Genomic DNA, 72,089 nt, shown 5'->3' on the forward strand with positions numbered 1-72,089 from the left:
GTGCTACAGTCTTGCCCAGACTAGCCTCCTCCCAGCCATAGGCTCCCATGAGTGTTGGTGGATACTGCAGTCCAGCCTGGCTCATGCTGTCCCCATCTCCAGTTCTCCATGCAAATTGGCAGGTGCTGCAGTCCCACAGAGGCAAGCCCATAAGTCTCCTACAGAATCTGCCCCCAGATCTGATTGTCTCACATTCTGGTGGGTGCTGTGGCCAGCCTGCTGTGGCTCAACCCTGTCTTGACATTTTCAGGTGAGTACTATGGCCTACCCTTGCCAGGCATGCCCCCAAGGCCCAGTTTTTGTGTGTGCCAGGGTATGACAGCCAATGCTCTTAGCCTGTCCCACATGGTCTCCCATATGGGCAGAACCCTTGGCCTGATCCTGACATGCCCTCTAGTCCTCCCCCACCAAATCATTCTGTCTCAGCTCCCTTGTCTTCTGCAAGTGCAGTGACTTATTCTGAGTTAGCCCCCCAAAGTCATTCCTCACCTGTCAAACATATCCTTAGTAGTCCTCCCCACAGCACATCCCCAAACTCCTTCCCAGGCAATCTGCAGCAGCCCTCAACCTGAAGGCTGGGGTTGCACATCCTTGGTCTGGTGTTCCACGCCTTCCCTTTATATCTTTTTTAAAATGGAATAGGCAATTATGCTGGCACACTGGTATAGTTAATAATAGTTAACATAGATTTGGCATTAACAAGGACCTGATTGCCCATTGTTTTTCTTCCAGCAGTACATTTGACTAAGTACATGGCAACCACTGTGTCCTTAACATATAATCACATTCATAGTTGGGTTACAATTTCAGTATCTTTTAGGGTTACATAATTCAACCCATACCACTGGATCTAAAAGAATAAATTGCAACTGCAGGGCCCGGCGGGGTGGCCTAGCAGCTAAAGTCCTCGCCTTGAACACGCCGGGATTCCATATGGGCGCTAGTTCTAATCCCAGCAGCTCCACTTCCCATCCAGCTCCCTGCTTGTGGCCTGGGAAAGCAATCAAGGACGGCCCAAGGCTTTGGGACCCTATGCACCCGCGTGGGAGACCTGGAGGAGGTTCCTGGTTCCTGGCTTCGGATTGGCACAGCACCGGCCGTTGCGGTCACTTGGGGAGTGAATCATCAGACGGAAGATCTTCCTCTCTGTCTCTCCTCCTCGCTGTATATCTGACTTTGTAATAAAAATAATAAATCTTTTAAAAAAATTGCAACTGCAAAGGCAGTATATACAAAAAAAGGGGGGCTGAAGGAAGGAAGGAAAGAAGGAAGGAAGGAAAAAATTATCTAACAAAGCAAAAACCCCATTTTTTGTCAAAATTCTAACCTGAAATAATAATTTAACAAGACCGCTTTGGGAGAAAAACGCAAATGCTATCCTCCATTGTTTTAACAGATTCAAATCAAAAAGGAGGCAGAGGCTTAATGTCTCCCAGCTGTCAGATTGCATCTGGAATTTCCTAATTTATCAAAATATAAGAAGTACAGATGAAACAAAATGAATTCATGCTAGAACCACGGAGGATCTGAAAACCAAAATGAAGTAAATAGAGATGCCAAAGATTAATGAGGACACAACTGTCTTCAAAGCAAGAGTGTTTAAATCCTTAATATTACCTTAGATTGGGTATGTCCTACATTTTTTTAATAAACTACAAAGCATAAATTGTCTTAGTAGAAGAATTTGACTAAAAATACAGCAGAAGCACCAAACATTATAACCAGAAGAACTCAGCAAAATTTAGAAGTAGAGAATTTAGGATTTTAGAATTAGAACTGTAAAATTTTAAGTTAGAGAATGTTAACAATAACATTCTGACCAGCGGAAAGGGCATACTCAACATCTAATGAATTGTTATGCCAGGAATTATTCAAAAGAAACTGAGAAACCCTTCATTATGCATGCTAACAGTATGTGGGGGATTGTACTAGATCAGTTTCCATCTTTATTTTTAGTTTCCAGCACTTTCACAAAAAACATATGCTAATTTAACCTTTTTGGAAATTTTCTAAATAAAAGTTCAGTTTTTCCCAAAGCCTAAAATATAAAGATTAACTTTAGATTGGGAAATATTTGAGACCTTACTAGTAAATAACTTTTAACTACATTCTTTACTAATAATTCTAGTATGAGAAATGGTCACTGCTTTCCAACTGACATATGAAGATTTTTGTTTAACTGAACTGTTTATATTAAACGATTCTAGAACAATATTTTGTTCAGTGAGTTTAAAAATGATATCAGGTCCCATTTTAGAGCAGAATATAAAGAGATTAAATGAGAAATATGACTGTATTCATTAACTGCAAAAAGATATATTTCCTCAATGTCTCAGAATAACATATTTTTAAATATTTGTTTATTTTTAAATTGGAAAGTCAGGTCAGATTTACAGAGAGAAGCAGAGAAAGTGAGAAAAATCTTCTGTCCACTGTTTCACTCTCCAAGTGGCCGCAGTCAGAGCTGAGCTGATCTGAAGCCAGGAGCCAGGAGCTTCTTCCAGGTCTCCCAAGCAGGTGAGGGTCCTAAGACTTTGGGCCATCCTCACTGCTTTCCCAGGTCACAGGCAGGGAGCTGGATGGGAAGTGGAGCAGACAGGGCACAAACTGGTGCCCATATGGGATCCTGGTATGTGCACAGCATGCTAATCCTCCTCCTTGTGGTGTCAGCATCCCATATGGACACCAGTTCTAGGCTTGACTGTTCCACTTCTGACCTGGCAAACTGCTTATAGCCTAGGAAATGCAGGGTCTCTATCCACATGGGAGACCCTGAAGAATCTCATGGCTCCTGACTTCACAGAGCATTGTGGCCATTTTGGGGTCACTGTAACCAACAAATGGAAGATCTCTCTCTCTCTCTCTCTCTCTCCTTCTATGTAAAATTTGCCTTTCAAATAATAATAACAATAATAATGCGTGTGAAAATCAGAGCAAACAGAGACTTTACAGTGGAATATGTCATCAGTGGATTCTGCAGCGATTTCATTGTGCTTGGAATGGCAAGATTGGCAGCAATTCATCACTGTTGAACTATCAAACCACTCGAGCAGGACCCTTAGAGCATGCCCCACATCGGGCACCTGGGATGGGTAGGAGGCTGGGTGAGGTTTCTCCCTTTATCTCTCCCTTTACCCCAGATACAGAAAAAAAAAAACCCGCAATAATGTGGAAACAGTAAGTCTTACCCACTTTCCTGTAGCTCTTGACCCTTAGTGCCCTAATCATCTATGTAAAGATTGTCAAAAATAAAGGGGAAAAACAAATAATAATAACAATAATAATATTTTTTTAAACAGAAGTGGTACAACTAGGACCAAAAATGGCATTTATATGGAACAAAAGTGTCATAGGCAGCACTTTAACCTATTGTGCCACAAGGCCAACCCTCAAACATCCTGTTTAATGTGTAGACATTCAGCTTCTAGAAACATCTAGATCTACTTTCAGACGTATGAAAAAACAAAATTATCTATTGCAGTATTGTTTCCAATAGCAAATGTGTGAAAACAGTTCCAGTGTACACCAATTTGGGATAACCTGCAATGTTATCCATCATCCCTTAAATAATGAAAAAGGATGAGAAAGTCTTTCAATGCATTCATATGGGAAGATACTCAACATATATTGTTAAGCAAAAAAAAAAAAGGCAAAATGACAAGATGGTGCTATCATATTGTAATTAATTTCATAAAATTTGAGAGGCATCATATACAAACTTATTTTTACTAATACAATAATATTTACATTTTTATGGAAGTATAATAAATGTACAGGAAAGTACACTTTGGAGTGTAACCACCATGACGTTTCACAAACTGAACACCACCAGGCAATTAGCAGCAGGAGTCTAGAACCTCGATTAAGAAGCAGAACATTTTCAACCGAGAAACCTCTCCTAATTTTTTCTAGTCACCACTTCTCCCCTACAAAAGCCACTATCCTAATTTCTAAACACCTATTTTTGAACTGTATGTAAATGAACTCTCAGAGTGTACAATCTTCTATATTTGAGTTTTTGTATCTACCCTATTTGCGTGATTCGTTAATATTCTTGCACATGGCTAATCTTGCCATTTGCTATTCTATTGCATAAATGTGCCACAATTATTTTACTCATTCTATTGTTTGTAAGCGTTTGAGTGACTTCTCCTTTGAGACTCTTTAAGTAGCTTCGCTAAAACATGTGCATGTCTGTGTTCACATACTTAATTGAGGAACTGCTGGTTCACAGTCTGTGTATCTGCCATTTTAACAGATACTGTCACAGTTTGCAAAATTGGTTGGACCCTTTGACACTTTCCATCAGCAGTGTGTGAGGGCTGCATTTGCTTCAAATTCCCGTTTTCATTTGGAATCTTCTGACAGTTATATTTGGATTATAATGTTGCCTTGGATTTAATTTAATCTCTCCTTCACCTTTTCCAAATCCTCTTTTGTAAACTATATAAGTCAACTGCTTCATTTTCTACTGGAATAGAAAGACTAGAGAAATTCTGCTTTAATGCTTGCATATAAGAAATACGTATTTGTCAAGAAATCATAACAATTGCCCTTGATTTTTTAAAACAATGCTAATTTTATCACAAATTTCATTAGATCTACTAAGTATCTATCACTATAATTTCTCAAATACTCACAATTAGATATATTAAAATTATTAAGATGAGGTACTATAATTATTGTTAATTAAACTTTTTCTCTTGAAGCCTAGCACCTTCCTGCTCCAACGAGAACTGGTTTCTCTCTAATTCCACCATATATCACTTTTCCCAGGGTTTTCCTTCATATTTTCCTTGCCTTGTTTTCTGTATCCATTATCTTTCTCTTATTAGCTTACTCACATGTTTTGTTGGAGCTCATTCTCTAGTAGCATCCTCAAAAGTGAAATTTAAAAAGGGCGAACTTAGCATTAAGTGTAGTGATTAAAATACTTGTATCCCACAAGTGTTGGGTTAGCTGTTCAGCAATGGCTCCTGACTCCAGCCTTCTACTAATTCAGCCCCTGGAACTTGATGACTCTAACAACTGGGTCCCTGCCACCTCTATGGAACACCTGGACAGAATCCCAGGCTCCTGCTTAAGCCGCAGAGCCAGCAGCAGGTACCCAGGAAGTGAACTAGCAGGAGAGTATGTTTACTCCATTATTTCTTGCCTCTCAAATTTAAAAAATAAAATAAAGCAAGTGAATCGAAAGTCAGTGTTTGCATCTATGCATCTGTGTTTGTGAAAATGCTTCTAGTTTGTCTTTGTACGTGATGGATGGTTTGATGGACTATGGAATTCTAGTCTGGAAATTACTGTCCTTCAGATCCATGAAGACATTTCCCTTTATTGTGTTTTACAACAGGAGTTTTAATGTTAAGACATACATTTCCAAATCAATGCTTTTCCTCTTCTCCAGTCCTTCATGCCCTTCTTTTTCAGCTAGGTGCTGCAAAACGGTTCCCCATTAGAGGGCTGGAAGATGGGCCATTTATGCCACTAATCAAGTGTTAATAGGAGAATACAGCACCAAAATTCAGAACATGCCCAGGCAGCAAGCTTCAGGAAATGGCTCGAGGATAGTCAAAGACTTGGGAATTTATTATGAAAGCAAATGTAGACTTCAGATGTGTGCCCTGAAACCAGGCTCAAAAAGGGGCCCCCAGCATGGTAGCCTAGCAGCTAAAGTCCTTGCCCTTCACACGCCAGGATACCATATGGGCACCAGTTCATGTCCTGGAGGCCCTGCTTTCCATCCAGCTCCCTGTTTGTGGCCTGGGAAAGTAGTAAAGGACAGACCAAAGCTCTGGGACCATGCACCTACTTGGAAGACCTGGAAGAAGCTCCTGGCCCCTGCTTTTGGATGGGCTCTGCTCCAGCTGTTGTGGCCACTTGAAGAGTGAATCATCAGATGGAAAATCTTCCTCTCTGTCTTTCCTCCTCCCTGTATATCTGACTTTCCAATAAAAATAAATACATCTTTAAAAAATGAAGCATTTTTAGGGACACAGAAATAATGAATCACCCATACTATATCCAAATGAGACTGTTCCCAAAAGACAGAATGCAGATGAAGATTCCCAACATCCCCACCTCACTTATCTGTGTACTCATCACTGCTTTCAAAAACCTACAGTGAACATGGATAAGAACCAACTAGATTGTCAAAGAAAGTTATAAGGGGCCAGAGTTGCAGCAGCGTAGATGAAGTTGACACCTGCAACAAACGTACCCCTTTTGAGTGTCACTGCGAGTTCCTGATGCTCCACTTCTGGTCCAGTTCCTTGCTGATTGCCTGAGAAAAAACAGTGGAAGATAGCCCAAGTGTTTGGGCCCCCTTATCAGTAAGAATGGTTTCAAAATGGCTTTTTAGTGCTTTCACTTTTTTTCTGACATATTTTAATGCAGACCGTTTAGTTAGTGAGTCCTTTCAATATAGTCCTTTGTAGTACTGGCCCTAGAAAACTGCTAGAATGTTTTCTGCATTCTTAGTGATTCTTCTTTTAATGATGTGCTTTAACATAAATCTCTAGTTTGCGTCCTTTCATTGTGGACACGTGTGTTCTTCACTCCTGGAAAAGCCTTTTAAATGATCAGTTTGACCACTGTCTGCCTTTGTGTTATTTTTGCTTTCTTTCTGTAACTTTTAGCTTTTTGATTGACATTTCAAGCATTTTCTTTTTAAGCATAAAATTTATCAAGCAATAAAGCAGACTGTCAACTCACATCTTTACTTTTTCCACATTCTAAAGTTTATCTTTTTTATTTTGTTAGATGACGTTTATATATTCGGCCAGGGTGGGAAGGATCTAGAGTCGGGGAGGAGTGGGCGTGATCATTGTTTCCAAACTTTCTATTTCTTCTTCCCATTTCTGGGGGGAGGGGTCAACTCACATCTTTAAAGCTGAGTATCTTCTCTTAAACGATCCAAAATCTTAAACACATTATCTGATGAGAACTTCCCCTATTGTAAAATGTAACATTGCTGCTGCCATGCCAGATAACGCAGAAATACAGGTCACTAGTTCTCAATGGGACAAAAACCTCTGCTCAAATTAGAGATTTCTTATTACTTTTGTTAGAATTCATTAAAGACCTGGATTACTAGGGTATGTACATTCAGCCTATTGAATAATCATCTAAGCAGATAGGTTTCTGTTCAAGGTAGAAAGAGGGAAAGATATTGGCGTTGAACACTGATGGCTTTCCTCTGAGAACTTCTCAATAGCACCTGCAGTCAGAGAGATGGATTCTCTCTACTTTTAGATCCCTATACATATTCAGGGAAGTAAGAATATAGAGGAAAGAAAACGGATCCCTGGTCTGGTAACTTGTGGAAGCTTTTAAACACCTGCACTTCTTCTGCCATAAAAGTTTATCATCCACTCCACACTTCCAACAGAACTAGCTGGAAGCGAGGGAGCACTGATATCCCAGGAGCCAGGACTTGGGGAGTCCTGGAAGTCAACCACGCCCCTGTCATCCCCTACAAAGCACTTCCCCGCGCAGGCGCAGAGTCAGGAGCACCTCTCCCCGCTGCCAAATCCTACCCACCCTGGCCTGCCTCATCTGGGGTCGGACCACTCCTTGAACGCGCGGCCCACAGGAGGATCCTCCTGGGTGTTAGGGCCAGTTGCCCAAACCCACACCGGGTAAGGAGCCCAGCTGAGAGGGGCTTTCCCAAGAGGAAAACTTTTCCCAAAAAGGGAGGGGAAAGGAGGCAGGGGAGCGAAGACAAAAAGCGGTGCCCCAGGTGCGTTTCCAGTGCCCTGATCCCCCAGCCACAGCCCCTGAGGTGTGCGTCCTGGGGCGCGGCGACTGGACCTCGGCCGGGGAAGGCAGGGCCCCCAGCCGGCCTCCCCGCTGCCCTCAGCGCCTCCACTGACGTCGCCGGACCAGTTGCCGAGGGAGGAGCTCCGACGGCCGGGCCGGGGCGGCGGCGGCGCGGGCGGCCGAGAGGAAGCTCCTCCTCGGCGCGACGCGGCGCCGCCGACTGGACCCACTCTCCGGAGAAGAGGCCGCTTGGAGAAGAGCGGCGTCTGACCTCGGCCGCCCGGGGAATGGCCGGGCTGGACACCTAGCGTCCGCGGCAAGGGAGGGCCCCGCCGGCTGCCCGCCTTCAGGATTGGATCTCGCTGCGAGCCGCGGGCACACACCCGAAACCGGCCAACGGCCCCGAGCACCCGCGCCTCCCCACACCATGAACGAGGACGCCATCTGCAGCGCCCTGCCCACCATTCCCTACCACAAGCTGGCCGACTTGCGCTACCTGAGCCGCGGCGCCTCTGGCACGGTGTCGTCGGCCCGTCACGCGGACTGGCGCGTCCAGGTGGCCGTGAAGCACCTGCACATCCACACCCCGCTGCTCGACAGGTAGGGCGCCAGCGCCGTGCCATCCGGCGCGCAGCCAGAGGATTTTTGATGCCGAAGGACGAGGACCCCTTGGGTTCGGTCCGACTCCTCATCACCTCTGGGCAGTCTTCCCGGGAAGAATCGGCGTGTTCCCAGAGCAAACACGATTCCTCCACTAGTGCTTCTTTCTCCTTTCTCTCTCCTTGGCTCTTACTCTCCCGGGCGTCTGCTGTCCATATTCTAGAAGTCAGCATTTTCATCCCAACTCTAAAATCTTATAGTGGGTGTGAGTTTTGTTTTTGTCTTTCTACCTGAAGTAGGGTTGTGGAGCTGGCTGGTAGGTAACTCTCATCCTTCTACAGGGGGTGGGGAAGTTGGACATTTGCGAAGTACTCTCTGAATTGAAGCTTGCTGTAAGTGTAAAACACATACTTAAGTTTTACACGCTTAGAGAAAAAAACTCTATTATTCATATCTAATCACTTTGCATGCTGAAATGATACAATTTCGACATGCTGGGCCAAACATAAGGTACTGTTAAATCATTTCATGTGTTTCTTTTTACCTTTTATAATGAGACTACTAGAAACATCTAATTGTATGTTTGCTTCACATTATATTTTCATTTGACTGTGCTGCAATATAGTTTGCAATACTCTGGTTTTGGTTTTTGCTGTTATGGTTTTGTTTGTGGTTTGTTAGCGGTAATGAAAGTTTAACTATCAAACTCCACTGAGCAGCTCAGTTCCTTCCTCTGTTGTAGGAATGACTCCCCCCAGAGGAAATGTGTGTTATTTTTGCTAACCATTCATTGAATTAGAAGACCGGTAGAGTGGTCAAAACGGGTGAAACATTTTTAGTGTCACGTTCAGGTTTTAAAGGAAAATTGGCATTATTTACTGTTTTGTTTTCAGAAAAACACTGCCATCATCCACTGTACACCTGTGACGTATCAGTGGGTCCAATTACTAGTCGATGTATTTTCTTCAAGGATAGAGCTAGGCCTCGTGTTTACTTACGGCGCTAACACCCTTAGGTGCAACATTGTCTTCTCCCCCGTCTCTGACGCCAGCGTACATCCACTGCTACATTTGGTACTACCTGTTATCACATAATTTCCAGCTTCAGCCCTGCCAAATTGTTGGACTTTGGTCTGTCTTTGCTGTCTCTCAGTCTGCCGTGAGCCAGATCTCCAGGGAGATTTGGGACTTCTCTAGAGATGGCTTCCACTTTTTGTATATAATGTTCAGTAGCATGCAGGGTGTGCTGTTTACCCTGGATCTTACATTCTATGGAGCAAATGCCAATCAGTTCTCATTTGCAATTTTCATAGTCTAAACTGGGTAGGAAATGATCCTCAAAGAAGCCTTGCAACCAGTGAAACATTCTGGCATTACCAAATCTCATTTTTTTCCCATTCATTTGTAGGCTGAAGTCGTTACATTAGCAAGACTTAGGCAATGTGGGTCTAGGACTAGCTATGCACTTGTCTCACAGTGCACCTGAGCATGCCCTTCCTGGGCTGTTGTGGACAATGTTTGCATTGTGTGTTGAGATCACCTAAGAGAAAAATAAGTTCATGTGATGTGTGCCCTGATTTTCGTGGTTGGTGAGTCACCATTCTTAACTCCCCAGTGAGTGGATCTCCTCTTTTCTCTTACAAGATTTGCTATTCATATGCTGGCCCTGTGGCTCAACAGGCTAAACCTGTGCCTGCCAGTACCGGCATACTGTGTAAGTGCTGGTTCTAGTCCCGCTTGCTCCATTTACAATTCAGCTCCTTGTTTATGACTGGGAAAGCTGTGGAGGATGGCGCAAGTCCTTGGGCCTCTACACCCACGTGGGAGACCCAGAAGTAGCTCCTGACTTCTGACTTGGATCAGCTTGGCTTAGGAAGTGTCCCGCATTTGAACCAGCCAATTGAGGATTTCTTTTCTCCTCCTTCTCTCTGTAAATGCTTTTCAAATAAAACAAATAAACTTTTAAAAATGAGAGAGAGATTGGCTATTTAAATGCCCTACAGATGATATAATCTTATTTCATACTTTAATTTTATTGTTGTTTTTGTCAAATCCTATCTTTAAAATCTTTTCGCTTGGGACCATCACTGTAGCTTACCAAGCTAAGTTGCCGTCTGCAGCAGCAGCAGCCCAAACTGGTACTGTTTCCTGTCCTGCCTCCTCCACTTCCCATCCAGCTCTGCCTTTAAATGTTTTATTGGAAAGTCAGATTTACACAGAGGAGGAAAGACAGAAAGAAAGATCTTAACTCCCCAAGCAGCCACAATGGCTGGAGCTGAGCTGATCCAATCCGAAGCCAGGAACCCGGAGCTTCTTCTGGGTCTCCTACCTGGGTGCAAGGTCCCGACGCTTTGGCCCATCTTGGACTGCTTTCCCAGGCCACAAGCAGAGAGCTGGATGGAAAGCGGGGCCACTAGGACACAAACTGATGTCGAATTAGGATCCCAGCAAGTGCAAGGCAAGGACTTTAGCTGCTAGGCTACCATGGCGAGGCCCCCAGCTCCCTCTTAATGGCCTAAGAAAGCATTGGAGGATGGCCCAAGTCCTTGAGCCCCTGCACTCATGTGGAAGGCCCAGCTTAAGTTCTTGGCACCTTGCTTCAGCCTGACTCTACACTGGCCATTGCAGCCATTTGGGGAGTGAACCCAAAGGATAGAAGCCCTGTATTTCTCTCTCTCTACCCATAACTCTTTCAAATGAAATAAAAATAGATTTTTTAAAGATATCTTTTGCATCTATTTTCCCAATCTTGTTAGACCCTTAGGGCTTTCCTACTTCTCTGATTAGAGAGAAGTTAGATTTTAATGTCCCATGATTGCAATTCAAATGTGACCCAAATTCTGCTGCTTTCTTGTGTGGCCATTAGAGAGTATGCTTCCAGGGATTCATGTTTTGGCTTAGTGGCTTGGTCCAGCTTCCTGCTGATGGCCTGAAATAAACAACAGATGATGGCCTGAGTGTTAGGGCTGCTGTCACCCATGTAAGAGACCAGGATAAGGTTCATGGTTCCTGACTTTGGCCTGGCCCAGCGTTGGGGAATGAACCAGCTATTTCTGTCTGTCTCTTTCTGTCTGTAACTCTTTCAAAATATATAAATATTTTTAAAATTATTTTTCTGAACCTTAGTGCTCTCCGATACCAAGTAAAGCTAATGATAGCTCTTGGAGGATTGGTCATGGGATAATAGTGCCTATAAAGTGCCTGACACATGATAAAGTCACAGGAGAAGGAAGAATGTGTCATGCTGTTGGTGGGAGGAGGAAGCAGTAGAGTAAGCATCACTGAGACTTCCACAGCATGGCTTCTAGACATTTTTCTCCCTGTCTGACAATCTTCAGGTTGATACTGTGCATCTTCCTACTAAGGTGCCACACAAGCACTGTTTTGTGGGCCACTGTAGTCATTTGAAAAGTAAACCAGCATGTGGGAAGAAGGCTAGAGCTCTCTGTGTGTCTGCCTCACAGTTAGTTTCATAGTACAGGTACAAGTAGAGAAGTTGAACTCTTGAGTTTTGAAGCATGTAATGTCTATTCAAACATACATATCCAAGATTTGACTGGGGGGGGCCCTTGGTTTCATTTTTTTGCCAGTTTTTAAAGCAGATGTCATATTCTGGTATTAGAATATCTATTACCATATTCTTATTTCCACTACAGCATGAGTGGTGTAAGAGTCAGCTAATTGTCGCTCACTTAATAGGCATGTCCTGGAAATATTTCTGTTTCAGTTACTGCTACCAACACCCAGTCATCCAGGGTGAAACCTGATGACATTTCCAATTCCCTTCCAATTTTGTTTATTCCCAGCGATCAATCAGTCACTATGGCCTGCATGTTCTATTTGGCAAGTGCTTTTCTTTCCATTTCCACTGTTGGCTTTCTAATTTTAGACTCTCATTGCTTCATCTGAACCAGTATTAAAATTTGCTAACACATGACTTTCAGACTACCTCTTTTGGCTGATCCTGCGTCTCCTGCTGCCAGGTAAACCATGCTGAAATGGACTTGTAACTGCTGCTGAAGCACAATACTATTGTAGCAGTATGGAAGGAAAATAGTGGTTAGGGTGGAAAATGGCCAGAGAGGAAAGGGAGGTTGGGGGGAAGTCCCTATACCTACAACACTATACCATGGAAAATAACAATAGCAATAAAATATTATTTTACAGCTGTTATTCTGATGCTCAGAAATCTCCATTCACAGCTCAGTGATTACCAAATAAATTAATACTATCCTACTCTTGCTTAATTCTGAGAAATGTGGCCCAGCCTTATATTTCCCTTCACTCCTTTTACATATTCTATTACATATCATTCTCTATATTAGATAATTCACAATTTCACAAATATAGACTTCGCTTCAGTGGTACATGTCTGTTGGACATCTACTGTGTTAGTGTGTGTTGTGTGCTGTTCCAAAGTCCGGGGCATGCATAGCTAAATATGAAAAGCCAGGTCCTCCTCTTAAGGTGGTTCCCCCATTTTAGGTCTCCTCTTCGCCAATACTGACATTCTATCCATCATTATGATACAGCTGGAATTCTCATGTTTTTCTGAAAACCATGGCAATCCCCCAGGCCGTATAATATTCTATTTTCTCTGAACTGTTCATGGTTTCTTTCTTCCTCTCTCTTTTTATTAAATGACATTTAGCACATTGTACCTTAGATTATTATTTTTTAAAGGAATTCATGAGCAATTTGAAAACAAGACTATGTATTTTTTAATTATCTGAACAGTTTTGATTCATTTTAAAATATGTGTTTTATGCATAAATAATTAAGTAAACCTAGGACTGAAGTTAAATTTCTGTGATTAACATTTACTTGCTCCTAGTGGTCTTTTCGTGCATTTCAATGTATAATATGCAGGCTTTATTGACCTTGATGCACGTATTGTCATCTAATCATTTAAAATATACAATATCCAGGGTCAGCGCTTGCATCCCATACAAGCACCAGTTCATGTATTAGCTGCTACATTTCCCATCCAGCTCCCTCCTTATAGCCTAGAAAAACAGTGAAGGATGGCCCAAGTCTGTGGGTCCCTGCACCCATGTGGGAGACCTGGAGGGGGCTCCTGGCTCCTGGCTTTGGATCGGCTCAGCTCTGGCAGTTGTAGCCATTTGGGAAGTGAACCAGCAGATGGAATTTCTTTATCTCTGTGTCTCTTCTCCCTGCAAACCTACCTTTTCAATCAAAATAAATAACTCTTTTTAAAAATTAAAAATAAAATGTACAATATTTACATCTTATATAGTTGGGAAAATTTTACATGGCATATAATCACAGAATTTTAATTGATCCAGTAGATCTGTTCATTTAGTTTATATCTAACACCAGTTATTCTAACATGATTAGGCTTACTCTAATGCATTCTTTCCCATCCCTAGGAAAAGTACGACAATAATAACCTCTGTATAGCACTTTTACCTTGTCAGTGGTTTAGAGAAGTTATTTTGGTCTCTAGGCAGACCTGAGGAATATATAGGGTAGGTACTATCTCTGTTGAATATGTTGAAACTAAAGGACAAAGGAGTTGTATGATTTGTATGAAGACATATAAACGATTTTTTTAGATGTAGGGTTGCTTTATTTATGGGCATGAAAATTGTGTATTTTTCATTACTTGAAATAATTACGCATTTTTTTCCGTAGTGAAAGAAATGATGTCTTAAGAGAAGCTGAAATTTTACACAAAGCTAGATTTAGTTATATTCTTCCAATTTTGGGAATTTGCAATGAGCCTGAATTTTTGGGAATAGTTACTGAATACATGCCAAATGGATCATTGAATGAACTGCTACATAGGGTAAGTACTGTCTATTTTAGTTGTTACAGTGACTGCACTGTCCAACCACACTGTTCTTTGGTCTAGTTTTCAGTCAGATTATTTAGGGGTGTATAGGTGAATCAAAGTAAGAATAATGAAAAACAACTGCATTGGTAAAAGTTATGTTTTGTGGCTTCTTTTATCTTGTTAAAACTGCTGTGGAGTCAGAAATAATTCTCAAGGAGCTAGGTTGCTTACACTGACATTTACACTGAATTCTAATATCCACATGCATATATACAGGTAGGAATGGGAACAAGAAAAGATAAACTCTATATAATATATAATCTGTTGGTTGCCCCATATTTTATTTTCTATGAATGACAATTCAGGATTCAGATGTTACTAATATAGGTTCACTAAGTTCTTAACAAAGCAAATAAATAATCTGATTTATAGATAATGTTAGCTTTTCCAGTAAAGGGCAGCAGTATGAGCAATTTTACTGTTCTTTTTTTTAATTGTGAATCTCAACAGTAAATAAATTCAGGGGTCCTCATTCTTAAAATACATGTATTGTTGCTGTTTTCTTGACATTATATTATTAATATTAACTGCTATCTGTTGGTCCTCCTAAGAAATCTTGTTAAAACACTTGGCCCATTTTGTGAGGGTTAGTTTAGGTAAAATGGACACTCCCCAATTATAATACACCATAGTATTCCATAAGTGACCAAGAGAAAGTGGTGCTACTGTCAGCCACTCATGGAGTAAACTTCCTCTTTGTTTCAGAATACATCGCATTCTATTCATGACTTGTGACCATCTGAAACAAAGATGGAGTGAAGTAACTCGTGTCGATCTGTAAGGTTTGTGTAACCACAACAATCAAGATGCAAATATTAATAAAGCAATCTTTTAAAAAATGAATATAATTAGAAATATTAATGCTTGCTTCCCATACTCCACTGTGTACTCTGGGACTCAAAATTGGATCCCACTGAAAATTCTGTACCTTTCTCCAGGAGACAGTTAACTCCTAGAAGAAATCATACAGAGTGAGAGTTCTTCCAACCTTGTGTCTCTGATTAGAATTCTCCCCATATCCTCTCCGTAAAGTTACATTGCAGAGAATCCTGGGTCCTCCACTAAATGCCATAATTTCCAGGGAAAAAAAATTAGTTACCTTCCTGCAAATTAAAAGATTCAGTTATTCTAGGGGACCAAGGTTTCTATATATATCAGGTAAAGAAATGTTTCATATTAGTGTTTGATGTTTCTCTTGGATTCCTGTATTATAGTATTTAGGGTAGAATTTGTCTTGAGACACCCTGTCCAACCTCACAAAAGATCACTGAAAAAAAGCCACTGTTGTCTATAAGCACAGTATTCTGAGCCCCTGCCTTGGACAGGTGGGTCACTGAGCTTTCCGCAGACCTGTTTGAAAAACAGTTTTCAATAGCATGCTTTTACGCAGAATTTAGAAAATGTATACAGGAGCATGGTGCCTTAAGGTTCATTGTCTCTTTCGCTAAATCGTCTGATTTGGGGTTTTTTTTTTTTTTTTTGGATATTGTTATTTTCCTGGGAAGCTACACTAGTTATAATCTTAATACTGATTTTTACAAACCTCTAATGGAAATCAGTTGTAAGTATGAGGAAATATAAAACATTATACTTTAAATGTGTCTGTACCATATGGACTTACAAGTAAAAATTTTTATCTCCTGCATAGCATTCAGATAAATTAACATTATGATTTAAAGACATCAATATAGAATGATTAATTTCATTGATACTGTGAGTATATTAAAAGTGTTTATATGGATTTTTTAAAAAATTAAAGTATAAATTCCAAATGAATGCTTTGGTATATACTAGATGCATTTTTTTATATAATTTTGTGTAGGTAGAGGGGTGCATTCTAATTTATTTGCTTAAGCCTTAGAAAGGAGAGATGGTTATAAACATAGGCACATGTTTCTGGCTGTAATTCAGAGCTATCTCACTTAAAGAAGATCTAATACCACATAATTGCGTAAGAAATATAAATGAGAACTAAATATTAAGTTATTTTTTTCCTCTAAAATGTAAGCAAAGTAAGCTACAAAAGTATGAATTTCAAATTGTAGTGATGGTATAAAACTTAGTATATATTTAGTATATTAGTCTATACAGTATTGCTTCATGGAGTATTTAATTTCATAAATATGCAATTCAGTGAAATTGGAACACTAATTTTTATTTTATTTCTTTTCATTATACAAAGAAAACTGAGTATCCTGATGTTGCTTGGCCATTAAGGTTTCGTATCCTGCATGAAATTGCACTTGGTGTCAATTACCTGCACAATATGAATCCTCCTCTACTTCATCATGACTTGAAGACTCAAAATATCTTACTGGATAATGAATTTCATGTTAAGGTAATTGCTTTTTGTAGGAAAAAGAGGCTTATCTGTATGTTGTACGTACTAATTTAATAGTTTAGAAAGACTTCAAAGTGATTCCTTCCACTTAACCAATTTAGTATGATTCCCTTTTCTCTACCCCTATTTCTAACTTCTGACCCACTTCTTATGCTCCTTAGTTATTTCTAAACTACAGAGACAGAATGATGCTGTGAAATGCACAGTCAGGACTGGCACCATGGCCTGCAATACTGGCATCTCTATAGAACCTGCCGCCTGCAATACTGGCTTCCCTATGGGTGCTGGTTCACATCCCAGCTGTTCATTTCCAATCCACCTCCCTGCTAAAATGCACCAGGAGAAGGAGCAGAGGATGGTTCAAGTCCTTGGGTTGCTAGACCCATGTGGGACACCCAGTAGAAGCACTAGGTGCTAGCTTCAGAGTGGTCCAGGTCTAGCCACTGTGGCCATTTGGAGAGAGAACCAGCAGATGGAAAGATCTCTCTGTCCCTCTCTCTGTATAACTCTGCCTTTCAAATAAATAATTAAGCTTAAACATATGTACAATTTTTTCCCTTTGACATTTTTTTCTTTTGAATGTATTACGGATTCACAAGAAATTTCAGAGATCACACAGAGGTCCCACGTTCCTTTCATTCAGTTTCTTATTATATCACATATTATTTTAATACAATTTTAAGAATAAGAATTTTATATTAGTGAAATGCATTGGTACAGTTCTTTGTCTTTTTATTTTCTGAACATTTGGTACATCTGCTGTTAGCAGTCAAGGCACAGTACCATGTTGTCACTGCAAAGATATTGCTCATTCCCTTCCACTATCTCTTGGTCCTGATAAATATTGTTTCCGTCTCTCTGGTCTTGTAATTTTAAAGATGCTATTTAAGTAGAATCATAATGTATGTGATTTTTTAAAAGATTCTATTCAGTCAACATAGTGCCCTTAAGATCCATCAGAGTTGATATTGCTGTCAGAAGTGGTCTTGTGTTGTTGTTGTTACTAAGTGATTCCATAAAATGGATGAACTACCATTATTTAACCATTTACCTACTGGGGGACATTTTGGTTCTTTCCATTTTTGGGGCAATTACAGTAAAGTTATTATGAACAGTCCTGTCCAAATTGATGAGTGAATGTAAGTATTTCTGAGGGATAAATTCCCCAAGAATATACTGCTGAGTCATATGGAGATGGTAGGTTTAGGTTTTTTAAAAGAAACTATCAAGTACTTTCCAGAGTATCTATACCATTTTGTGTTCTACCAGTAATATATGTGAAATCCAACTTTTTTACATCTTTGCCAGTGTTTAATTTTTACCATTATAAATACCAGTGTAAAAGATCTCCCATCTGTGGGATCACTCTCCAAATGGCCACAAAAACCAGCTCTGGTCTGGGCTGAAGCCCAGAGCCAAAACTCCAACCTTATCTCCTACATAATGGCAGAGGCCCAAGTATTTGGCCATGTTCCACTCTCTTCCCACATGCATTCGTAGGAAGTTCTATCAAAAATAATGCAACCAGGTTTCAATCAGCTCTCTGGTATAGAATACCAGCAACTTAAATGAAAGTTTAACCCATTAGGTCATAATACTCACCCCTAATTTTTTTAAGGTTTATTTATTTTTATTGGAAAGCAAATTTTATGTAGAGACAAAGATCTTACATCGGCTGCTTCACTCACCAAGTGGCTGCAACAGCTAGAGCTGAGCCAACCCGGAAGCCAGGAGCCAGGAGCCAGGTGCTTCTTCCAGGACTCCCACATGGGGAGGAAATGGGTACAGGGTCCCAAGGCTTTAGGCCATCATCTACTGCTTTCCCAAGCCAAAAGCAGGGAGCTGGATAGCAAGTGGAGCAACCAGTAAATGAACCAGCACGCATATGGGATCCCAGGGTATACAAGGCAAGGATTTAAACAATGGGCCATTGTACCAGGATTGCGCCCCTAATTTCTTAAAATAGGGTTTTTTTATTTTTTTTAACAGAATTATTTATTTTTGTTGCAAAATCAGATATACAGAGAGGAGGAGAGACAGAGAGGAAGATCTTCCATCTGATGATTCACTCCCCAAATGACCTCAAGGGCTGGTGCTGTGCCGATTTGAAGCCGGGAACCAGGAACCTCCTCCAGGTTTCCCACAAGGGTGCAGGGTCCCAAGGCTTTGGGCCGCCCTCGACTGCTTTCGCAGGCCATAAACATGGAGCTGAATGGGAAGTGGAGCTGCCAGGATTAGAACTGGTGCCCATATGGGATCCTGGCACATTCAAGGCAAAGACTTTAACCACTAGGCCATTGTGCCAGGCCCTTTTAAACAGGGTTTAAGGGTAGTCTTGTGCCCTTAAATTTGCAAGTCAATGTAACTTTTGCACTTTTTAAAGGTTAGATTGGGGTTGTTGTGAAGCAATAGGTTAACACACTGACTGCTAAGCCAGCATCCTGTAAGAGTACCACTTCAAGTCCTGGCTGCTGCACTTCCCATCTAACTCCTTGCTTGTGTGCCTAGGAGGAGCGGTGGACAATGTTTTGTATACCTGGAACCCTGTCATCCACATGGGCCATTCTGATGGAGTTGTTGGATTCTGGCTTTGGCCTGATCCAGCCCTAGCCATAGCAGCCGTTTGAGGTGTGAACAAGTGGATTAGTGTGTGTCTCTCTCCTTCTTCCAATCTTTGTCTCTGTAACTCTGCCTGTAAAATAAATAAGTCTAAAAGAAGGAAGGAAGGAAGGAAGGAAGGAAGGAAGGAAGGAAGGAAGGAAGGAAGGAAGGAAGGAAGGAAGGAAGGAAAGAAGGAAGGAAGTTAGTTTGTTTCACATACTTAACAACAATTAGACTGACATTACCTTTTGCGACATACTATACTACCTCTCCCTTCTGCCCCACAAAAGAAAACTATAACATGATGAAGAGATCTTCAAGTTCTTTCAGTGGCCCGAAATGTAAGAGATTTGCATTTTACAAACCTTTCAGCCTTCTTGGGCTTTTTTTCTTTTGACTAATACTGAAACTATGCTTGGTACTGAAACAAGAATTAAATGTTAGTTCTTGACCTCTGCTTTGTATTTCATTGATCAGAAGGTCACCCTTGGTCTTTCTTTGCTATAACTAAAATGTAAAATATTCCTTATTTTGTATATTTTTTGTAATTTTATTTTAACACATAGAATGGTGACTTTTTGGGTGCTCTCTTTTAAATTATCATCATCCTTTTGTAGCTATACCTTTATCATTCTGTTGCTTAGTTTTTAGTGTTCCTTGAAAGTCAGAGTTCATGAGCAACTCATGAAAAAGTAACAGTTCTTTTTTCTTTTTTTTAAATTTTACTTCTTTTTATTATTATCATTTTATGATACAGTTCCATAGGCCCTGGGATTTCCCTTATCCCTTCCCCAATTCCTCCCCCCTCACTGAGTTCCCCTATATCACTACTATAGCATAGTTCTTCATGCACAATCATATGTCCATCATAGCAGGCATGGACAGTGGCAGAGAGTCCAGCATCCTATTGTCAAGATTGGGAGTCCATCTTTGTCTGGAAGTAGAGATGCATACTGCATTGCATCCTCATATATGGATATGATAGTCTCCTTTACACAGTTACTATATATCCCCTTAAATGAAAAGCCACAATACAGAATCAACAACAGGAAGAAAAATAGAAATTTACAGTGCCATGAAGTTAAATAACATGCTACTAGACATGAGAATCTCCATTACACAGTTACTGTATATCCCCTTAAATGAAAAGCCACAAATCATAATCAACAACAGGAAGAAAAAAAAAGGAATTAACACCACCTTGAAGTTAAATACCATGCTACTGAATGACTAATGCGTAGCTGAAGAAATGAAAAATTAAGAACCTCCCTGAAGAAAATGATGCTACTGTATGATCTATGAGTCACTGAAGAATTTAATCAGAAGAAAATGTTTTGAAGAGATGAAACTAAGAAAAAAAGTCAAAATCCATGAGATACAGTTTCTGTTGATCTTTGTTGGTGGGATATGTCTCCGGTAGGCAAAAAATAGATGGGTTTTGTTTTTTGATCCAATCTACTAATCTATGACATTTGATTGATGAATTTAAGCCATTGACATTCAGGGTTAATATGAATGGGTGGTAATTTGGTCCTTGCATTTTAGCGATCAATTGTTCATTTATATAATCTTTTGTTGTTATTTTACTGGGATGCTCTTCGCATTTGCCTTTGGTTTTGTTGGGTGCTATTTCTTTTCTCTTTCAAGAGAAAGTCTTTAAGTATCATTTGTAGGGCAGGTTTGGAAGAGGCATATTTTAACTTGTCTTGACTGTGGAAGAATTTTATTTCATTTTCAAACACAAAGGAAAGTTTTCCTGGGTACATTATCCTGGGCCAACAGTTTTTGTTGTTAGAATCTGGAATACATTGCTCCATTTTTTTCTTGCCTGTAGAGTTTCCTGTAAGAGGTCTGCTGTGAGTTTAATTGGCATTCCTTTATATGTCAGTTGATTTTTTTTTCATGTGCATATTTTTTTTAATTTTTATTTTTTTATATTATCTTTTGGCAATCTTTACATTGCTAATTGGGGTAAAAAGGTACAAGGGCTATGGGAAAGTGGGTAAGACCACTATTTCCCTCTTGTTTCCTTCATATATTTGAGGTAAAGGAAATATTGAGGGAGACGCCCCACTCAGTCTCCCACCCACCCCAGGTCCTGGATGTAGAGCACCCTCTGAGATCCTTCCTCAAGTGGTTCTGATAGTTCACCAGTTATAAATCACTGCAAATATCGCCACTCCAGGTACGATGAGGCTGTTGTAGAATCCACTGATTGACATAGTCCATCATAAAGTCTCCCTTTGTCCAGTATTTCGCTGCCAACATATGGCTGAGGTGGTTGATTGACCTGTTCTATCTTCCATCTTCTCTTGGTTAAGGTTCTGAGTCCGCTATTTCAATTGAGGGGATCCCCAAAGAAACCTTGAGGTGTTCCCAGAGCAGATTCTTGTATGTACCAACACGTACAGGGCCCAGCACTGTCCATCACCCCGATCAGCTGGTGGTTGCAACTGCTGGGTTGGTTCTGTTCTCAGCTCCGACCTCCACCGGAACCAATGAGTGTTGCAGTCCATCCTGGCTCTGCCCATCACATACTCGGCCCTCACATAAACCAGTGGGAGCTGGAGCCCAGTCAGAGCGACCCACAGTAACCCCCACCAGGCCCGCCCCTACCCTGGTTTGCCAGTATGTGTAGCAGATTAGTCCAGTCTGACCCATATCCCCTCTGGATCTCGTAGATGTTGAAGAGCTTAGTTCCATCTAACCAGCTCAGCTATCCAGCCCTCATGGATGTTGTTGAGTGCCTCTCTGTCTAGCCATCCCAGCTCACGTCTTAGCTATTTTGTGCCCTCCCGCGGGAGTAGTAACCCAAAGAGGGCGGAGCCCACTATTTCCCTCCCAGTTCTCTCTCCGGATTATGTACTCTCCAGGTGGCTCTGTGGTTAGACTTGACAGTATTAGCCCCTAGTGCCAGCTTCTGCTACAGTTAAGCCCCGACAGCTCTCACCCACTCTAATTTTGTTTGCACCAGTAGGAATAGTCCGCCCATCCTGGCTCTTCCCTGATCTGGTCCACATGAGGCGCACAGGTGCTGTGGCCCTGCCTAGTCTGGTCAGTCCCCATCCCAGCTCACGCTCTCCAGTGGGAGTAGCTATCCAGCAAGGGAACCACCCCTAACTCCCCTGTCAGCTCTGCCCCTCCCTTCCTGATTCTCACGTGTGCTGGGTGGGTTCTGCGGTCACATCTGGCTCAGGCAGCCTCACCTTGGCATTCTGTGTTGTGTACTGCTTTTGTCACGACCGAACCTGGCTCAACCCACACTCTACTCCGGTGTTTGGATTTGCCAGTGGATGACGTGAACTGATTCAGCCTGGTCCGCCCTCAACCCATGCCAAATATATGCCAGTGGGACACTTTCCATAACCTCTTCTGGGCTGTTTCCTTCCATGCTTCTTGTGCTTATTTGTAGGATCTGTGTCCTGTCTGAGGAGTTGCCTAGGCTCCTCCATTAGAACCCCTCCTGGTGTCAGGTTTCACGCATGACAGTGGGTCCATGGGCCAGCACTGCGCAGTTCACCTCCTGTCCTAGCAGGAGCAGTGGCTTTTCTTAACTGGCCTTCAGCCCATTCTGGTTCTTGCTGTTGGATGTTTCAGCCCAGCCACGGCTCGTCTGTACCCACATATAGGTCATACATGGCTCAGTTGGGGTTGAAACCCAGCCTAGTCCATCCCACATCTACCCTGGTCCTCCAGAACACCAGCAGGTGTTGCAGTCTGACCCGGCCCAGTGTGCCAAATCCCAGTCCACACTCTTGCCAAGGGAGGCTACAACTGTATCCTGATCAGAACACAGTCCCATTCCAGCCTGTGCACCCCTTAGTGGGAACCTCCACCCAGCCAGGGTCTCCCCTCAGCTCCACAACCGGGCCTGTTCCCAGCCAGTGTTAAGCGTGCCAGTGGTTGCTCTGATTCAGCTCGGTACAGCCTGTTGCCTGTCGCAATCCCTGCCTTAGACACTGTGGCTCATTGTCCTTGGCTCACACAGACCAACTGGTGCAAGAACTTAACTGGGCATATCTTGTGGTCCATCCTGGTTTCTAATTTAACTTGTGGGCTAAGGTTTGCTCAGTACTGCCCAGTACGCCTGATCCATCACCTTTCCATACACTGACGAGCAATTGGAGCTACTTTGCCCAGCCTGCCAGACCCCCAGGTCTGGACCTCCTGTTCACCAGTGGGAGCTATGGCTCACCAGGCGAGTTCCCCAAGTTTCTCTCCTTTATCCCCTCACAGACCAAATTCTCATACATGCCATTGGGTTTTAGGCCAGTGCCCAGCGCAGACTGGCTTTCCTTTTGGCCTTGCATGGGTTGGTAAAGGTAGAAGCCCAGCCCAGCCCACATCCCATTCAGGATGGACATTCGGGTGCTGCTGCCTTGATCTGTCCAGACTGTTGAGGGTTCTTTCATCTGTGGTTGATGGTAAGCTCCTTGGTTACACCCAGCTTAGACCGTCACCACCCCCACTCCTAAGCCATCCAGTGAGGTTAGAATTTCCACAGGGTTTGGCCCACACATCCCCCACACATTCTACCCCTGGATATGGTTCTCGAGTGCTAGTTAATGTCATGGTCCTGCCTACTGTGACCCCTCTGCTTATCCATCATCATGTCAGGTAATGGGGACATCCTGCTGGACAAGCCCGGAGTCTTAGCTTTTGAATGAACTGGTGTTTGGTACTCAGCATTATTACCTAATTACAGGTTCTTCAGAGGAAAATTTACTGTCATTGGGAATCTTTAGGATCGATTCATGTCCCCAAAGCACTGTGGGTTCTCAATGGAGCTACCTAAGCAGTGCATCAAAGAACCAAAATCCAAGAGCTCCCTAGCCGGGTGGCCAGCAGGCAAAGCCTGGCGCCAAATGGCACACTGGCCACCTTAGAGCAGCTCACCACGTGCACGTGGTGGCTGGCGTGTGTGATCCAGGCACAAGAAGCCCCCATCCCGATGCCCTTCACAGCCAGGTGGCTGCTGGAAGTTTAAATGCCCAGGCCCAAGGTCCCGCCCCTTCCCGGTCCCATCCGCAGCTCCAGCTCATGGCAAGCTGCGGGTGGGCACAGACCCGCCTAACAAAGCCACAGAGACTTACCCCAGAGAGGGCAGCTCATGGGGCTCTGGCAGGCTCGGGAGCAGCTAACCATTCACGTGCATATTTAAGGATCTTTTCCTTATGTTGGATTGGAGAGAGCTTGATTATCATGTGTCATGGTGAAGATCACTTTTGGTAAAGTTGTTGGGAGTTCTGTGCCCCTCTTGGATGTTGTTTCCCAAATCTTTCTCTAGATTAGGGAAATTATCCCTTATTATTTCTAAATAATTTTTAAACACAGCTTCTCTTTCTGCACCTTTTGGGACTCCAATAACTCTTATATTTGGCCTCTTAATAGTGTCTTTCAATTCTTGAATACTTGATTTAACTTGACCCAGCCCTGTTTCCAGATTTTTGTTTGTTTCCCCCTGGTGACAGGAAATATCTTCCAATTCTGAGATTCTTTGTTCTGCTTGCTTCATTGTATTTTGGAGACTCTCCACTGTAGTTTTAGTTTACTCCACTGTATTCTTCATTTCTGATATATCAGCTTTCATTTCATTCATTTCCAGTGTGACATATTCCTTAAATTCCTTGAATTGTTGCTTTACGTGCTTCTCATTGTTCATAAGAAGTTTTATAGCAAGTGTTTGAATTCTGTATCCCCCCATTTTCTCGATGTCTTCCAAAGTGAACGCTGAGGTTGGCAAAGGCTTTTGCTCTTTTGTGTTGGAGTCTTCAGTAATATTCATTGTGGCTCTGTCTCTTCTTTTGCTCTTAGTCATTGTACTTCTGGTTATCAGATTCTTCTCCTTGGGACAGGTTTCTAAGCTGTGTCACCCACAGGTCTACAGTTCGATTTTACTTATTGCGGTTAGCACATGGCTTTTTGTTCACAGTCACTTGTGCCACTCCCTCCAGCAAATTCCAGGTCTGGGTTCTTATGTTAGATTTGCACCAAGGTCTCCATAGAGACCATACCATGCTCCTAGCTTACCACTCTCTACCTCCTGTGATACCGTGCTGAGGCTGCACCATTGTCTGTACAACCTTTCTCCCACTTCCAGTTGGAGCAGTTCCCAGGATTAGGGAGACGGTAGATGTCCCATATAGCTAGGTTGTTGGTGGTTCTGATCTTGCTGGAACCTGTTGGCCATTAGGTCTGAGGGCCACATGGACCTATTTTGACCTGTACAATGCCATGGTTGGTATTATTTTCCTGTGGGACAAGTGCAATGCACTGAGCTCAGTGAGTTTTCCCCCAGTTCAGTGCATGCACAGCTTACTGTTACTCTCTGCAGTCTTAAATTATTTGCTACAGTGTAAAAAAGGCACCTGATGTGCCACTTCTAGAGTTCTTGATCTGCTGGCCATCAGGTCTGAGTGCTACCCGAACTTATCTTAGGTGGAACCTGTAGAATGCCACTTTGTTACAGTTCACTGAGTCAGAAATGAGTTCACTCCCAGCTCAGTGCATGCACAGTCCTGCCCCATAACCCATGCCTCCTTAAACAAAATGGCAACCCATACAGCTCTAGGGGACAGATTGAGCTGTGAAATCCACCCTGTTCTCACACCGCAGCCCGTCTGGGACCTGCTGCTCTGTCTTTGCTCCTGGTCAAATCAAAGCAGACCAACAGGACAGGAAGTTCTTGTCTGGGTCCACCTCCCAAGCTCCAGGTGAAATTCCCTTTAGCCTGATTGCTGGTGGAGTTCCAGCTGCTGGTGGAGTTCAGATCACCATTTGCTGGATGCTGCTGGGATTATGAGTCACTGCAACCCCACACTGCTGTGTCTGCTACTTTCCTGTGTCTGTCATCTTCCAGGTAGCCCTCTGCTGTTGTTCTGACCTCTTCTATTTCCTGGAATGTTCCCTGTCTGCCTCACACTGGCTAATATTTCTCCATCTGTTTAATAGCGTCCTTATCCTATTCTGCCATCTTGATTCTTCAAGTAACATTTCTTTTTTTTTTAATAAAGATTTATTCATTTTATTGGAAAGGCAGATATACACAGAGGAGGAGAGACAGAGAGGAAGATCTTCCGTCCGATGATTCACTCCCCAAGTGAGCCGCAACGGGCCGATGTGCGTGCCGATCCGAAGCCGGGAACCAGGAACCTCTTCCGGGTTTCCCACGCGGGTGCAGTGTCCCAATGCATTGGGCCGTCCTCAACTGCTTTCCCAGGCCACAAGCAGGGAGCTGGATGGGAAGTGGAGCTGCCGGGATTAGAACCGGCGCCCATATGGGATCCCGGGGCTTTCAAGGTGAGGACTTTAGCCGCTAGGCCACGCCGCCGGGCCCATCAAGTAACATTTCTTGATGTACCTCTCAACAAGAACTTTTCATGAAGTGCACATAAATTTGTAAGAATAAAATAGCAGAATTAACTTGAAAGTCACATCAAACTTCAATTTTTTGAAGTCAGTTTTCTATGTGGAAAACTAACCAGTTGCTTAAAGTCTGAAACAAGAATGTGCACTGCTAATTAAGGTCAGCTGAGGCTTTTCTAAAAGCTTCTAAAGGATGCACTCAGGGCTGGCATTATGCTACAAGAGGTCCAACTGCTGCCTGCAATACTGGCATTCCATATCAGAATGCCTGCTAGCTCCCTGCTACTGTGCCTGGAAAAACAACAGAAGGTGGTTTAAGTACTTGGGTCCCTGAGCCCTTGTGAGAGACCTGGATGGAGTACTAAGGTCCTGATTTGGCCTGGTCCATTACAACCATTTGTGGACTAACCCCTTGGATGAAATAGTTCACTCTGTCTCCTTCCACCCTCCCTCGTTGTGTAATTCTATCTGCAGATAAAATTTTTTGAAAATGCAGTTAAGTTCTTTATTCTTTATCAATCAAGTGTCTGATAGTTTACCTGAGACATAGATGAACTACTGGCATGCTTCTTGAGAAGGGAATGTTTATGTGCAGCTTATCTTCTGTGATGCTCTGCTGTCAGTCTTATGTGAAAACAGAAAACAGTTGGTCTCTGGTTTAACCATGATTCACCTTAAAGATTTTTGACTGTTTAATAATAAAAAAGCATAAGAAGTAAGTAATTGAAATACAATGTCCTGGATGGAGTTCTTTCCAATTTGTTGACTTTTAAAGTCTAAGTATTTGTTTGTCAAAGATTCCAATATTCATTTGTCCACTAAATATCATTTCTATTCTTTCATCTTATTTTATTTTAAATGTGTTGAGTTAAAATGTTGTATAAATTAAACAGGATTTACAAATAAAGTAAAACTAAGCATCTGAGAAGTTTGTTACGACAGTTGTTTATCTGTGCTTTGTCATGGGCATGTTCTATATGCTAACTTTAATACTGCTACTGGGTACCATTCATTCCTTTTAGTAGTAAGCATAAGACTTTTTTATATTGGAATCTTGCTCACTTCAAACCTTAAGTATATGCTCTTCAGTGAATCATAAATCAGACCTTAAATAAACCTGAGTTGTACCAATAACTAATCGGTGACAACGAATGAGCAGATTTAGCAGTTCTATGCAGTGAAGGTAAATTTCAATAGTACATGCTATCACACTGCTGACCATAAAATTTAAAGTGTTTGTATGTATTATCACTTGCAAAGAACTCACAGGAAAAAAAATCACTAGTCTTGTGACATTTCTAATACTGTGTTAAATATCAAGTCAGTATGTATTGCTTCTAGAATAATTGGGTTCAGTGTAATTGAACTTAATTTTATTTTTGCGAAAATTGTAGAAAATATAGAAATAAAATGCCCGTGTAACGTTTTCTTTCATCTAATACCTAAATACACAAAGACATTCAGTTCATGGACTTGGTAAAGAAAATGTTAATCCAATTATTTGCTGTTTTTCTCATACAGATTGCAGATTTTGGTTTATCCAAATGGCGCATGATGTCACTCTCACAGTCACGAAATAGTAAATCCGCACCAGAAGGAGGCACAATTATCTATATGCCACCTGAAAACTACGAACCTGGACAGAAATCAAGGGCCAGTGTCAAGCACGACATATATAGGTATAATGTGTTGGTTTGCTCAGAGTTAACCTTGCCTAAAAATATAAAATTAATCAGCAAGGATTTTACAGCTCTCATAACTTTGTATAGGTATTAAATCAAAGAAAACGTTATATAAACATTTTATCTGTATTTTCTACAAGGAGGAATTATTACTCCTTGATTTGGCTGAAAATTCCCTGTGTGACCTTCAGTCTCTAGCTGTGATGATGTGTTGCTTGGGTTACCATTCAAGTGTATGTGTCTATTTTGAATGCAAAGCTAGTTTTGGGTATATGGAAAATTCCTATACCCTATTTAATCATATATCCCAAATATAAACACCTGTATCTGAAACAGATGATTTATAATTGATGTTAAATTTTAGGCAGAATACTTCTACCTTAAGGGTGGACAGTACTAAGACCACTGATTGTTAGAATAGGACTCCATGAGACAATGTTTTTATTTCTTTGTTTTATATTTTAATTAAACAGTATCACATAATTAAAAGAGCCTACCTTAGGTGAGTGTTCAAGAATGACTATGAAGTTGGGCACAGCACAGCAGCCTTGCCGCTAAAGTCCTTGCCTTTCACATGCTGGGATCCCATATTAGCATTGATTCTAATCCCGGCAGCCCCATCCAGCTCCCTGCTTGTGGCCTGGGACAGCCTAAAGCCTTAGGACCCTGCACCCGAGTGGGAGACCTGGAAGAAACTCTTGGCTCCTGGCTTCGGATCAGCTCAGCTCTGGCCATTGCAGCCGCTTGGGGAGTGATTCAATAGATACAAGATCTTCCTCTCTGTCTCTCCTCTACATATATCTGACTTTGCAATGAAAATAAATAAATCTGAAAAGAAATGAATGACTATGAAGTTACTCTCTTAAACAGTATGTAACTTTACACTTTATAACAATAATTTCCTACTTTTTTTTAAATATGAAAGACAGAGCTTCCATTCACTAGTTCATTCCCCATAAATCTGCAACGGTCAGGGCTGAAGCAGGCCAAACCAGGAGCTAGGAATTCACCCTGGTCTCCTACATGAGTGAGAACTCGTCTACCTGACCATGGCCACTGTGCCTAGGATCTGCATCGGCAGGAAATTAAATATCAGAAACCAGAATCTCAACCAGCATCTCAAATACTAGGCCAAATGCCATCTCCTACCTTTCCAAATTAATATTCATTGCTTTTCCAAACAAAACAATCTTGAGCAGTCATCATCTTGATTTCTTACTGGTAATTCTTTATGTAGCATTTGACTGCCTTATCAGTTTCTAAAATAGTATTTTGACAGGTTTTATATCAACACAGTTTTAGTTTATTATTCCAATTTCATTTATAAACAATAAAACTTACAGTAGATGAAATGTGTTCTTGTCTTAAACAGTTATGCTATTATCACATGGGAAGTCTTATCCAGAAAACAGCCTTTTGAAGGTAAGTTCATGTTGACGTCCTTACTTGAACAACATCATGTTGGCAACCTACATTCTGACATTGGCCTTATTTTAAGTACACCTGTCATTCATTTGTGAAAAATACAATATTAAAACAATTATCATTTGTGAAATGACCATACTCAGCAAAGAACTAGACTAAGGGTCAAAAAGAGTAGACTAGTTTTAATTTTTTTTTAAGATTTTTTTTTTTTTTTTTACTGCAGAGTTGTGTTCAAGACTAGGGGAGAAAGAGAGACAGAGAGAGAGAGAGACATCTTCCATTGTTAGTTTACTGTGCAAAAAGTTGTAAAAATGGGGTTTCCTGTGAACGTGGCAGGAAACCAAACACCTGGCATCCTTCATTGTTTTCCCCAGGCCATTAGCAGGGAACTTGATCACAAATGGAGCAGCCAGGGTTCAAACCAGTGCCCAGATTGGATACCATTGCCCCTGAAAGCAGCTTTACCCACTAAGCTATAGTGCCAGCCCTCAAACTCTAGATTCTTAATTCTTGTTCTCACAGTAATAAGGTATATTATAGAGCCACTGAATTTCTTAGGTCCTCATTTTCCCCACATACAAAATGAGTTTTGAATTAATATTTGCAAGAACCATACTTAACTATGTATACAGCCCAGCCAACCCTGAAAAATAATTCTTTTTGTGTGTATATGTGTTGTTGTTGTTGTTTTAATTTTCATTACTTTGAAAAATAACTCTTTTGGGCATGGTCCCATGGTTCAGTGGCTAAATTCTTTCCTTGCGTGCACCAGGATCCCATATGGGAGCCAGTTCATGTCTCAGCTGCTCCACTTTAGATCCAGCTCCCTGCTTGTGGCCTGGGAAAGTAAAGGATGGTACAAAGCCTTGGAACTCTGTGCCCCCATGTGAGAGACCTGGAAGTAGCTCCTGGCTAGTGGCTTCAGATCAGCTCAGCTCCAACCATTGCAGCTACTTGGGGAGTAACCCAGCAAACAGAAGATTTTTCTCTCCATCTTTCCTTCTCTTTGTAAATCTTCCTTTCCAATAAAAATAAATAAATCTTTACAAATAATAATAATAATAGAGGAGAAATAAGATGCCAGATAGGCTATAGGCACATTTAAACAGACTGACAATCATTAGCCAGGAAGAATCAGAGAGGCTGTAATACCAGGAAATAGGAGAGGACAGACCAGCAGCATTGGGACACAGGGAGACTCATGGACACAGGAAAGCAGCAGAGACAGCGGAGCAGTGTTGCAGTGACCGGATACCTGCGTGGTGGTCGGCAACTGGCAATCAGAGAACCAATAGCGGCCAACAGGGAAGGGGAGTTGACCGAGATCTCAAGAGGTGAAACCAAAAAGAACTGTCCTGCTGGTTTGCTTTATTTGACCACAAGCAGAAAGAGACTGGCAGAGCCCAAGCATGGGGGTGCAGGAACAGGGTGGATTTCACAGCCCAAACTCCCACCAGTGCCACATGGGTGCCATGTCTTATAATGATGAAACAGCTGTGAGGCCAGAGAAACAACAGTGAACTCCACATGCACTAAGCTGGGAGAGAAGCAGCATCTGGCTGAATGCATTGCACTGGTACCACAAACAAAAAAGTACCAAATTGGCATCTTACAGGTTCCACTGAAAATGGGTCCAGGTGCCCTCCAAACCTAATTGCTAATAGACCTGACATCCACCTGTGCCACATCAGGCATCATTTTGTATACTGAAGAAGAAAAGGCTTTGGGACTGGGTGAATAACAGCTCCAAAGGCACTGAACCAAGAGAAAACTCACTCCCAGCTCAACGCATTGCACTGGTCTCACAGGGAAAATAGTAACCACTTTTCATCCTACGGATTCCACCCAAAATAGCTCAGGTGACCCTCAGACTTCACAGTCATCAGGCTTCAGCAATACCAGCACCACTGACAAGCAGGGACTTAGGATAGCTGGTGTCTCCCAACTCATGCACACTGCTCGAACCAGGAGAGGGAGAAAGACTCTACAGGCAACAGTACAGCCACAGCACTGGATCACAGGGGGTGGGGCTTGGTGAGCCAAAGGCTGGGGCTACAAAGACTGTGGTGGGAGCCTAGCATAAGAGCCTGGAATGAACCTCACTGGAGGGAGTGGCACAAGTGACTGCAGACGAAGAACTGGGTACTGAACACAATCAGTAAAACTGGCCTGTAAACCAGTGAGCAACACAGCTAGAAAACTGGCCCTAAGAAGAAGAAACTGATAACCAGAATAGCAATGATCAAGCGAAAAGAAGAGCCAGAGGGGCCTGGCGCAGTAACCTAGCAGCTAAAGTACTCGCCTTGGAAGCACTGGAATCCCATATGGGCGCCGGTTCTAATCCCGGCAGCACTGCTTCTCATCCAGCTCCCTGCTTGTGACCTGGGAAAGCAGTTGATGATGGCTCAAGGCCTTGAGACCCTGTACCCATGTGAGACCCAGAAGAAGCTCCTGGCTCCTGGCTCCTGACTTCAGATCAGCACAGCTCCAGCTATTGTGGCCACTTAGGGAGTGAATCAGTGGACAGAATAACTTCCTCTCTGTGTATCTAACTTTCCAGTGAAAATAAATAAACATTTAAAAAAAAAAGGAGAGACACAATGAATATTACTCAAGTCTCCCCTACAAAGGAACAAAAGCTTTTGCCAACCTCAAGTGTTAACTGAAGCAGATAACAGATAAATTGTGGATGAAGAATTAAGAAAAAAAAAAACTTGTTATAAAGCTTCTTAACAACAAGCAGTACCTAAAGGAGTCCATGGAACTTAAGGAACATGTCACACAGGAAATAGGAACACTATAGAGCAAATATAAAAACATTTCCTTTAATAGTGGAGGAAAAAATCAATAAGCTGAAAGAGGAACTGAGTCAAGCTCAGAAAAGTATTCAAGAATTAAGGGACACTATTTTTTAATTTTTATTTTTAATTTTTAATTTTATGATAACAATTCCATAGAGTCTGGGATTCTCCCCCTGAAATCCACACACACCCCCAACTGATTTTCCATAAGCAACACTACAGAAAGGCTGAATATAAGAGTTATGGGACTTTCAGAAGGCGCAGAAAGAGAAGCTGGGTTTAAAAATATGTTTAATGAGGTAATAAAGAAAAACTTCCCTAGTTTGCTGAAAGAATTGGGAAAAAATACAGGAGGGGCACGGAACTCCCAATGCGGTTGACCAAGGGCAGTCTTTGCCATGACACATCATAATCAAGCGCTCTTCAGTTGAACACAGGGAAAAGATCCTTAAATATGCACATGAAAAAAAATCAGTTAACATTTGGTACCCTAATCAGACTCACAACTGACCTTGCAGAGGAAACTCTACAGGGCAGAACAGAATGGAGTAACATTCCAGATTCTAAAGAAAAAAAAATGTCAACCAGAATAACTACCCAGCAATGATTTCTTTTCTTTGAAAATGAAAGAAAATTCTTTCACAGTAAACAAAAGCTCAAGGAATTCACCTCTTCCAGAGGTGCCCTACAAATGATATTTAAAGATGTTCTATTGACAGAGAAAAGGAATAGCACCCACCAAAACCAAAGGCAAATATGAAGAGCATCCCAGTAAAACAACAAAAGTCCATCACTAAAATTATAGGACTAAATAGCCATTTATTTATGTTAACCATGAAAGTAAATAGCTTAAACTCATCAATTAAGCATCACAGATTATCAGACTGGATCGAAGAACAAACCCATCTGTCTGTTGCCTATAGGAGACATATCTAACCAACAAAGATAACATGGAAAGTGAAAGTAAAAAAGATATTCCAGGATAATGGAAAGGAAAAATGAGTTGGTGTAGCCATTCTGATATCAGATAATATAGACTTTGATGTGGAAAATATTAAAAGAGATGAAAGAGGACACCACAGGATGATACAAGGATCCATTTGGCAAGAACAGATCATGTTACTAGTTTCTTAGGATGTTTTCTTTTTCATCCCAAATATACTGGTTTTCTCACTTGCTTTTCTTTGCTAATGCGGGTAGAATTTTCTTTTGCTCATCTTTCAAAAAATGGCTCTTCTTGCAATTTGTAGTTTTTAATTTCAATTCCATTCATTTTTGCTGTGATTGTTATCATTTTTAAAAAGATTTATGTTAGATTATGTTGTTATTTATTAGAGAAAGTCAGATATAGAGTGAAGGAGAGGCAGAGAGGAAGATCTTCAGTCTGCTGATTCATTCCCCACATGGTTGCAGTGGCCAGAGCTATGCCAATCCAAAGCCAAAGCCAGGAGCCTCTGCCTCGTTTCCCATTCGGGTGCAGGGTCCCAAAGCTTTGGACTGTCCTTGACTGCTTTCCCAGGCCACATGCAAGGCAAGGACTCTAACTGTTAGGCTACTACATCAGGTCCATATCTTGTTTTCTGTTCATTTTTTTTAAACATGTCATTGAGATGATTTATTAGATCACTTATTTGAGATTTTCTATTTTTGGTCAGCATCTGATGTTATAAATCTCTCTCTCACAACTGTTTTTGCTATATCTCATGGGTTTTGATATTTTTGTTTTTATTTTCATTTCTTTTTTTTTTTTTTTTTTTAGATTTATTTTTATTGCAAAGTCAGATATACAGAGAGGAGGAGAGACAGAGAGGAAGATCTTCCGTCCGATGATTCACTCCCCAAGTGAGCCGCAACGGGCCGATGCGCGCCGATCCAATGCCGGGAACCTGGAACCTCTTCCGGGTCTCCCACACGGGTGAAGGGTCCCAATGCATTGGGCCGTCCTCGACTGCTTTCCCAGGCCACAAGCAGGGAGCTGGATGGGAAGTGGAGCTGCCGGGATTAGAACCGGAGCCCATATGGGATCCCGGGGCTTTCAAGGCGAGGACTTTAGCCGCTAGGCCACGCCGCCGGGTATTTTCATTTCTTAAAAAAAAGTTTTGTTGGGCCCGGCGGTGTGGCCTAGTAGTTAAAGTCCTCGCCTTGAACATGCTGGGATCCCATATGGACGCCAGTTCTAATCCCGGCAGCTCCACTTCCCATCCAGCTCCCTATTTGTGGCCTGGGAAAGCAGTTGGGGACAGCCCAAAGCTTTGGGATCCTACACCCATGTGGGAAACCTGGAAGAAGTTCCTGGCTCCTGGCTTCGGATTGGCGCAGCACTAGCCGTTGCAGTCATTTTGGGAGTGAATCATCAGACGGAAGATCTTTGTCTCTGTCTCTCCTCCTCTCTGTTTATCTGACTTTCCAATAATAATAAAATAAATCTTTTTTTAAAAAGTTTTGTTTTCTTCAGCAGCACATAGGTCATGCAACAGCACTGTTTTCTTTCAAGAAGATATTTTATTTTCTTTTTCATTTCTTCAGCAACACATTCGTCATTCAGTAGCATGTTATTTAAGTTCATATTGTTGTTAATTTTCTGTTTTTCTTCCTGTTGATTTTTGTTTTATGCCTTTTCATTTAAGGGTATGTACAGAAACTGTGTGATAGAGACTATCATATCCAGATGTGAAGATACAATGCAGTATGCATCTCTACTTCCAAATTCAAGATGGACTCTCAATGCAGTTATTAACTATATCTTGACAATAGAATGATAGTTTGTAATATACTTAATATACTTATAATGAGTGAAATTTTTTGTTTGTTTTTTGGACAGAAGTCACCAATCCTTTGCAGATTATGTACAGTGTATCTCAGGGACATCGACCTGACACTAATGAAGAAAGTTTACCTTTTGATATACCTCATCGAACACTTATGATATCTCTAATAGAAAGTGGATGGGCACAAAATCCAGATGAAAGACCATCTTTCTTAAGTGAGTGTAAAGGTTTGATCTGGACCATTTGAGATATATAAATACCAAATACATGTTCTTTAAAAGATTATACTAATTAGGTGACTAGGTGGGAGAGTTTGTTTAAATTCTTCTAATTCTTGTTATAACATTTACCATTGGGTAACTGCTTCTGGAACAGAATTGAGAATTCCTAACAAAAGAAATCTTTATCTTCTGAAAGCAGTGATAATCGCATTCTTATATTGAACAGTTTTTGATTGAAAACCTGCCAAGGGATGCATCACAAAGAGCAGGTTAGTAAACAAGATAGCCTAAATTAGGGCCTTGCAGGAGCCCTTATGCTTGTGGACAACAAAGAGACAAAACGTAAATGAACAAGAAACAAATCATTGAGTCTGAAGACAAATAAGGTAATAGTGGAGAAAGAAGATTTTTTTTTTTTTTTTATAGTGAGAGCTGAACCCATCAAGAACCAGGAGCTTCTTTTTTCTTTCTTTCTTTTTTTTTTTTTAAGATTTTATTATTATTGGAAAGCCGGATATACAGAGAGGAGGAGAGACAGAGAGGAAGATCTTCCATCCGATGTTTCACTCCCCAAGTGAGCCGCAACGGGCCGGTGCACGCCGATCCAATGCCGGGAACCAGGAACCTCTTCCAGGTCTCCCACATGGGTGCAGGGTCCCAAAGCTTTGGGCCATCATCAACTGCTTTCCCAGGCCACAAGCAGGGAGCTGGATGGGAAGTGGAGCTGCCGGGATTAGAACTGGAGCCCATATGGGATCCTGGGGCGTTCAATGCGAGGACTTTAGCTGCTAGGCCACGCCGCCGGGCCCGAGAAAGAAGATTTTTTTAAGGAGTAAACATTAGTTGAGATCTGAAGCCTGAAAGGGAGCCAGTCATTCAGCAGTAGAAGAACAAGTTTTTCAGGCAGAGAAAACCCGCAAGGTAAAGGACCTTTGCTGGAAGAGGAGCAGATGTTGTTCATGGATAACAGAGAGGCCTTTATAGCTGGAGTATGCCTAGCCAAAAGGACATAACGGCAGGTGAGACTGGTCGGAGAAGGCCATTGGACATAATCCAAAGGTTAGACATTCAGTCCATGTGCAAGGGAAAACTATGAAAGTGTGCTTTGAAGGGGACACTTCAAAGGTGAAGTGTCTATGTGAAATCCACGTAGCAATCGATTGGATAAGAAACTCGGGAATTTATAATGGAGGTGGTGATTCTTGAGGTAGAAAAATTACACAGAAGTTTCAGAAGTGGAATGGGAACAGATGAGATCTTCAGAGTTCTTGTAACATTAAAAAATATTTAGAGTAGTAAGAGGATCCTTACAAAATAATTGGTAACCGGGCTTCAAAAACAGTTGGAAACTTTTGCACTTCAAAAACCTTATTGAGAAAAGATTTAAAAGGCATGCTGTAGTCCAGGAAAACGTATCTGTATACCATGTATCTGCTCAAAGATTTGTATCTAGAAACACAAGAATTCTGTCATCTCAGCAGGAGGACCAATAACCCAATTAGAAATAGTGAAAGATTTGGCTTTCATCACAGGAAGTATAATATACAGGTGACTAAAAAGGACATTAAACATGTCTTGATGCCATTAGGAAATGCAATTTAAAACTATAGTGAAATACCTGTATATAACCTCTAAAATGGCTATTGAGACAAAGACAAGGATTAAAATAACAAGTTTTGACAATAATGTGTAGAATTGAAATACTTAGACATTGCCAATGTGACTGACAAATTACGTACCCAGTTTGAGAAGTTCAACAGTTTGGCGAAAATGAAAGATAAGTTTACCATGCAACTCACAATTCTACCCACAGGTATTTACTTAAAAGAAATGAAGGTATAACATTGGCCAATGACTTTTATGTGAATTATTGTAGCTCCATTATTCAGATAGCCAAGAAGGGAAGGCAGTAATAATTACATCTACCACTGCAGCAATAGATGGATTTGTTGCTCACAGGATGTGCCCAATTCCCTGACAAAAAATGAGCATTGCTAACACGTACACACTGTGGACTGGATCGCCCAAGAAGAGAATATAGTTAACAAAGGGAAAGGCACCCCTTTTAGAGCTCTGAGCATTCCAGTAGAGGAAATTTAGTAAGGGGTGAAAAAGAGTATCTTAGAACTATACCTATAAACAATACTGAATCTGTTAGAAAGTAATTACAATTTTAAAATACAAATCTTTTAAATCTGAGTAGAGAAAAAGAGATTGTGAAAGAGACGATAATAAAGAGTATAATTTTATAATTTTTGTGTGTTTTAGAAGCTCCCAAAGGGATGAACAGTCAGCTAGTCGGTTGTATCTAATCTGCAAAGAGGCTGAGAAAATAAGCCGAGTTTTTTTTTTTAACAATGTTGTTTGTTAACCCAAAGAATTCTAATTTTGTGGAGATACAAAAAAAAAAAAAACTAACATTTAAAATACTAATTGGAGAGAATAAAGTGAACTACAAATAATTCCAGTGAATCCTTATTCACTTAATAATTGCAATACTGATCCTGTTGTTGAATTCTCAGAATTCTTTATATATACTTAGACACATGTGCTTTACCAGAGAGATGCAACTATTCTCCCAGTCTGTTATCTTCTAGTTTCAGTTACTAGTGTCTTGACATGCAAGAGTTTCCAATTTTTTTTAAATCCAGTTATCAAATTGTTTTCCAATTTTAAAAGATTTATTTGATTGGAAGAGAGAAAATACACTTCCACCCACTAGTTCAGTCTCCATTACCCACAGTGATCTCCAGCTGAAAACAGTTTCAGAAGCTAAGAACTCAATCCAGGTTTCCCACAGAGTGGCAGAAATGCAACTGCTTGAGCCATCACTGCTGCTTTCTCGAGTCTTCATTAGGTGGAAGCTGGAGCCGAAGCAGAGCCTGTTGTCAGATCTAGGCATTCCAGTGTAGTACTCAGTTCCCACCTGCTGTCTTAGCCACTAGTCAAAACACCCCAATTTTTATGGATCCTATTTTCTGTTTTCCTAAGAATTCAGTCTAACTCAAGGTCAAAAAAATGTTCTCCTATTTTTACATTCAGGGATGTGATCTGTTTCATGTCAGTTTTTATATGACATGTGCGAAGTGAGAATTTACTTTCTGTGGATATCCAACAGCCTTAGCACAGTTTGTGGAGAAGACTGTCCCTGAGGTGGAACACCTTTGTTGCAAATCAGTTGACCACAATTGTGAACAGTTTATTTTTATGTTCTGTTTTCTTTTCCTCTGATCGTATGTCTGTCTTTATGCCACAAATAAAAAGTCTGAAGACAGTTTAATGTCATTAATTTGTGGTTAAATTGACTTTGATTTTTACCAGTTAAGTGTATTTTTTTTTCTGGTTTAGAATGCTTAATAGAACTTGAACCAGTTCTGAGAACATTTGAAGAGATAACTTTTCTTGAAGCGGTTATGCAGCTGAAAAAAACAAAGGTAGATTGCACAATTGACAACTTACTTATTACTAAACTTTGCTTGCCCCTTGCTGCTTACTGGCATATTGACATAACCGTCGGTTTGAAGGGAAGTACGTAAAGGAAATCACTACCCATAGCTAAAATAAAAACTGATGTTAACAGTTTTAGCGCCTGAGCTTTCTGAGGAACTCAAGAACTTGAAGTGCTTTTGTTACCTTTTCACTAACTCCCCCAATCCCTGACCTGTGCATTCTCCCCATTTCTCTACTTCCTAGCAGATATGAATGCCTGATAACATCCCTTTTTTATAGTTCCATGTTTTCTCCTCAAAACTTTCTCTTTTCTTTCTGTTCTTCCTGCAAACATAAGTAGATAGGAGAGCCTGTTGTCTTGGTGATGAAGGGACATAATCCTGAAACAACTTAAACACTAGATCCTATATTTAAAAGTTAATCTTTGGAAGAATTTTGACTGTTTAAATAATGTATTTCTAAATATTTTGATATAATTTAACAAACGTATTACTCCATTCAGCATCTTATTATTACTTTTTTTGGATCCTTGTAGCAATTCTATGAAACTGGTAAAGCAAGACTATCATCTGATTTTTAGAAATAATAGGGTTTCAGAAGCTACTCTTGTAGTACCCCACATAACTAGCTAATGACAGAGCCAGCAATATCATAAAATTCCAAATGCTCTTTTATTTATTTGATGAGCAGAGACAAAGGAAGAAAACTCACATCCACAGGCTCAGTCTTCAGATGCCTTGTCCAGTCCTGACTGTTGAGGGCATTGGAGGATGAACCAGTGGGTGGGAGCTCATAAAGTCCCTCCCTCTGCGGACCTCCCCTCTCGCACTCCGTGTGTCTCCTAAGTATATTCATTTTAAAATGCTTTTTAAAATAAATGATCTGTTTAGCAATGATCACTTACTGAGTATTTACAAATAACCTCAGCTTTTTTTTTTCACCATGTATTACTTCTGATTCTCCATACAGCAGTCCTGTAAAATGAATATTCTTGTCTTTAATTATTGAAAAGTAAACCCGAGTAAATTTCACACCCAAAGTCAAACACATAGCCCAGATATGGTTGACTCTATATCCCCAGGATTCCATTATGACACTCTTCCTCCTTTCCTTAGTGTAAGCCTTAGTTCCTTCCGTAAATGAAAATAACAGTAGTACTTGTAAATATGAGACACCTCACATTTATTCTCACTGTTGAGGACAGTCTTATATTTAGGTATTAATTATGTTTTAAAAGATGAAACTCTGAGAGATAATAATTTGTTCAGGTAACCACTTAATGTTGTATATATCCAGTCTTTCCTCTGTCCTGTTCTGTTTCTGCCTTTATGTTTTATATCCTTCACTGATTTAGACCATTTAGTTTGCATAAATACATAAAACATGTTAAGTAGATTGTATTTTAATTTTATAATTTCCTAATCCCCTCCGATTAAAGTACATATAATGTATTCATTCCAGTTACAGAATGCTTTAAGTACCGGTCATGTATGTAATGAGAAGAAAATGGAATTATCTTTGAACATATCTGTAAATCATGGTCCACAAGAGGTAAATATATACATATATATATGTATAAATGTACACATAAATTCAAAATGTAAAAGAATATGGGAAACTTAGACTAACTCCTTTTATGGGTGGAAAAAGTGAAATCCAAGTAGTGTGTAGGATTTGTTAGGTAGCTCATGGTAAGCTTGAAACCCAGTTATTAAAATTCTTGATTCATTGTTCATCCATCAATTGATAATCACTGATTCTGAGTTTGGCATCAAGTTATGTGGTTATCATTGTTTTATACAATGAATACTGTTCCTGGAGTATCATTGATTACAGTTCTAATAACATTTGTGCTACTAGGTTCTTACCTAATAATTAATGAGGAAAAAGCCATTTTTGTTGATCTGCAAGATTTCTGAAGTAGCATTCATTCAGACTTATTTCGTTTTAGTCACGCCTGTAAGAATATTTACAGAATCAGAAAAGTAATAGTTCATGTGGCAGACATTTAAAGTACAATGCGTAGTGGTTGAGTCACTCTTATACATACTTCTATATACCTTGTTTGATCCATATGCATTTAAAATAGATAGTACAGATGTTACAGACAGTAAGTCCAAGAATCATATCTTAAATGGCCTTTTGAAATCCAGTAATTCTGTGACAGAACTGGAGAAGAATTCAAGTTCTCTCTTGCTTTTTCCATGGCTTCCCATCTTAAGTTATTGAGAGCAAGAATTTGTTCTAAGCCTGTGGTTTTAAATTTCTCTCATACCATTCAAACCACTGGGCAGGGTCTCTGCGGTCATACAGGAAAACAACATGAAAATTGGTAGTTCTAACATGCTTATTATTTTTGCTGTCTCCCCTGTTTGAGTTGATAAGTATATCTTTATTGATTGTCATATGTGTGTGTATCATTCTTTAATTATTCAGAGTCTTGAGCTATTTGTAATAAGCCAGAAACAGAAACTATTTAGAAACTAAAGCTGTATAGCTTCCGGACTGATTTCTTTAAATCGTGTATCTTCTATACTCATTGACTTTATCTGTAACTTAGGAATCATGTGGATCCTCTCAGCTCTATGAGAGTGGCACTTCCCCTGGCACCTCAAGATCCCTGTCAGCACCTCAGGACAGCGACTTTTTATCTAGTATGTTAATTTTCCAATCATTGTCGACCTCTCAGTTTTCTGGGTTTTTTTAGGAACGTATTTTTTTTTCTTCTCATTGGGACATGTATCTTTATTAGATTATTTGAATGCCTAGGAAACATTTGAGCGTGCCAACATCACATACATTGTTAGGAACATATTTTTTTTACAAGCAGTGATGGTTTGTATTAAACATATCTTTCTATATCACTCAAAACTATTTTTTTAAAACATGAAAATAGTTATGCTACATTTAAGAAATGCATTTAAGTATTAGATACCATGGAAAGATAGAAATTAAAAAAAAAAAAACCTGTGAAGAATGGGACGTTTTTTAGGAAGCACAGTATGAGAAAGCAAGGCGATTTATTTTCAGAGATGTCTCTGTAGAGCTTGTGCAGTGCAGTGCAGCAGGGGCCTTCTTCACATTATACTGGCTCAGCAACTTGCTTTACAAACTCAGAACCTTCACAATGACAGAGCAAGTCACTTGCAAATCTAAGATTTGAAAACAGATGCAGTATTAAATGTTTTATCATTCCACTGCACCATATTGACATGATGAGGAAATCTATCCAAAGACCTGACCTTTAGCCATAAAGGGGAAGAATTTCAGGCAAGTAAAATAGTACCTTAGCAAGAAGGAACAATTGGTATTCTAGTTGGTGAGGGAAGTGAATGACAGAAGATAAAAGATAAGGGTGGAGTTGTTATGAATGCCAACACTCAGCCAAGCATTTGAGGGTTTTATTGCTTGTTTATTTTTTCACTTGACTAGGGAATAACTTGAAACATTTTGTGACACGATAAAATTGTTTACTTTAGGAAGATTCATCCTGGCTTGAATATGTAGGGTATTTTGAAAGGGAAAGGAGATTCAAGGTGAGGAGTCCTGGTAGTGTTCAGCAAGAAATTATGAGCTGATGCAGAATAAAAATAGAGAGGGGAGAGTAAGAGAGAGTGTGCAGCACTTACTGAGAAATGAAGGAGTTGAAAGAGTAAGAGTAGAAAAAGGTTTTACCACTAACGTGAGTAATGATTAACCTTTTATTAATATTTTTTTAATTTCAGATTCTACAGTGCAATAAAGGTGACACCCAGTAGGCTGTTAAAAATGCAAGGCAGAATATTCATGGAAGCAAAAATTTTATTGACATTTTAGATTTGAAAAATAGATATATCAGTTGAGGCTCTGAAGTTGAAAACCATAGCCAGTGAAGAAAATGGAAAATGCATATCATAAATAGATTAAAAGGACACCTTTAAAGTTCAGAGGAGAGGTACAGAGGAAATAAGAGACTATGTGAAGTTAACTTCCATGATCAATAACACACATAGGACAGGCAAGCACAGAAAAAAAAAGTGCAGTGGAACTATTCAGCATAATCTAAACTAGCCTGGAGATCCAGTGAAAAAGTAAAAGCATTACAGCCTGCATTCTGTATGACACAAATGCTGATATTTTAGCTGATAGAAATGTCTAAGGAATACTTGAGATGTCTAAGTAACATGAAGATGTTTTGTTTGATAGGAAAAACACAGGACTATTCTGCGAAGCTGCATCAATGCCCAGTAAATCACAGTTGGAACAGCACTGTGCCTGTATCTCAGAAGACACCCTGCTGTGATCACAAAACCTCCCCATGTTCTTTAATATTAATAAATCCACTCGTGGCTGAGCAAAATTCAGGCAAGTAGCTACCACAAGAAGTACTATACATGATGCCTTTTCCTTTACAAATATAATTTAGTAGAAATGCAATATGCAGAATTGTTTGTATTCAATTTTTCAAAAGATTTACATATTTGTTTTTATTGAAAGGGAAGATTTTCATAGAGAAGCAGAGACAGAGAAAGATCCATCTGCTGGTTCACTTCCCAGGTGGCCTCAACAACCAGCCGGAGCTGAGCCAATCTGAGGCAAAAGCAAGGATCTTCTTCTGGGTCTCCCATGCAGCTACCAGGACCCAAAGCATTGGGCCATCCTGTATTGCTTTTTCCAAGGCATTATCAGGGAACTGGGTTGGAAATGGAGCAGACAGGACATGAATCAGCACCCATGTGGGGATGCTGTTGCTTGCAGGTGGAGGATTAGTGAGTTGAGCCATCGCACCAGCCCCTCTGTATTCAGTTTGATAGCATGCCTACTTAAGTAGGAACCCAGCCCCAGTCCTGAAGACAGCAATATTGACATGCAAAATATAGTAGACCAGAGTAGTATTCCCTGAACTTAGGAGCGATTTAATGTGTTAGCAGAGTTATTATGCTGACTTATCAAACATATGCAAATATCCATTATATATGAAACCAAATAAACAACAAATCCAAAAAATAAAGTAGTTTTCACTGCATTGCTTACAGTGTATAAAAAGGCAGTGCTTGAGACCAGTGTTGTGGCATAGTGACTGAAGCCACTAACAGCAATGCTGGTATCCCATGTTGGTGCCAATTTGTGTCCTGAGTGCTCCACCTGCGATCCCTCTCCCTGCTAAGTGGCCTGAGAAAAGGAACAGAATCTGTTGTAAATATTTGGCAACTGCTACCCACATAGAAAATCTGGAAGAAGCTCCTGACTCCTGGCTTTGTCCTGACCCAGACCCAAGCCATCTGGGAAATGAACCAGTGGATGGAAAATCTTTGCTCTTTGTCTCTCCCCACGTGTGTGCCTCTGAATTTCAAATAGATAAATAAGTCTTAAAGGGAAAAAAAAGGCAGTGCTTTTACAGAATGCAAAGGAGGAGATGTTCCATGTCTCTTTTCCTGAGGAAAAATAGCATCCTCCAAACCACTGATGTCCAATGTTAGCACCAATCATGGGGAAATTTGGTTTTATGCCATATTTGTTTAATCTGTCCTCACCATTTTGACTGTTCATCTGTTCCTTGTCTACAGAACGTGTGCAGCCTGGCATAGCCCAACTATGGATCCAGAGCAAAAGGGAAGATATTGTAAACCAAATGACTGAAGCTTGCCTTAACCAGTCACTAGACGCCCTTCTGTCCAGGGACTTGATCATGAAGGAGGACTATGAACTTATTAGTACCAAACCCACAAGGACCTCAAAAGTCAGACAATTATTGGACACTACTGATATCCAAGGAGAAGAATTTGCCAAAGTCATAGTTCAAAAGTTGAAAGACAACAAACAGATGGGTCTTCAGCCTTACCCAGAAACTCCTGCAGTTGCTAAATCATCAACTTTAAATTTACCTCCTAATAAAAGCTTATAGATGAGCCTTTTTTCAAGAAGAAAAGTCAGTTTATCAAATGATATTTATCTTTGTTGCCTTGATACTGTTTTTTGTAAAAATCCATCTGAGTATTCAAGCTTTACAGAAGATTCTTCTTTAGACAAATGTTAGTCTCCTTCATGATGATGCAATATTTCATAATACAAGGTTTGCAGTTTTGCTACACAATTCAATTTGAATGTCTTTCGGTAACTAAAACATTTTTAAGTGTAATAATTGTATTCTAGTCCATAACAGTGCTTTAAGATATTAAGTGTTTCTAATGGAAGTCATTTTCATATTCACTTTCTTTGTGGATTATTTATTACTGGTCTAAGATGCAGTTTGACTTTATGAATTATATGCCTTTCCACAGATGTCACAGTAATTCAGTACAGTATTCTTGCCTTAGATTCCCAGGTTTAAATTCTCTTAAAAAGCTCACTTATTTTAAATCATTTTATTTAGATTACACTTTACAATTTTGTTTATGAATTATTCTTTAACAGTTGTTCCAGAAAACACAAAGTACGTAAAGAAAAAAATGAGCCTTTCAACACCAGTTAGATGCCCCCATTTTTAACCTCAGGCTTCCCCCATCACAAGCTAACCAAAATTGGTAGCCTGATGTGTAGCAATATATCCTCTGGAACCCTTCCTTCTGCTTATATTGAAAGCATATGCTCATTTTGGAGAAGATCTTTTCTTAATATTATTACTAGTATTATAATGTATCATAGTACAACCTGCTTTTTTGCACTTACTACATACAACCCTCCAGATCAGGTAGTGGTCTAAGTCATTCTTTGTTGTTGCAGAATGTCTATGCAGTGTTTTATATTTTCTTAGCTTGTTTACACCAAAGTAAACCCAAACAATAAAGGTACCATGTAAGCTCTTTTTTTATTGGTTTGTAGCTTCTATCACTAGATGCAAACCTACAGGAAATCCTTTTTCCGAGAAATGTTTAGCAGTCAACAAAAAAAGTAAGATAAATTTTAAGATCCTAATTTTCAACAAACATTAGACTTAGAGAGATTAGCTATAGCTGAGGCAATTAAAATATTTTATTAAATTATTATAGAATATTTAGATCTCCATTTAGAGTTTTACATTAGTCTATTGTGCTTTTTGGAAATATGGAAATTTATAAGGAAAAATGAAAACTAAATGTATGAATTATCTATTAAGCTTTAGTTGAGTTTGAAAGGTTTAATTTGAGACATAGGTAGAAAAAAATATTTTCTAGTTTTTCCTGTTCCTCTATATCCTTAAAAGAGTCTTTTGACTATTAATGGCTTCAAATTCTATATTGACTTATTTGAATTGATAAAATATAGAATATATTAACAAAACAAATACATTTTCTGCAAGGAACAAACTCAGTCTATATGCTTCTAACCACATGCTTACCAGACATTTGTATTTCTTTGCAAAGTTTTCTACAGGAATAATAACATATTAATGAATAAGAAATTTGTCACTAATCAAGATGAATCTACATTGAATTTTCATTCCTAGTTTCATTATAATCTCTATAACACCACAGTGATGTTTAGAAGGTGAAACAAAAGTGCCAAGTAGGACCAATTGATAAAAAACAGAGTTTGGTGCTTTCCAAATATCTCTTTAAGGAGTAGGAGCAAAGATGGAGAAGGAAAGATTCCTTTATATCACATTTCCCAACATGTGGTGCAAGTACATTAGTAGTAAAGTGTGATTATGACTGACTTCAGAAAGTTGCAAAAAATATTAAAAAATATTTGCAAGCAAGATTATGAAATCTATACATATGAAAGGTCTCCAAATTTTCATGAAAAATGCTTGTTATGAATAAATATGTATAGGTTTAAAAATTATTTTGCACCAAAGCAATTTTTTTTAAAGATTTATTTATTCTATTGGAAAGACAGATATACAGAGAGGAGGAGAGACAGAAAGGAAGTTCTTCCATCCGATGATTCACTCCCCAAGTGGCTGCAATGGCCGGTGCTGCGCGGATCCGAAGCCGAGAACAAGGAACTTCCTCCCGGGTCTCCCACGTGGGTGCAGGATCCCAAGGCCCTGGGCCATCCTCGACTGCCCTCCCAGTCCACAAGCAGGGATCTAATGGGAAGTGGAGCTGCTGGGATTAGAACCAGCACCCATATGGGATCCCGGTGCGTTCAAGACAAGGACCTTAACCATTACGCTATCCGCTGCGCCCAGCAAATTTCTTTTACTTCCATCTTTCCATAAACTTTTTGAAATGCTTGTGTTTTAGGTAATATGCAGACACAGCACTAAGTAAATGTTCAAGTTCATAGAACGTATGCTCTTACCAGTTATTTTTCAGGTCTTCTGATTAAGTGGAACGTGTCTGTTTTGTGTTTGCTTAATTCTCCTTGTTAGTCAAAAGTAGATTTAGACCCAGAACTTGACAAACAAAATTTTTTAAATCAATTGTGTTTTTAGAAATACATTCATATGATAAATGGTACTGCTTTTCTATTTATAATACAGGAAGTTTTGTAGCATTCAAATTAGAGAATTTGAAGCTCTGTTAATAAGTAGTCCATGACTGTGTCAATCAATATTTAAGTGGTAGAAATACAGACTAAAATTCAATCAATCTAGAAAAAACTAATAGTGTTTTTTTATTTTATTTTTTAATAATGATTACATGGTTGATCAGGGAGGAAAGGATAGAGGCTTAGGGGAAATTGGGTGAATTCATTGCTTCCAAATTTGCTATTTCTTCTTGTTGTTTCTGGGGGAAGAGGAGAGACAAAGGGGGAAACCACTCATAACTTTCCATACATCCCAATACCAAGAGATAAGGAACTGCCACCTCATATCAACCCAGAGTCTCAATGTGTACATATTCTGAGGGTTCTGTCCAAGTGGCTTGGATAGTTCTGAAATGCTGCCGATTTCACCGATCCAAGGATGATGTCACCCTCCCAATGTCCAAAAACGAATAGTGTTTTTAGCTATGCAGAATGTGATAAGGGTAATCATTACCTAGACAGTATATTTTATGACAGTGCAACCCAGAAGAGCAACCCACAGATCAGCTGTATTAACACTGCCTAAAGGTTACTGGCATGGGAAATTCATGGGCCCTATCTCTCAGAATTCATCTTTAAAGTGAGGTCCAAGATTCATAATCTTTCAAGCAATGTTTACTCATGCATGGTAAAGTTGAAAAGAATATGTTTTTTTATTTTTTTTATTAATTATTTTGCATTATGTGACAGTTTCATAGGCTCTGGGAATCCCCCCACCCCTCCCCTCCACTCCCCCCTGGTGGATTCCTCCACCTTGATGCAGTATTACAGTTCAAATTCAATCAAGATTCTTTCCTTGCAAACATATACCAAGCATAGAGTCCAGCTACTTATTGTCCAGATGGGTTGAACAGTTTCTTAGGGAGACCATCTCTGGTCTGAAGTTAGAGCTGGTAGAATATCATCCCAGTCAATTAAGAGTCCCAATATAACATCAACAGCAATTTGCAATATTATGGAATTGACGTGGTTTTGAGTAACCAGTATGTTAAAAAAAAAAAAAAAAAGCAAGTCCTAACCACAACCTATGATTAGCTCATTGACATTTCAATTTTAGTTTATATTCAGGACCGGCTGCTATATTCCTTAAAATGGCTATAAGGTACCATTCAGCTGTCTCGTGTCTATTTCATTTTAGTATTTAGCCATTTGTTGTGTTGAAGTATAATTTTGCTGATCTTGGCAGATTTTGGGATAATCTAGACTGGCTTGTAACTCTAACAAGATATTTGTCGACATTTAAGGTGCAGAACACATTTTTGGGGGGGGGGTGTGCAGGAAAATCCTCAACACCATGGTGAGGAGTAACTAATCTTTGTGTCCCACCCAGCGAGGCATGAGCCAATCCACGCCAGCTCGAAAAGAATATGTTTTTAAAGATAGTATAGAATTCTGAATAAAATACTTATCCTAAGATTTAAATTATGTTTTCTTCATGTTTGATGGCCACACCTGTCTTTACGATATATCATTTGAGTTATGTATGCTTTGATGTAGGAAATTTTACTTAGTTACAACTTGAATGCCCCAAACAGTTTTGGTTATGATTTTCATTTAGAAAGATCACTTCAACATAATAACCGGATATATCAAATCTGCAGCTAGGTTCTTTAAGGAAGAATTTTAGAAGGGACAAACATTTGAAGTATGACAGCAAAGGAGCTGAGCTGATGCAGAATGAACACTGCAAGAAGCAAGTACCAGTTGTGCTAAGATACTTACATAAACTGGTATATCTAGGAACAACTTGCCATTGGCAGCACATCAAGTACTGTTGGACATGTGTAGACAATGGGATGCTGGACTGTCTGACACTTTCTGTACCAGCAATGTCGGGGCACACTTAAATAACAGACTGATGGAATCATGACTCCTTATGAAGGACTATAGTATTGCAGCAATGCAGGGAAAATCAGCCAGGGGGTGCGGGGGGAAATCCCAGTCTCTCTGAAATTGTACCATAAAATTCAAAAATTCAAAAGAAAAAAGAAAAAAAGCCAGCACCCCCTCCCAAAAGTAATATCAAATAGAAGGGTTGCTTTCTGTTTCTATTCCTAAATCCTTTGCCCATCATCAACCCCATCGGTCAAGTACAAAGTTTCCTAATTTGTGAAGAAAACATTTGGTCAATTGGGAGAGGAGAGTCAGTGAACTTCCATGAAAGACTGTCCTCAGAAACATTTTGGTTTTCTTTGAAATCACAGCTCTTACTTCCTCCAAACACTAGTTCTCAAACTGCCTCTTGCTTTGTCTCTCTCTCTAATGTATCACTTCTTTTATAACTCACACATCCATATTTCCTTTAAGGAACAAAATTGCTTTGCTTGACCTATTTATCCCACTCTCGTAGAAATCATTCTACATTGCTATTTTTTGCTAGCACTTTCTATTTCACAGAACCAATAAATATATTAAAAGTAAACATTTTATTGTCAGATCCTCAAATTACTGTATGGTAAAGACATTATTCTATCTTCAAGTATTTAAATATCTTCTGGGATATTTTGACTTGTAGGGCCCCAGTTTCACTCATGATGGTCTGCGAAGATGCGTGCTATGATTTTTCATGTTTTTTAAAGTTGCTGAGGCTTGTTTTGTTGCTTATAATATGATCAGTCCTGGAGAAGCTTCCTTGTACTGATGAAACAAAAAGTGTATTCTCTGTAGGATGAAAAATTCTGTAGATATCGATTAAGTCCATTTGCTCTAGTGTTCAGATGAGCTCTGTTTCCTTGCTGAGTTTCTGTCTTATCAATCTGTTCATTGCGGTTAGTAGGGTGTAAAGCTCCCCGACTATCCTTATGTTGCAGTCTATCTCCCCCTTTATATCCACTAATATTTGTTTCACATAGCTAGGTGCTCTGGCGTTTGGTGAATACACATTTGTTTTGTTGATTTCTTGTGGCTGAATGGATCCCTAGATCATTATGTGGTGTCCTTCTTCATCTCTTTTAATGTGTTTCCATGTCAAAGTCAACATTATCTGGTATCAGAATGGCTACCCAGCTTGTTTTTCCTTTCCTTTAGCCTGCAATATCGTTTTCTTTCACTTTCCTTAGCCTTTTCTTTCCTTAGCCTTTTTTTTTCACTTTCCCTTAGCCTGCATTATCCTTTTCTTTCAATTTCCTTTCACTTTCAGTATCCACATATCTTTGTTGGTGAAAGGTGTCTCTAATAGGCATACAAAAAATTGCTCAGACTCCCTAGCAGTCAGGAAAATGTAAAAAACAACAACAACAACAACAACAACAACACACATTTTATTTCCACCTAGCTCCAGTGAGATTGGCATACATTCTACCACATTCTACTAACAACCCCTGCTGGTATGGATGTGGGGAGAGTGGTACCCTACTCCATTGTTGATGGGAATGTAGATTCATGCAGCCATTATGGAAGTCAGTATGGAGAGTGCTAAGACAACTGAAAATTGATTTACCACATGACTCCCAGGTATTCCACCCCGGGAGTATAACCAAAGGAAATGAACTTTGCATATGAGAAAGTGACCTGCAATACTTTGTTTACAGTAACACAATCTGTAAGAGCAAAGGTAAGGAAACAATCCAGTTGCCCATCCAAACAGGAATGGATAAAAAAACTGTGGTAAATCTACTGTATGGCATACTACTCGGCCATTAAAAAGAGTAAAAGTCTATCACTTGCTACAAAATGATCCCAACCAGACACCATTATGCTCTGTGACATAAGTTAATCCAAAAAGGACAAATATTTTCTCTGACATAAGGCAACCTTCATGCAAAATATAAATAGGCAATTTGAAGGATATTTTATGTAGGTAAACATGTGTATACATACATTCACCAACAGGAACTGTAGAATGAAGACTAGTATACTGGGAAGTGAAGACACATTGCAATATACATCTCTACTCCTGAATAAAAGGAGGACTCCCAGTGAAGCTGTTAAATACATCTTGATGAAAGGATCTGAACTTTCCATTATTATCTATACCTATAATGTCATAATAGGTTTAAATAACAGAATTTTGGATTTTTGACTATTGCTGAAGGACTATACTACTATAACATAATTGAAATAAGGGAGATGGGAAAGTGGGTGAGGTTGAGGGAGGAAACCAACACCGCCTAAGGAACTGTATCATGAAAAATAACACAAATTAAATGTTTTTGAAATTTGTTTAAACGGATATTAATAGGCAAATATTTCCTGCTTGAACACATCCATTGATCAAGAGAAAACTTACCTGGCCAGGCAATTTATTTCATCTCCAGACAGCACTATTTCTACTCTCTTGCATTGATTTAAAGATGTATTTCATGGTAACATATATTTGGTCCTGGTTCCAAATTTCGGCAGAGTACACACGGTGACTATAATCCCCCTGTGATGTAACAGCCTTATACGTATTTCTATGCAATTTTTCTACTCCTAATAGTTAAAGAAAAGTCTCTACTCCCATTAAATTTAAAGTCTTCTTAGAGTGTATTACACATAATTAAACATCATTCTCCTATTTAGGTCCAATCAACACAGATGAGGAGTCCTTCACACTGAAATAATCTATATGTATCTATTTTTTAGTGATAACATAGTGAGTTTATATACATCAGCTAAAAAAATACTTCATCCTTAACATCTGTGTTTCTCCTGGTTTTTCTTTTATGCATGTGAAGATCTCAGTTTGATATTTTAGGCAAATATAGAATCTTTTTGCATTTATCCTTCAATTGATTTTTCTAATTCCAATAATTCAATAAGCAAAAATAAAATTCCAATAATTCTCTATGTTTTGAATCCCTGAATAAAGTCTGTAAAATATCATAAGGCTTCCTTCTTTCAACTTGACAAGTTTTGATTAATTATCACTATTTAGTGCTTGTGTGCAGTCATTGACTAATAACTAATTAATATAATTTAAATATTTTAACTTTAGGGCCCGGCGGCATGGCCTAGCGGCTTAAGTCCTCGCCTTGAACGCACCGGGATCCCATATGGGCGCCGGTTCTAATCCCGGCAGCTCCACTTCCCATTCAGCTCCCTGCTTGTGGCCTGGGAAAGCAGTTGAGGACGGCCCAAGGCTTTGGGACCCTGCACCCACGTGGGAGACCCGGAAGAGGTTCCTGGTTCCTGGCATCGGATTGGCGCGTACCAGCCAGTTGCGGCTCACTTGGGGAGTGAATCATCGGACGGAAGATCTTCCTCTCTGTCTCTCCTCCTCTCTGTATATCCGGCTTTCCAATGATAATAAATACATCTTTAAAATAAATAAATAAATAAATATTTTAACTTTAAATTTTGGACAATCAAAGAATATGGAAGCCACAAGTGTAACTGAGATGATCTCCAATTCAATAGTTTTAAAGGCTTGTTTTCTCCTGAAATGTGTACATACATATTTCAATGAAATGTGTGTATTTCATTGTCAACATGCTTTTTCTGCTACAAGTTCATTAAAATATTACAATGGCACAAGCTGTTGTTTCTCCTTATATAGAAACACATAGTATTGTGGAGGCTCTACTTATGAAATTCAGTACAAGACACTTACACATCAAAATCTCATGATTAAGGACTCCAATTTAATAAAGAATCTGCAAATTCAGTACCTGAAAAAAATCAGACTAAACAGAAGATGACCTTAAACAAGCATAAATAAAACCCTTAGAGAAATTGAACAGGTATGTCTATAAAGCTGGAAAAAGTTAGAAGCAACTAGAAATCTAGAAAATTTACAAATATGGTCTCGCAATAATATGCAGAACCTTTATATTCTTGAAAGCATTTCACCAGGCCTACTGCCCAGTGTATTTGTGATGGTCGACAACCAGCCTAAGCCTCCAGCTTCATTCCTCTTCAGTCCATTCATTTTGGAAGTACTCAGAGACTGAGAAATGAGATAAATCACCAACAACAGAGCTACCCACTCAGCTCACCGCTAACTCAAATCAGCTTGCCTTCACTCAGGTTTTACTGGTTCTCCCTTCTTCTCACTCGTGTCTGAGATGATCTCTCAGTGCTTTTTAACCCTCAAAGCAGGATACGCTCGGGTAAGACTCTGGACTGGCAGGATGGCAACCACCATTACTTCCACAAAGTTTGAAGGAGCAATTTAAAAAAATGTTGAATGTAATCTCCAGTTTTTTTAGGCATAACTATTTTTCTTATTTTTGATAATGTTTACATAGCTGATCTGGGTGGGAAGGGTCAAGGATTAGGAGAAAATGGGTGATAAAATTATTTCCAAATTTTCTTTTTCTTCTTGTTATATCTGGGGAAGCGGGGAGTTAAGGGGAGAAGTGAATCCAGCCTCCTAAATGCCATAGTACCTGGGGATGGGAACCAGCCACCCGATGTCATCGCAGGGTCCTCTGTGAGGAGCATGCTCTGAGGGTTCTGCTCAAGTGATTGCTATAGTTCTGACATGCTGTCGAGCTTGCAGATTCAGGGATGAGGAACTTCTTCCAAGGTCCATTGGCTGAAATAGTCCACCTTAGTGTTTCCATTCACCCAGAAATTTGCTGTCAAGCTTCCCTGGGGTAGTTGACCAATTTGTTCTGCACTCTTTCCTCTGTCTCAGTACCAGGTATCTTCTGCAGGCTCCCATAGCCTGTGATAACCTCCGTGTGCATCTGAGCATGCCATCTATTGCACTATCTAAGCCACTGAGGAGACCCAATTCTGACACATGCACTGTATGATCAGGCCACAGGTCATGCCATTCTCCCCATGGTTGGCGTTCTCAGTCCAGCTGTTTAATTGGGGGGACCTTCAAAGAAATCTCATCTGAGGTGATCCCAGACCTGACTCTTATGTATGCCTGCCAGTATGGGGACCGCTCATTCTATTACCCACATCAGCCTACACACACAGTGCTAGGTCAGATCTATCTCCAGATCCATGTCTTATGCTAGTCAATGGGTCCTGTGGCCTAGCCCAACCCTGCGCACCACACACTCTGCCCTCACGTACAACATAGGGAGTTGCAGCCCAGCCTCTCCAATAACCTCCATTGGGCAAACCCCAAGTCCTGCTTCCTGTGCTTGTCAGTATGTGCAGCAGACTGGTTCACTCTGACCCGCATCTCATTCAGCTCTCATACACATAATTGGGCATTGAAGCCTAACTACCCTCCAGCCACACTTGTGACAATAGGTGCCACCAACTGTCTTGCCAGGCCCACCCCCAGCAATGGTTCTCATGCTCACCCGTGAGTACTGCTGTCAATCAGAGAGACACCCATCATTTCCCTTCTGGACCCACTCCCTATCCCGGATCTTGCACTCTCCAGATGGTTCTGCAATTTAGCTCAACAAGACTTGCCCAAGTCCAAGCCCTTGCCAGCTGACGCTGCTGCATAGCCCAACCAACCTGCCCTTACTTTGGCTCATAGGCATAATGCTTAAATGAGAGTTATTACATTGAGGAACTCCCATGCAGGTTAAAAGAACTCCAAATTCTGAGTTGCTTTCACCCAACACCATACACCTTCATAAAAGAATAGTTTCAGAACAAGCAAGCTGAATTCACCCAAGGGAGCAAAAGGGAAACTAATATTGGAGCCTGGACCCTGGAGCCTATGAAACAAAGTTTTGTAGGAAAAAAACAAGATGGTAGAATAAAGACATGTTGAAACAGGTGGAAAATTATTAGCCAGGGGGAAGCAGAGAGGCTGTGATACCAGGAAATAGGAGAGGACAGGCCAGCAGCAGAGGGACACCTGGAGATTCATGGACACTGGGAAACTGGGAAGCAGCAGAGATGGCAGAGCAGTGTTGCAAAGCAGGGGATGCAGGAACAGGGTGGATTTCATGGCTCAGGTCCCCACAAGGGGCGCCTATGAGGCTGGAGGAACCACAGTGATATGCATATGCACTAAACTCACAGTGAGCTCATTTCTGGATTGGATTCTTATCCCCACAGGACAACAGAACCATGTGGCATCCTATAGGTTATACACTAGATGGGTCCGGTTATTCCCCAAACCTAACAACCAGCAGCTCAGAACCCTACCAGTGCCACATCGGATACCATTTAGTGCAATGAGAAAAAGCTTGGGGGAGGGGAACCGAAGAAATAACAGTGAGCTCCACATGTGCTAAGGTGGAAGAGAACCCACATCCAGCTCAACGCATTACATTGGTCTCACAGGGAAAATAGTACTGACTTGGCATTCTAAATGTTCCACTCGAGAAAGTTCCAGGTGGCCTTCAGGCCTAACATCCAGGAGGCCCGGCCTCCACCAGTGCCACATTGGGCTCATCTTGTGGACTGAGGAAAAGGCTGTGGGGCTGGAGGAACAACAACAAGCTCCAAAGGCACTGAACCAGGAGAAAACTCACTCCCAGCTCAACGCATTGCACTGGTCTCACAGGGAAAATAGTAACCACTTGTCATCCCACAGATTCCACCCAAAATAGCTCAGGTGACCTTCAGACTTCACAGTCAGCAGGCTTCAGCAATACCAGCACCACTGACAAGCCAGGGACTTAGAATAGCTGGTGTCTCCCAACTCATGCACACTGCTCGAACCAGGAGAGGGAGAAAGACTATACAGGCAACAGTACAGCCACAGCACTGGATCACAGGGGGTGGGGCTTGGTGAGCCAAAGGCTGGGGCTACAAAGACTGTGGTGGGAGCCTAGCATAAGAGCCTGGAATGAAATTCACTGGAGGGAGTGGCACAAGTGACTGCAGACGAAGAACCGGGTACTGAACACAATCAGTAAAATCGGCCTATGGAGAACCGGTCCTAAGGAGAAGAAACTGATAACCAGAATAGCAATGATCAAGAGCCAAAGTAGAGAGGCACAATGAATATTACTGAAGTCTCCTTTGCAAAGGAACAAACACCTTTGCCAACCTCAGAGTTAACTGAAGCAGATAACAAATAAATTGAAGATGAAGAATTTAAAAACTTGTTATAAAGCTTCTTAACAATAAGAAGCACACACGGGAGTCCAAGGAACTTAAGGAATATGTCACACAGGAAATAGCAACATTGAAATAAAACCAAACCAAATTATTAGGAACAAAGGGCATAATAGAGCATATTAAAAAATCAGTGGAAAGCCTCAATAGTAGAATGAACTAGGCAGAAGGAAGAATCTCAAAATTAGAAGACATTTCCTTCAACAATGGGGGGAAATCAATAAGCTTCAACAATGGGGGGAAATCAGTAAGTCAAGCTCAGAAAAGTATTCAAGAGTTAAGGGACACTATTAAAAGGCTGAACATAAGAGTTGTGCGAGTTCCAGAAGGCACAGCAAGGGAAGAGGGATTTAACAATAAATTTATGAAATAACAAAGAAAAACTTCCCTAATTTGGTTAAAGAATTGGGAAACAAAATACAGGAGGGATACAGAACTCCCAATGGGGTTGACCAAAAGCAATGTTTACACAACAAATCATAAACAAGCTCTCTTCAGTTGAACACAAGGACATAGTCCTCCTTAGAGTCTTCATTCATCCAGATATCTGCTGTCATATTTGGGATGAGGTAGTTGTACAATATTTCCTGTTCTCCTTCCTCTGCTATGGAAAAAGATATCTTCTGAAGGCCCTGAAATGGACTGCCATGTTGTAATAATATAGCGGAAAACAGCAAAGGGCTGGGAGGGAATGAGGATGGTGGGAAGGAAAAAGCCTGAGCCTATGGAACTCCATCTTGGTAATAATTAAAAATATAATGAAACTTTTTAAATAAAAATTTTAAAATTTAGTTGTTTATTTAAAAGGCAGAGTAGAAAGTGGGAGTGACACAGGAAAGCGACAGGAGTGCTTTCACCCACCAGTTCATTCTCAAAATGTTTGCAACTCCCGGAGCTGTGGCAGATCAAAGCCAGAAGCCAGGAACTCCATTTGGGTCTGTTGCCACAGTGGTAGGACTCCAGCACTGAACCCATCACCTGCTGCCTCCCAACATGAGCATTTGTAGGAAGCTGGATAAGAAGTGGAGTGGCCATGACATAAGCCAGGAACTCTGATAAAAGACGCAAGTGTCCCAACTGATTAACCAGCCATGCCACATTGCCTACCTTCCAAATGAACTCGTGTTAACTTTACACTCTTAAAATCAACACACAAAAAACCTTAATATAATAACAATGAATACAGCTTGAATTATATTTGTCTTCATAAATATACAGTTGTAAAACAGAATTTTCTTCAATTTTTTTATGAAGGAAGGTGCCCATGAAGATATATAGGCACAGGGCCCACAAGTATCCTAATATTGCCCGATGGTGAAGCAGCTTCCCTGATGTTGATTTTGGAGTTTTGCTTGGACAGCAAAGAGTGTACCCACACAGCACAACATTACAAAATGTCTAGCTAGGAGTGAGGAGCAGTGAACAGCAGTAAGTTTGGGTTGCCTATACCAGGAAGGACCAGCATCCAACAGCACAGCAAGCAGCACAGAGAACTAGTGAAATGACAAGGGATCCAAACGGTTTTTCAAGTAAGAGCAGTCACCTCCTTCTACCTGCCAGCTTCAGTACAACCCCATGACATTGTAAAAACACTGCCATCCATGTGGGAGATCCGGAGGAAGATCCTAGCTCCTGCCCAGCTGGGATTGTCATGGCTATTTGGAGAATAAACCAGAGAATAGAAAATTTCTCTCTCTCTCTCTCTCTCTCTCTCTGTCTCTCTCTTTCTCTCTCTCTCTCTCTCTGCCTTTCAAATAAAGAAATAGTATTTAAAAAAAAAAGATAAATGATAAATGTTTCTCAAGTAAAAGGTCTTGATTGTTCTTAAGTACCCCGTCACATACAGTTCACTGTAACTACCTGGTTAAGAGGCGATCCATCATCAGTGTTAGCTAATTGATTTTGGCCAAAGTCAAAATGAGCTGTATTTAACTGTAAAATAGGAAGTAAGCTGGCAATTTGGAGCCAGGACCCTAAAGTGAGGCTCCTACTCTCTCCAGAAATTGTGAACCGGGGACCTAATCTTTCCTGATGAATGCATTTCAGAGAGATGGTCCCAAGAGTATGCCATGAGTGTTTCTGGGCAAGAATGCTGACCAAAGGCCTGTCTGCTCTCCAGATGGATTCATGCAGAGAGGAGAAAATAGTTACAGTGCAGAGCTTTCTAAAATAAATGTGCTGTGCCAAAAAGGAAAAAGAAAGAAGAAAAATATTTTGAACAGAGAGAATTAAGCCTTTTATTTGGAATTTGTATTTGTTCTTACACTGATTATGCAAACATACCGATCTGTGAAAGGATGGAGACTAAGCGGCTTGCTTCATAATGTACACACAATCTATTTTTTTCATAGAATGTCAATTACCTACTTGTGACTAAACGAAATAAGAAGATAATTACAGATTATGGAAAGAACTCAAATAAGTTTGTTTGCGATATGGAAAGAATTGATTTGCACAGTGTGGTAGGAAACACCTCCTAAGGGTTGCTTACAGTGTAATATCACGGACAAACCAGCCAGGCTGAACGATGTGGGGAGAATTTTCCATGTCTAAGAACAAGGGCGGTCGGTAGGAGTGCTGTGACATGGTAGGAGAGAAAATAGAGCCCAGAATCAACTTAACGCATGAGAGAAAATGTTTCACATCTGTGAAAAGGGGCTGTCCGGAAGAGAGTGGCAAGAGGAGCCTGTGAGGCTCCGTTTAGAAGGCTTGTACTGGAGTGGTGCAGTACTGGAGCGCAGCGGACTCAAATATACATTCTAGAGTGAGAATCATCACAATTTGCTAATGGTTTAGATATGACAGGGGGAAAGACTCAGGAATGACTATTGCTAGTTGGTGACCTAATATCTGGGGAAAAAAAACAGTAGGAAGAAGTTTAGTTTTTATATTATTTTGTGCAGAAGTAGATTGAAGATATCTGTTTGGATATAATAAATTTGAGTCTTTCTGGGGCACCAATCAATAAGGGGGCAGTTGTCTGGAGATCCCAGAGATTTAAATGTAAGAGTCACTCGTGGGCCCAGCACAATGGCCTAATGGCTAAAGTTCTCTCCTTATATACACCAGGATACTGGTTCATATCCTTTCTGCTCCATTTCCCATCCAATTCCCTGCTTGGGGCCTGGGAAAACAGTGGAGGATGGCCCAAAGCCTTGGGACCATGCACCTCTTGGGAGACCCAGAAGAAGAAGCTCCTGGCTCCTGACTTCGAATCAGCTCGGCTCCAGTCCTTGCAACCACTTGGAGAGAGAACCAGCAGATGGAAGATCTTTCTGTCTCTCCTTCTCTCTGTAAACCTAAGTTTCCAAGAAAAATGAGTAAATCTAAAAAAAAAAAAAAGTCACTTGTAAAAAGGTTTTAAAAAAACTGGAATTGTTTAAAAATATAGAGGCTCATTTTTTGTGAATGCATACGCTATATAATTTATCTTGTCCAGTTTGTAGCAAATTTCACCAAGTCCTGAAAACAACACTATGAGGCAGATACTATTATTAGCCCAACCACAAAGAAGAGGAAACTGGGGGTTGGCGTGGTTACTGAGGTTTGAGATCTCCCTGGTTGACTCTGCTAGCAGTTGGCTATCCAGCCATTAGCCTCATGATCTCCTTCATTAGCTCTTAAACCCTTCCTCTCACCACAAAGAGCCGTCTTCTTTCTTGGATCAGTCTCAAATGACACATGCTCAGCAGTTGCTACCATGCATACGATATTGTGTTACTTTACACAAAACCTGTCATTTCTGCCAGAGGGGAGAAATCTATGAAGATGACCTATGCTTAAGTCAATCAAGACTGTTATTAGAATTTGCTTGTCTTTATTAAGGCTTCTTTATGTAGGATTTCTTTTTTTTAAGATTTATTTATTTTTATTACAAAGTCAGATATATAGAGAGGAGGACAGACAGAGAGGAAGGTCTTCCGTCTGATGATTCACTTCCCCAAGTGAGTGCAATGGCTGGTGTTGTGCCGATCCGATGCCAGGAGACAGGAACTTCCTCCAGGTCTCCCACAAAGGTGCAGGGTCCCAAGACTTTGGGCCGTCCTGGACTAAGCTTTCCCAGGCCACAAGCAGGGAGCTGGATGGGAAGTGGAGCTGCTGGGATTGAAACCAGTGCCCATATAGGATCCCGGTGAAGACTTTAGCCGCTAGGCCACGCCGCAGGGCCCTATGTAGAATTTCTGTGATTGAGATGGCATTGCCGAGAAAAAAAAAAATCACGTGGACCTCTGCCTCCACATTGTTTATATTGTATTTGTAGGGGAAGATACAGAAAAGCTGAAATGACATTTACAGCTATACAATTACATGACACATGTGTGCCAAAGAAAAATGTGGTGATGACAAATTTTTCACTCATGAAACAGTGTTTACTGAATATGTTCTGACATGGTTCAAGGTCTTGGCATACAACACATCAGGACAGAACCCAGGCAGAAGAAGCCTCTTCACTATTGCTTGTCATTTTATTTTTGATAGCCGACACCTTTCCCAAATCATGTACATTAGAAAACACATGATCTCTAACAATCACCACAATTCACAGTCTGCTGGCTGGGTTCCCAGAATTTATTTTTCATTAACTACACATACTGTTCTGAGATCTGCTTACTAAACATTTATACATCAGGACATAAGATTTGCATCATGATCTGAAATCAGCATGTCATTCCATTATACAGTGTTACCAATATTTAACCTATTTCCTGCTGAAGGACATTAAGGACATTTTCATTTTTCCAATATTCTGCTACTAGTAACAATATGAGTAACAATATGAGCAGTGAAAATGTTTAGTTTTTTCTAGTTTTAAACTGGCTGTTGGAAAATTTTTTCCTAAGAGCTTGCATCAATTGGTTCTCCCACCAATACCTTCTGCAAAATATACCAGATTTTTGAAAGAATTGCTTATAGCAATTCTCAATTTGGTACCTCTTTAGTCACTCTGTTCGCTACAGAGCCATTTAATAGGACTTCAGTCTGAACCACTCCTCTGAAAATGCTGTATAGAAAAAATGGCACATTCCTTTGGTCTCTAAGTCTATGGGAAGCTTGTCATTCTTCCTATTTGATGTGTCTCACACTCTCCTTATTTAATAGTTGTTTTCCCTTTTGTGACATCATACAGTCCTTTTTTTTTCTTCTATATCTTGATTCTCTCCTAGTCAAGCCTTTCTATTTTATGTTCTTTCCTTAGCCTGTTTCATCCTTTTCCTTGGTCTTAATTCATCTAGTAATCAATGACTCCCAATGTCAGTCATTTCTCCTGAACTCCACATTCATTTCCTAAAATACCTACCCACTGGAGTGTTTTCTAGGAAACTCCGCATGTCAAAAGCAACTTTTTCAATTCTACAACGTACACTCAAAATTTGCCTTTCTTCCCTTGTTTCATAAGGTTAAAAACAATATCACCATCTATCAACAACCAACGACTCTTTTTTCTCCAACCTCTCAGACTCCTCACCATTCATATCCAGTTACTCAGAAACCTTATCATTCTGACCTCTGAAATGCATTTTTAGTATGACGCCATTTCCCATTCCCACTATGTGACCATACTGTACTAACTGTATTAACCTAAACTTTCCTCTGGTATTTAAAAGGTAAAATTGCCTTCATTACCCTCTGGCTTGAGTGACTTCATTGGTTTTTTTCCTTGATGTACCAGAAAAACAACCTGCTGACCTTGATCTGTCATATCACTCACACTGCTCACACCCACTCCTGGCTGGTTCCCCTGGGACTTACTGGGACTTACTGCCACCCTCTTCCTTCCTTTCACAGGAGTGTCTTTCTGAACAGAAATCTTCTCCTGGCTTCTTTTCATCCTTCAATTTTCATCCTAAATCTCCTTTCCTCCAAAACGACTTCCTGAGCACCATATCTAAACTAGGGTTCTCAGGTGCTCTCTTACCTATCGGCCCACATATCAAAACAACTTTGTACACATTCTCAAAGTGTAAGTACTTGGCTTGATTATTTATTATCTATTTGCTTTGTCATCACTAAAACTAATTTCAAAACGTCAGTAGAAACCAAGTCTGATAAGTACTTTAGGAACCTTGCAGTGTGCAAAAGCAGTTGAATAATGATTGCTGTTTTTCTCCAATCTTTTTTCCACACAAGAATCAAAGATGGCCTGCTAGAGCCCGAGCTGGGCCTAGCTCTCTGTCTTTAAACATCCCTTGATGGGGTCCAGCGTGGTGGCCTCGAGGCTAAAGCCCTTGCCTTGAATGCACCAGGATCCCATATGAGTGCCGGTTCTAATCCCGGCAGCTTCACTTCCCATCCAGCTCCCTGCTTGTGGCCTGGGAAAGCAGCTGAGGAGGGCCCAAAGCCTTGGGACCCTGCACCCATGTGGGAGACCTGGAAGAGGTTCCTGGTTCCTGGCATCGGATCGGCGCGCACCAGCTGTTGCGGCTCACTTCAGTAGTGAATCATCGGACGGAAGACCTTCCTCTCTGTCTCTCCTCCTCTCTCTGTATGTCTGACTTTGTAATAAAAAAAAAAATACAACTATAATACAAATTCTTTGAGGAAACACTATGTTTTATTTACAGAGAAATACTATGGCTTACTTAAACTCAGCCTAGTAGAGTACCTGCTCTATCTCTAAGTTCAACTGATATGTCTTGGATGTTGTTTACTAAATTATGACATATTCTATAATGGAATATATATTCATAATTCACATGGAATTACCAAAAAATATTTAATGTAATTAAATAATGAGTAGAATATATTCAATGAGGGCCAGGTGTGGCCTAGCGGTTAAAGTCCTTACCTTGACAGCACCAGGATCCCATATGGGCGCCAGTTCTAATCCCAGCATCCCAGTTTCACTTCGCATCCAGCTCCCTGCTTGTGTCCTGGGAAAGCAGTTGAGGACGGCACAAGGCCTTGGGACCCTGCACCTTTGTGGGAGACCTGGAAGAAGTTCATGGATCCTGGCTGCGGATGGCCATTGCACTCACTTGGGGAGTGATTCATCGGACGGAAGATATTTCTCTCTGTCTGTCCTCCTCTCTGTGTATCTGACTTTGTAATAAAAATAAATCTTTAAAAAAATTAAAAAAGAATATATTCAATGAAAATTTTGAGTTTCAATAAAATACATATAATGACGGGAATTTGGCTGAGCAGTTGAAGCATTGGTTGGACTGCCTACATTCCAAATCAGAGTGCCAAGCTTCATCCATGATTCCTGCTAATATGACTCCAGTAGTTGAGTCCTGTTCACATGTTGGGGGCTGGGATAGACTCACAAACCCCAGCTTAAATCTGGTCCAACCTCAGACACTGGGAACATCCTGAGGGTCGACCAATGGATGGGAGTTCTGCTTTCCCTCTCCAATTAGTATCTATTATATTATATATAAATTTTGTATTTACTATGTGGAGATAATACAGAAAACAGTGTTCGCTAGACATAGAGATAATAATCATTTTATTTTAACCTTCTAAATATTTATATTTAAATTTGCTTATATTGCAGACTGATATTTGTCTTGTGACAGCAAATCCCACAATGCTTCTTTTTAAAATGTTCTCTAAAGTTACTGAAGTGCTGCATGATTCAGTAACACAGTGCTGCTCTCAAAAAGGTGAATTCTAGTACAAGAGATTAGAACCCACGGTATGTCCAAAATCAAAACAGCATAACTCATCAGATTACAATGTTAATTTAAATGTCTACATGTTAAAGCATCATCAATTTTTTCAGTAATTTTATACATTCCTTATTTTCATCACAAAATGGATGCACACTACCTATGTAAACACAGCTTGATGAAAATGTGCCACTATTGTTAGAGCAATATCAAAATTATTGTGCTGAAAAAAATCAAACCAAGTGATGCAAGATTATGGCATGAAGTGAGAGTGCTAGTATTATTTATTAATGAATATTTATTGATTCCCCATTATTTATTACTCAGTCATCTGGCTTCAGTGGTAATAGTGAGAAACAACATCTGTGTCTTTAGGGAGCATTAAAGTGGAACAAACAGAAAACAAGTGCATTCAACACATAAAGCAATTACAGAGGATTATTAGAGCTTGGTGATCAAGAGGAAGTAGCAGCAGTGACTAATAGGAAGACTTGCATTAAGAAGAGTAATTCAGGAAAGACTCTAAGGAGATGTCACTGGAGTTTAATCCTGAGTACGACCAGGATCTAGCCTCCCTGGGACATGACCTTTAGTCTTAAAGAACAAGAAATGCAAAATCTCTGAAGTGGAGAATGCATGGTTTTTCTGAGAAATGGAAAGGAGGCCAGTGGACCAATAAACAAGAGGAGGAAGGCAGGAGAAAAGATCAGACAGGCATTAGAGCCAGGAGAGGAATTTGTGTATAATCCCAAATGCAAGGGAAATTCTGGAGGGTTTTTAGAAATGAAATGATGTGATGATTTAACTTTTTAAAGTATCACTCAGATTGCTATGTGCATATATAAAATGAAGGTCAGAGGACCAGATGGGAGTCCAGTTCAATTGTCCATATGAAAAAAAAGAGTGACTTCAAGGAGGAAGTTGGCAATAGGAATGGCAGAGTCCAAACAGATTTTGGAGACAAAATAGCAAGATTTGTACACATAATAACTATGAAAATATCAGAGTAGGAAAGAAAATAGGGGTCAACATAACTTTCATAGCTAGTTTCAAATATATGGTTGATTTTTATTATTACTAGAGATAGAAAACTTGGAACAATTTGGTCTGGTATGAAAAACATTGAGAGTTTATCTTGTTGTATGTTACATATGAAATTGCATTGGGAACTCCAAAAACTAAGCACAGGTCTGAGCTAGATAAATAAGTGGGTCATAAATATATAAACAGCAGATAGTATTTAATATTACAGAAACAGATGAAATTACCAGGAAAGGGAACAGACAAGATCTACTACATAAGTTCCTTGAAAAGGACTGAACAGTGAGTTTCCACAGGATAACAAATGGAAGCAGACGAGTACCTCTTCTCTACTATCGACACGTACCCTGAGATACTGTAAAGCTAAAATATGTTAAATTAGTCATGTTTCTAGAACCATATAAAAAAATTTGAGAAGTGGAATGACATTGTGTGTTTCCCAATAAGGGAAAGGACTCTATCTAAGGAATAAACACCGATGTCCAGTAGCAAGAGCTGAATTTTTAAGAACTTGGGTTTTTTGTGTGTTGGTTTTTTTTTTTTTTCAGTTCTCTTTTGAGTATTTTCCATGATCATGACTGATGGATGATGACTGAACACAGCTTTGCCAGTCTATGTAAACCTTCCTCATGAGATAAGAAACCCCATACCTTCCCTGTGATAATAAATGTTTGGGGCTGGCATGGTGGAGCGCTGAATTGGGGCAATGCAGGTGACACTGGCAACTCATAGGTGCACTGGTTTGTCTTGGCTGCTCCACTTGTGATTCAGTTCCAGCAAATGTGTCTGAGAAGGCACTTGAGGGTGGCCTGAGCACTTGGGACCCTGCCACCCATGTAGGAGACCTGGGTGCTCCTTCAGCTTAGTCCAGACCTGATTCATGTGGTCATTCAGAGAGTGAACAAAGCACAGAAGAACTCTGTGACTTTCAAATAAATAAAATTAATTTAAAGATAAAAATAAAAAGCTTATTCTTTGCTATTACCTCTTTTGTCCTATGCATATATAACACAGGACAGAACCAATACATTTTCCCCTAGTAGGATCACCTTGGGTAATAACAGCCATTCTTAGTAGCCGCTAAAGGAGTTTGTTTTTCAAAAGTCAATCCAGAGACTAGCCTTGTGGCATAATGCGCTAAGCTTCTGCCAGCCATGTTAGCATCCAATAAGGGCACTGGCTTGTGCCCCAGCTGCTCCACTTCTGATCCAGTTCCCTGCTAATGTACATGTGAAATCAACTGTGGATTGCCCAAGTGCTTGGATATTTGCACCCATGTGGGAGACCTGGAAGAAGCACCTGGCTCCTGAATTCTGCTTAGCCATCCCAGGCCATCAAGGCCATTTGGGGAGTGAACCAGTGAGACAAGATTCTCTCTCTCCCACCTTCCCTCCTTCCCTCCCTTCCTTTGCCTTTCAAGTAAACAAATAATTTTTTTTAAAAAGTGAATTCATAACATAACATGTTATACATAACATCATGTCATCTTAAATTAAGGCAAACATGTGGTATTTAACCTTTTGGGATTGGCTCATTTCCCTTAGCATTATGGTTTCCAGTTTGGCCCATTTGGCCACAAAAAACTGCATTTTGTTTTTTTTAATAGCTAAGTAGTATTCCATGGAGTAGATGAACCATAGCTTTCTTATCCAATCCTCTGTTGATGGGCATTTTGGTTGCTTCCATGTTTTTGCAATTACTGATTGTGCTGCTATGAGCATAGGAGTGCATGTTGGTTTCTCATAAAACAATTGTTCTGGATATATTCCTAGGAGTGCTATTGCTGGATCATACGGTATGTTGAATTTGAGTTGTTTGAATATTCTCCATACTGATTTCCATAGAGGCTGTACCAGCCTGCAGCCCCACCAGCAGTGGAGTAGGGATCCCTTTTCCCCGCAACCTCGCCAACAAGTGAATGTTATATGTTGTGTATAAACTAAAATTGAAGTGTAGGTGAGGTGGTCACAGAAGGTGGCTGGGAACTCGCATTTACTTTTAACATATTGGTTACTCATTACTATGTCAATTAATTCCATAATGATGTAAATTTTTGCTGATGGTATGTTGGAGCTTTCAATTGACTGGGATGATACTCTGCTGGCTCTGTCTTCAGACCAGAGAGGGTATACCTAAGAAGACGTTGAACTTGACTGGACAATAAGATGCTGGACTCTATGTTTGGTATACGCTTGCAATGGGGGAATCTCAACTGAACTTGAGCTGTGGTTATGCAACAAGGTGGAGGAATCCACCATGGTGGGAGGGTCTGGGGAGGGGTGGGGAGAACCCAAGTACCTATGTAACTGTGTCACATAATACAATGTAATTAATGAAGTAAAAATAATAAATAATTTAAAAAAAAAGTGAATCCAGAGAGACTGAGATTGATGTGGAACTCCGGAACAGAACGCAGAGGAGCAGGACCAGAAGGAGGACAATGAGGAGAAAAGAACCTCATCTTCCAGTTAAGAGAAGTTATTAAATCCCTAAAAAAATACTTTCACAACTGGCAATTGCTTTCTTCACACCAGTGAACCTTTTCACTAACCATAGCCATTTCCCATACAGAAAATTCATATCTTTTCTCATTCATGTTTCCCATTCCAAAACACAACCACCTCCCTCAATCCTTTTCCCTAAGTATAGGTGCAAGACACTTCTTGCCTTGTTGAATTGACACATGGACCAACCAGACACAATGCGTTGGGCTTTCCAATCACATCATGGGCAGAGCCCGTGCTTTTCTCAGGCCAAGTGAGAAGGCAACTTTACATCCACTAACCAAAGAACTCCCCTGTTGGCCCCACACTGCTGTCTGACTCACCTTATGGCATATTCAAAGTAGATGGGGCACGCCTGGATTTTCCCCAAAAGAAGGAAGTTGGTACATTTCTATCAAACACCAGACCTAGTAACATAATTCTTCAATTGTCTACTTAGAGAGAAAAATAGAAGGAGTATAACTTTTTCTTCTGGAAGAGCATTTCCTAAAAAAAAAAAAAAAAAAAAAAAAAAAAAAAAATGCCCAAAATATCCAAACCCAGTAACATATTTAAAGTATTTGTTTTGTGAAGCCTTTGTTACCTTCTAAATGCATAGATTTACACTGGTTTCTCTTCAGATTATATAAATCTTTAACCTTTTACTAAATGCATAAGTTTTTTTTAATGATTTACCATGTGTTTAGAGAACAAGAGTACAGCTTACATGATCAGGGGTTTTGATTGTTCAGAAAGGACTTAAACATGTTGGATATAATGTGGATGTATTTTCCTGCGCCTTAGCAAGAGACATAACATTCAATCCTATGGGTCTTGTATTTCTGTGTGATTTTTTTAAGGATAAAATTGTGTAACTTTCATGCTCTGTATTTTCACAAAATTGTGCTTTGCAGAGGCAGTCAACCCCCAACTATTCTTATTAATGAAAATTATGTACTTTCTTCACCATCGCTATTTCTATATCTATTTTAGACTTTCTTTTTTACTTGCAATTTGCTTTCCAATAACATCCCAATCAATGAATCTTCAGTGATCTATATGGTGTGTCAAAATATCTTTGAGCCTAATAAATACACAGGGCTTCCAGGGCTTAAAAAAATATCCCCTGTATGCTTCCATTCAGAACTTGCACTTTGGAATAATAATTTGCTTCAGTCAAACATGTATACAAAAATATTTCCCAGAATATTCTTTGGACTTTAAAAATAATAAAACATTTAATATGCTAATATGGAAAAAATGAAATTCAGTGAGTGAATTATAGTGACTTGAATATCCTCTGTGGGAAAATTGCCTTTCAGCAGCCATGGGGTATCCTATACAACTATCAAAAGCTAACTTATGATTTCAGATTATGGGATTTCTACCAAAAAAAAGGCAGAAATCCCCAGTGGGGTACTAAAGGTAGAAATATTTAAAGTGGTGGCCTAGAAGCCACCTTGGCACATTTTGCTGAGAAAAACCATGTACGTGCACAAATGCCTCAACCAGGGTTACCCACACTGTTAGATTTCTTGACTTGTCACACCCCATTCCTAACAAGTAACATAACAAAGAGTCCACCTTTGACACAGAGGTTAAAACACAATTTGGGGGCCAGGGCAGATCCAGAATGGGCGCCAGTTCATCTCCTGGCTGCTCTGCCTCTCTTCCAGCTTCATGCTCGTGGCTCAGCTCGAGCTGGACAGAAAATCTCTCTTTCCTTCTTTCTGTAAACCTGTCTAATAAAAATAAATCTCTTTTTAATATTCATTTTATTTTTATTGCAAAGTCAGATATACAGAGAGGAGGAAAGACGGGGAGAAGATCTTCCATCCAATGATTCACTCCACAAATGACCACAATGGCTGGTGCTGTGCCAATCCGAAGCCAGGAGCCAGGAGCCTCTTCTGGTCTCCCACACAGGTGCAGGGTCCCAAGGCTTTGGGCCATCCTCGACTGCTTTCCCAGGTCATAAACATGGAGCTGGATGGGAAGTGGAACCACCAGGATTAAAACTGGCGCCCATATGGGATTCTGGAGCATGCAAGGCAAGGACTTTAGCCACTAGGCTGCCACGTCAGTCCCCCCAAATAAAAAAATCTTTAAAAAAAAATGCCAGTTGGGATGTCCACATCTCATGCTGGAATATTTAGGCTATTGTCCTTGCTTCATTCCCAAGTCCAGCTTCCAGATAATATGTATCGTGGCAGGAAGCAGGTAATACTCAAGTGCCTGGAAGAACTGGATTGAGTTCTGTGTTCCTGGTTTCTACTCCACTCAACCCTGGCTGCTGTGAGCATTTGAGGAGGGAGTCCATGTGTGGAAGTGCCTTTCTGCTTTGCAAATAAACAGAGAAAAAAAATCAGTCCCATTCATTCCTTCTAAAAGTTGCTAGTATATATTGATCATGTGTCAGTCAGTGTTCTAAGACCTAGGGATTCAATGAAAATGATGAAATTGCTGTCTTTGAAAAAGGTTTATACACTAGTGGGAGAAGAAGGCATACCAAGGCGAGGAAGGCATGTGCGGATGCACATAACTTAGCAGATTGTGAGCAGTAGCATGAAGAGATCAAGGCAGACAAACGGGCTTCGTGGAGATCAGGGGTATGAAGACATGTCTTTGATGTCTTCCTGCTTAGGAGGAATGAGAACCTGCAGCTGGGCTGTCTGGGTTGGATTTGTGGCTCCAGTTCCTAAAAGCACCTGCCTCCAACTCTGCACTATGCAAACCGAGCTAACGGGCCAAAGAATTGTATTGCTGCCACCACATGGGAAACCTGGCTTGAGTTCTCAGCTCCTGGCTCTCCAGCTCTGGACAAGCCACAGCCATTACAGGCATTTGATGAATATGCCAATGAATTGTAATGCTCCCAATCTCCCTCCTCTACTTCCAACCTCTCAAAAAAAATTACTTTTTTTGTTTGTTTAGAATACTTTCCTACAAAGAAAGTTCTAAGAATTCCCTCTAGTAAAGAGAAGTTTGCCAGAGGAAGATCTGGACGGAGAGCTGTTAACAGTAGAGCAAGGACTAATACTCTAAGAGGTGAGCCTCTCATTTGTAAGATTCAAGAGGAAGCCAGTATTATGGAGGACAGCGAATGACAGGAGATATGAGAGGAGTTCAAAGCTATGTGCAGAGATAAAAAAAAAAAAAAAAAAAAAAAAACCCTCTTAGCAGGCCAGGCGCAGTAGGCTAGCGGCTAAAGTTCTTGCATTGCATGAACCGGTGCACCCATATTGGCACAACTTTTGTCCCGGTCACCCAGCTTCCCATCCAGCTCCCTGCTTGTGGTCTGAGAAAGCAGTCAAGGACAGCCCAAAGCCTTGGGACCCTGCACCTGTGTGGGAGACCAGAAGAAGCTCCTGGCTCCTGGCTTCAGATTGGCTCAGCTGTGGCCATTGCGCTCACTTGGGGAGTGAATGGATGGAAAGATCTTCTCTATCTCTCCTCCTCTCTGTATAACTGATTTTCCAATAAAAATAAAACAAATCTTTAAAAAGAGCTTTTTAGGTGAAAAGTTTGATTTTCTAATTATATGCAATGGATGTAACTGGATAACTTCAAGCTGAAAAATAAGCGATCAAGTGACACGTGCTTGAAAACTGTGCTGCACGGAGGATGACTGGTGAGGGGCAAGAGACAGGAGGGTTGTTTATTACGGTGGTAGGGATGGAATCACTAGATGTCAAACAGAGAGTTGCTAAGATTCAGTAAATTTCTTAAACTGCTAAAAAGAAATATCCAGATAGTAAAACCCAGGCTTCCCCCATCTTTCTAAAAGACGGTTTATTATGTCACATTTGCCTAAAGTTCAGGGATCCACAAATAGGCTAGTGGCCAATCTCTTTATTGCATGGAACCTTTTGAAGTTCCACTCCTGGAGCTCCTCTCCTCTGTGCCTAACCCTGGCTGCTCCAGAATCCTAGGTGTATCTTATGTCATCATCTTCAGTGTGCTTTGAACATCACCTGCAATGTCCCTTTCTCATTCTCCTACTTGTACTGGGAAACTCTGCATCATTGTTCCCCATCCAAAAGACTTCTCTGTAATCCCAAAGGCAAGCAGTTACTGCTGCCTCTAGGAGTTAATTGCAGCCCAACTGATCTTTGCATTGCAATCAAATGTCTCAGCAGGCGGGGATCCCTGAAGACAAGGATTATTATGCTGTGGTATTTGCACTACAAGAGTCTACATCTGAGTTCACTAACTGTGATGCAGTGGTGGTGGTGGGGGGGGGGTACTGTCAGTAATTCTTTGTAGTTCAGCATGCTTCAGTTTAGGAATGAAGTAGGTCATGGCAAGCTGGGAGCAGGTGTGAGGCTTGGTGTCTTCCCAAGGCTGGGCACTCTTTCCTCCTAGGGTTACCTCTGGTGCCTTATCAAATGCGTGGGAACTCCCAAGCTCTGAACAGACCATCTGCCTGGTAATGGTGGTGATAAACCCATGAAAGATCTGTGTTTTGGCCTAGCTGTCAGGGGAAGCTTTGTACTTGATTGAGTGCTAATCGGAGGATAAGGGGAAGGGCGACCACCTGCAACCCAACTGGCCAGAGCTACAGTTATGTTACAGTGTCTCTGTGATCTCTCCGGGTGGCCTGTGTCAAACAGAATGTGATTTTAAGGTTTCAAAACCCTTGGCTATAACACACCTGCTCAGCAGATTCTCCAGGTTTCACTGGAGGCTGTATTCAGCATACATGGTTAATAAAGGCTCTCAATTTTAATATCTTGTT

At 40.5% G+C, this 72,089-nt stretch overlaps 1 protein-coding gene across 1 annotated transcript; it reads left to right on the forward strand.

The window, feature by feature from the left end:
- Window positions 1–8,014: 8,014 nt before the first annotated feature.
- On the forward strand, window positions 8,015–46,496 carry RIPK2 (receptor interacting serine/threonine kinase 2). Its single transcript, XM_004598103.4, has 11 exons — window positions 8,015–8,358; window positions 14,013–14,166; window positions 16,397–16,552; window positions 28,043–28,200; window positions 29,576–29,625; window positions 35,251–35,412; window positions 38,767–38,852; window positions 40,330–40,419; window positions 41,429–41,522; window positions 43,054–43,212; window positions 44,415–46,496. Exons 1-11 carry the CDS (start codon window positions 8,186–8,188, stop codon window positions 44,750–44,752), a joined length of 1,620 nt encoding a protein of 539 aa, XP_004598160.1. The 5' UTR covers window positions 8,015–8,185; the 3' UTR covers window positions 44,753–46,496.
- Window positions 46,497–72,089: the final 25,593 nt, after the last annotated feature.

This window comes from Ochotona princeps, chromosome 9 (genome assembly GCF_030435755.1).
Source record: "Ochotona princeps isolate mOchPri1 chromosome 9, mOchPri1.hap1, whole genome shotgun sequence".
In the NCBI taxonomy this organism is placed as follows: Eukaryota; Metazoa; Chordata; class Mammalia; order Lagomorpha; family Ochotonidae; genus Ochotona; species Ochotona princeps.

Bases quoted from the DNA above. Each gene is read 5' to 3' on its own strand.
- RIPK2 (XM_004598103.4), top strand. From the start codon at position 8,186: ATGAACGAGGACGCCATCTGCAGCGCCCTGCCCACCATTCCCTACCAC. The intron at 14,167-16,396 runs GTAAGTACTGTC...CATTATACAAAG, and splicing joins TGAATGAACTGCTACATAGG to AAAACTGAGTATCCTGATGT. The intron at 29,626-35,250 runs GTAAGTTCATGT...TTTTTTGGACAG, and splicing joins CAGAAAACAGCCTTTTGAAG to AAGTCACCAATCCTTTGCAG.